We start from the raw sequence: 72,089 nt of genomic DNA, 5'->3' as shown, positions 1-72,089 counted from the left end.
TATTCGAGCCCTGTCCAGCATGGGGCATTGTGCTGACCATACTAGAGCCCTGTCCAGCAAGGGGCATTGTGCTGACCACACTAGAGCTCTGTCCAGCATGGGGCACAGTGCTGACCATACCAGAGCCCTGTCCAGCATGGGGCATTGTGCTGACCATATTGGAGCCCTGTCCAGCATGGGGCATTGTGCTGACCACACTAGAGCTCTGTCCAGCATGGGGCAATGTGCTGACCATATTAGAGCCCTGTCCAGCATGGGACATTGTGCTGACCACACTGGACCACTGTCCAGCATGGGGCGCTGTGCTGACCATACCAGAGCTCTGTCCAGCATGGGGCATTGTGCTGACCATATTAGAGCCCTGTCCAGCATGGGGCATTGTGCTGACCATATTAGATCCCTGTCCAGCATGGGGCATTGTGATGACCACACTAGAGCTCTGTCCAGCATGGGGCATTGTGCTGACCATATTAGAGCCCTGTCCAGCATGGGGCATTGTGCTGACCATATTAGAGCCCTGTCCAGCATGGGGCATTGTGCTGACCATATTCGAGCCCTGTCCAGCATGGGGCATTGTGCTGACCACACTAGAGCCCTGTCCAGCATGGGGCATTGTGCTGACCATATTAGAGCCCTGTCCAGCATGAGGCACCGTGCTGACCATATTCGAGCCCTGTCCAGCATGGGGCATTGTGCTGACCATATTAGAGCCCTGTCCAGCATGGGGCATTGTGCTGACCATATTAGAGCCCGGTGCAGCATGGGGCATTGTGCTGACCATACTAGAGCCCTGTTCAGCATGGGGCATTGTGCTGACCATATTAGAGCCCTGTCCAGCATTGGGCATTGCGCTGACCATACTAGAGACCTGTGCAGCATGGGGCATTGTGCTGACCATACTAGAGCCCTGTCCAGCATGGGGCATTGTGCTGACCATACTAGAGCCCTGTCCAGCAAGGGGCATTGTGCTGACCACACTAGAGCTCTGTCCAGCATGGGGCACAGTGCTGACCATACCAGAGCCCTGTCCAGCATGGGGCATTGTGCTGACCATATTAGAGCCCTGTCCAGCATTGGGCATTGCGCTGACCATACTAGAGACCTGTGCAGCATGGGGCATTGTGCTGACCATACTAGAGCTCAGTCCAGCATGGGGCATTGTGCTGACCATATCAGAGCACTGTGCAGCATGGGGCACTGTGCTGACCATACTAGAGCTCTGTCCAGCATGGGGCATTGTGCTGACCATATTAGAGCCCTGACCAGCATGGGGCACTGTACTGACCATACTGGAGCCCTGACCAGCATGGAGCATTGTGCTGACCACACTGGAGCTCTGACCAGCATGGAGCATTGTGCTGACCATATTAGAGCCCTGTCCAGCATGGGGCATTGTGCTGACCATATTAGAGCCCTGTCCAGCATGGGGCATTGTGCTGACCATATTCGAGCCCTGTCCAGCATGGGGCATTGTGCTGACCACACTAGAGCCCTGTCCAGCATGGGGCATTGTGCTGACCATATTAGAGCCCTGTCCAGCATGAGGCACTGTGCTGACCATATTCGAGCCTTGTCCAGCATGGGGCATTGTGCTGACCATATTAGAGCCCTGTCCAGCATGGGGCATTGTGCTGACCATATTAGAGCCCGGTGCAGCATGGGGCATTGTGCTGACCATACTAGAGCCCTGTCCAGCATGGGGCATTGTGCTGACATATTAGTGCCCTGTCCAGCATTGGGCATTGCGCTGACCATACTAGAGACCTGTGCAGCATGGGGCACTTTGCTGACCATACTAGAGCTCTGTCCAGCATGGGGCATTGTGCTGACCATCCTCGAGCCCTGTGCTGCATGGGGCATTGTGCTGACCAATCTAGAGCTCTGTCCAGCCTGGGGCATTGTGCTGACCATATTAGAGCACTGCCCAGCATGGGGCACTGTGCTGGCCATACTAGAGCCCTATCCAGCATGGGGCATTGTGCTGACCATACTGGAGCCCTGACCAGCATGGGGAATTGCGCTGACCATACTAGAGCCCTGTGCAGCATGGGGCATTGTGCTGACCACACTGGAGCCCTGTCCAGCATGGGGCATTGTGCTGACCATACAAGAGCCATGCACAGCATGGGGCACTGTGCTGACCATACTCGAGCCCTGTCCAGCATGGGGCATTGCGCTGACCATACTAGAGCCCTGTCCAGCATGGGGCATTGTGCTGACCACACTGGAGCTCTGTCCAGCATGGGGCACTGTGCTGACCATACCAGAGCCCTGTCCAGCATGGGGCATTGTGCTGACCATATTAGAGCCCTGTCCAGCATGGGGCATTGTGCTGACCACACTAGAGCTCTGTCCAGCATGGGGCAATGTGCTGACCATATTAGAGCCCTGTCCAGCATGGGACATTGTGCTGACCACACTGGAGCCCTGTCCAGCATGGGGCGCTGTGCTGACCATACTGGAGCTCTGTCCAGCATGGGGCATTGTGCTGACCATATTAGAGCCCTGTCCAGCATGGGGCATTGTGCTGACCATATTAGAGCCCTGTCCAGCATGGGGCATTGTGCTGACCATACCAGAGCTCTGTCCAGCATGGGGCATTGTGCTGACCATACTAGAGCTCTGTCCAGCATGGGGCATTGTGCTGACCATACTAGAGCCCTGTCCAGCATGGGGCATTGTACTGACCATATTAGAGCCCAGTCCAGCATTTGGCATTGTGCTGACCATACTAGAGCCCTGTCCAGCATGGGGCGTTGTGCTGACCATATTAGAGGCCTGTCCATCATGGGGCATTGTGCTGACCATATTAGAGCCCTGTCCAGCATGGGGCATTGTGCTGACCATACTAGAGCTCTGTCCAGCATGGGGCATTGTGCTGACCACACTAGAGCCCTGTCCAACATGGGGTACTGTGCTGACCATACCAGAGCTCTGTCCAGCATGGGGCATTGTGCTGATCATACTAGAGCTCTGTCCAGCATGGGGCATTGTGCTGACCATATTAGAGCCCTGCCAGCATGGGGCATTGTGCTGACCATATTAGAGCCATGTCCAGCATCGGGCATTGTGCTGACCATACTAGAGCCCTGTCGAGCATGGGGCATTGCGCTGACCATACTCGAGACCTGTCCAGCATGGGGCACAGTGCTGACCATACTAGAGCTCTGTCCAGCCTGGGGAATTGTGCTGACCATATTAGAGCACTGCCCACCATGGGGCACTGTGCTGGCCATACTAGAGCCCTATCCAGCATGGGGCATTGTGCTGACCATCCTGGAGCCCTGTGCAGCATGGGGCATTGTGCTGACCACACTAGAGCCCTGTCCAGCATGGGGCATTGCGCTGACCATACTAGAGCTCTGTCCAGCATGGGGCATTGTTCTGACCATACTAGAGCCCTGTCCAGCATGGGGCATTGTGCTGACCATATTAGAGCCCTGTCCAGCATGGGGCATTGTGCTGACCATACTAGAGCCCTGTGCAGCATGGGGCATTGTGCTGACCACACTAGAGCCCTGTCCAGCATGGGGCATTGCGCTGACCATACTAGAGCTCTTTCCAGCATGGGGCATTGTTCTGACCATACTAGAGCCCTGTCCAGCATGGGGCATTGTGCTGACCATACTGGAGCCCTGTCCAGCATGTTCCATTGTGCTGACCACACTAGAGCTCTGTCCAGCATGGGGCACTGTGCTGACAATACTAGAGCCCTGTCCAGCATGGGACACTGTGCTGACCATATTAGAGCCCTGTCCAGCATGGGGCATTGTGCTGACCATATTAGAGCCCTGTCCAGCATGGGGCATTGTGCTGACCATATTAGAGCCCTGTCCAGCATGGGGCATTGTGCTGACCACACTAGAGCTCTGTCCAGCATGGGGCATTGTGCTGACCATATTAGAGCCCTGTCCAGCATGGGGCATGGTGCTGACCATATTAGAGCCCTGTCCAGCATGGGGCATTGTGCTGAACACACTAGAGCTCTGTCCAGCATGGGGCGTTGTGCTGACCATATTAGAGCCCTGTCCAGCATGGGGCATTGTGCTGACCATATTAGAGCCCTGTCCAGCATGGGGCATTGTGCTGACCATATTAGAGCCCTGTCCAGCATGGGGCATTGTGCTGACCATACTAGAGCCCTGTCCAGCATGGGGCATTGTGCTGACCATACTAGAGCCCTGTCCAGCATGGGGCATTGTGCTGACCACACTAGAGCTCTGTCCAGCATGGGGCATTGTGCTGACCATATTAGAGCCCTGTCCAGCATGGGGCATTGTGCTGACCATATTAGAGCACTGTCCAGCATGGGGCATTGTGCTGACAATGCTAGAGCCCTGTCCAGCATGGGGCATTGTGCTGACCACACTGGAGCTCTGTCCAGCATGGGGCATTGTGCTGACCATGCTAGAGCCCTGTCCAGCATGGGGCATTCTGCTGACCATACTGGAGCCCTGTCCAGCATGGGGCATTGTGCTGACCATACTAGAGCTCTGTCCAGCATGGGGTACTGTGCTGACCACACTAGAGCCCTGTCCAGCCTGGGGAACTGTGCTGACAACACTAGAGCCCTGTCCAGCATGGGGCACTGTGCTGACCATATTAGAGCCCTGTCCAGCATGGGGCATTGTGCTGACCATATTAGAGCCCTGTCCAGCATGGGGCATTGTGCTGACCATATTAGAGCCCTGTCCAGCATGGGGCATTGTGCTGACCACACTAGAGCCCTGTCCAGCATGGGGCATTGTGCTGACCACACTAGAGCCCTGTCCAGCATGGGGCATTGTGCTGACCATATTAGAGCCCTGTCCAGCATGGGGCATTGTGCTGACCACACCAGAGCCCTGTCCAGCATGGGGAACTGTGCTGACCATACTAGAGCACTGTCCAGCATGGGGCATTGTGCTGACCATACTAGAGCCCTGTCCAGCATGGGGCATTGTGCTGACCATATTAGAGCCCTGTCCAGCATGGGGCATTGTGCTGACCATACTAGAGCCCTGTCCAGCATGGGGCATTGTGCTGACCATATTAGAGCCCTGTCCAGCATGGGGCATTGTGCTGACAACACTAGAGCCCTGTCCAGCAAGAGGCATTGTGCTGACCATACTAGAGCCCTGTCCAGCATGGGGCATTGTGCTGACCACACTAGAGCTCTGTCCAGCATGGGGCACTGTGCTGACCATACTAGAGCCCTGTCCAGCATGGGGCATTGTGCTGACCATATTAGAGCCCTGTCCAGCATGGGGCATTGTGCTGACCATATTAGAGCCCTGTCCAGCATGGGGCATTGTGCTGACCACACTAGAGCCCAGTCCAGCATGGGGAACTGTGCTGACCATACTAGAGCCATGTCCAGCATGGGGCATTGTGCTGACCATATTCGAGCCCTGTCCAGCATGGGGCATTGTGCTGACCATATTAGAGCCCTGTCCAGCATGGGGCATTGTGCTGACCATATTAGAGCCCTATCCAGCATGGGGCATTGTGCTGACCATACTAGTGCCCTGTCCAGCATGGCGCATTGTGCTGACCATATTAGAGCCCTGTCAAGCATGGGGCATTGTGCTGACCATATTAGAGCCCTGTCCAGCATGGGCATTGTGCTGACCATATTAGAGCCCTGTCCAGCATGGGGCATTGTGCTTACCATATTAGAGCCCTGTCCAGCATGGGGCATTGTGCTGACCATACTAGAGCCCTGTCCATCATGGTGCATTGTGCTGACCATATTAGAGCCCTGTCCAGCATGGGGCATTGTTCTGACCATATTAGAGCCCTGTCCAGCATGGGGCATTGTGCTGACCATATTAGAGCCCTGTCCAGCATGGGGCATTGTGCTGACCATACTAGAGCCCTGTCCAGCATGGGGCACTGTGCTGACCATACTAGAGCATTGTCCACCATGGGGCACTGTGCTGACCATACTAGAGCTCTGTCCTGCATGTGGCATTGTGCTGCCCATACTATAGCCCTGACCAGCATGGGGCATTGTGCTGACCACACTAGAGCCCTGTCCAGCATGGGGCATTGTGCTGACCATATTGGAGCCCTGTCCAGCATGGGGCATTGTGCTGACCACACTAGAGCTCTGTCCAGCATGGGGCACTGTGCTGACCATACTAGAGCCCTGTCCAGCATGGGGCATTGTGCTGACCATATTGGAGCACTGTCCAGCATGGGGCATTGTGCTGACCACACTAGAGCTCTGTCCAGCATGGGGCACTGTGCTGACAATACTAGAGCTCTGTCCAGCATGGGGCATTGTGCTGACCATACTAGAGCCCTGTCCAGCATGGGGCATTGTGCTGACCATACTAGAGCTCTGTCCTGCATGCGGCATTGTGCTGACCATACTAGAGCCCTGACCAGCATGGGGCACTGTGCTGACCATACTAGAGCCCTGACCAGCATGGGGCACTGTGCTGACCACACTAGAGCTCTGTCCAGCATGGGGCATTGTGCTGACCATACTAGAGCCCTGTCCAGCATGGGGCATTGTGCTGACCATATTAGTGCCCTGCCCTGCATGGGGCATTGTGCTGACCATATTAGAGCCCTGTCCAGCATGGGCACTGTGCTGACCATACTAGAGCTCTGTCCAGCATGCGGCATTGTGCTGACCATACTGGAGCCCTGACCAGCATGGGGCACTGTGCTGACCACACTAGAGCTCTGTCCAGCATGGGGCATTGTGATGACCACACTAGAGCTCTGTCCAGCATGGGGCACTGTGCTGACCATACTAGAGCCCTGTCCAGCATGGGGCATTGTGCTGACCATATTAGAGCCCTGTCCAGCGTGGGGCATTGTGCTGACCATACTAGAGCATTGTCTAGCATGGGGCACTGTGCTGACCACACTAGAGCTCTGTCCAGCATGGGGCACTGTGCTTACCATACTGGAGCATTGTCCAGCATGGGGCATTGTGCTGACCATACTGGAGCTCTGTCCACCATTGGGCACTGTGCTGACCACACAAGTGTACTGCCCACCATGGGACACTGTGCTGACCACACTAGAAGTGGCCGGCTGTGTGGTTCGCATCATTGTATGGGTCCCATCTTCTGTGCCCTCAGCACCAGTGGGTCTGCCGAGCTGAAAATCGTGGCTAGGAACAGATACAGAGAGAAAGAAATTCACTTTAAAAAGAGAATTGAGAAAAGATTGAAGGCACATTATTTGCAGAAATATGGGAAATGCACAGGGGAATGGGACTAATGGAGTGGTGATGCCATGGAGGGATTAAGACTCAAGAATGAGAATATTAAAATTAAGGTGCTGCCAGACCGGGAGCCATTTTAGATCAGTGAGCACAGGGGTGATGGGTGATCGGGATTTGGTGTGAGTTTGGATACAGGCAGCAGAGTTCTGGATGGGCTGTGGTTTATGGAGGTTTAGAACTGGGAGGGTGACCAGGAGAGATTCGGAATAGTCAAGTGTGGATTTATCAAAGGCACATATGAGGGTTTATGCAGCAGATGGGCTGAGGCAGAGGTGGAGACGGGTGGTATTACTCAGGTGGTAGTAGGCAGGGTTGGTGATGGAGAGAATTTGGAGATGAACTCAAGTAAGGTAAAAATAGAACACAGAGGTTGTAAACTGTCTGGTTCAGCCTCACGATCGGGTATGTGGTTCACAGGTAGGGGATGGAGTTTGTGACGGAGACCAATGGACCAATGACACTGTCTTCTCTCTTCCCACAATTTACGTTCCAGAACAGTATTTCAGTAAACAGGATTTACAGATCTCCTAGCTGGAAATAGAGACAGTATCAGCAGCAAAGAGGAGAGAGTAAATTACAAGAACTGAAATACCGTTCGCAGTGGTTTATGCAGCTGATTTCTGGAGATAGAGATTCAGCAGAAATAACAACAGCAGCAAGGAGGGCAGAGGAAATTACAGGAGCAGTAATGCAGTTAAACATGGTTAATCAAGGTAATTACTGGAGATATTCACCGGGATTAACAACAGCAGCAAGGAGGGTAGAGAAAATTACAGGAATATAATACAGTTAAACATGGTTTAAGGAATAAATACCTGGAAACAGATACTAACCAGGGACACCAACGAGACCGAGGATGGGATAATAAATGTATTGAGCAATCCGAAGTGCGAGGTAGATGCGAAAGTCTAATGAGAACCGATCATAATGTGTAGAAAGATCGTGAAGTTCTGAGGATAAACTCTTGCTCATTGTTGTAACATTCCAATCCATTGTTCTCAGATTCTGACCCATTGTTCTCAGATTCTGACCCATTGTTCTCAGATTCTGATCTATCCTCTCCCTCTCTCTGGAGCCGCTGATCCCTGTGAGTGCCGGGCGTGATGCTCCCGCTGACAGTATGGGACAACACATCGAAAGGAGTCCCATATTAATAGGAGCGGGAAACCCTCCTGTGACACAATCAGGGTCCATGGAGACTGACATTAATTACAGTCACTGAACAAACAGTTTCAGTTAACACCTTTCTATCCAACACCTTTTTGAACCACAATAAACTGGAACTCTTACCCAGTCTGAATGGATGTATAGGGGTTTCTGAGGGAAGGAATAGTGGAAATAGCAGAGGCACTGGCCAGAATCTTCCAATCCTCCTTGGATATGGGTGTGATGACAGAGGATTGGAGGATTGTAAATCTTACATCCTGTTTAAAAAAGGAGATATGCGATAAATGCTGTAATTACTGACCAGTCAGACTAGTGTCACGACTGGGGAGATTTGTAGACGTGACAACCCAAGAGAAAAATACATGTTGCTTGTAAAAACATTGGATAGTAAATGGTTAGCAACCTGGATATGCTAAAGACTATTGATGTCTGGCAAACAACAACAAAAACAACAATTTATATTTAGATATTGCCTTTAATGTTATAAAAAATCCCAAGGTGCTTCACAGGAGCATTATGAAGCAAAGTGTGAACTGAGATACAACAGGAGATATTAGGTCAAAGGACCAACAGGTTAGCCAAAGAGGAAGGTTTCAAGGAATGTCTTAAAGGAGGAAAGTGAGATGGAGAGGTGCAGAGGCGGAGATGTGTAGGGAGGATACTGCAGCTTGGGCCCCGGCAGCTGAAGGCACGGTCGCCAGTGGTGCAGTGATTTAAATAACGGATGTAAAAGAGGCCAGAATTAGAGGAGCACAGATGTCTCGATGGGTTCTGGAGCTGGAGGAGATTACAGAGATAGGGAGGGGCGAGGCCATTGAGAGATATGAAAACAAGGATGAGAATTTTAAAATCAAGATATTGCTTGATTGGGTGCCAATGTCGGTCAGTGAGATATAAACGGGACTTGGTGTGAGCTAAGACATGGGCAGCAGCGTTTTGGATGACCTCAAGTTTACAGAGAGTAGATATGGGAGATCAGCCAGGAGTGATTTGGAATAGTCACATCGAGGGGTGACGAAGGCATGAATGAGGTTTCAGCAGCAGATGGGCTGAGACAGGGGTGAAGTCAGGCGATGTTACTGAGGTGGCAATAGGCGGTTGTAATGATACCCTGAAAATGAGGTTAAAGCTCATTTTGTGGTCAAATGTGACACCAAGGTTGTAAACATATTGTCTGAATCTCAGACTGTCACCAGGAAGAGGGATGGAATCAATAGCAAGGGAACAGAGTTGGAGTGGGGAGTCAAAATAATGGCTTCAGTCTTCCCAATATTTAATTGGAGGAAATTTCTGCTCATCCAGTACTGGGTGTCGGATAATCAGTCTGATAATTTAACAACAGTGGAGGAGTGGAGAGAGGTGGTGGTGAGGTAAACTTGATGGAGTTCTTTGAGAAAACAATGGAGAGGGCTGATGAGGGTGGTGTGATTGAAGTTATATATATGGACTTTCAAAAGGTGTTTGATCAAGTGACATTCAGTAGACAGGTTAGGAAAACTGAACACTATGGATTAAAGGTACAGTGACAGTGTGGATATAACATTGACTAAGGAACAGTAAACAGAGAGAAGTGGTGAAAGGTTGTTGTTTAGACTCAATGGGAGTAGACAGTGGTGTCCCCTGGGCTCAATATTAGGACCACTGCTCTTTTTGCTCTTGGAAACCCAGGGTGGGTAGGGCAGAGACCTTTCCTCCTCTTTTTTCCAGAGCTTTCCCTCTCTCTGCAGCCTCTGCTCCATTTGTTGATCATGTTACAGACCCAGAGACACTGTAACTACAGTCCCCATTCATCGTACAGAGTTGGGTCACCAAGTCCTTTCTCCTCCCTGAATGTCTGCAGCAGCTCACAACACAACCTCCAGAAAACCATCCACAACACCTCCACTAACTTTATAATAACAGAAGTAAGTCAAAAGCCCCTCACCTGTCAGGTGGACGCCTGGTCCTTTTAAATAACACTAGAGGGGGTTCCTCGTGCTGCTGAATGTATGTTCAGCTGAGAGTGACTAACACAGGTGGTCAGTCGACATGCAAGGACCAAGTTTCAAAGACGTACATCAAAGTTGCTGAAATGGCTGATCGACATCATATTCAGACCCCTCCTCACACTACAGATACACACACGTTACACCGACACCAGCACCCCGGCCAGCCTGGGTGTCCTGTACAATGTGCTGGATGTGACCAGCAGTGCAGCTCACACCATTTTATGGATCCAAGCTTCCACAGCATGAGTGGAGCAGGAGAGATGAAATGTGTGGTCAGGAAGACCACACTGTGCTGTCTGGATACAAAATTGTCTGGCCCATTGAATACAGAGGGTGTTAGTAGATGGAAAGTATTCAGCATGGAGCTTAGTGACCAGTGGTGTTCTGCAGGGATCTGTTCTGGGACCTCTGCTCTTTGTGATTTTTATAAATGACTTGGATGAGGAAGTGGAAGGCTGGGTTAGCAAGTTTGCCGATGACACGAAGGTTGCTCGAGTTGTGGATAGTGTGGAAGGCTGTTGTAGGTTGTAACTGGACACTGACAGGATGCAGAGCTGGGCTGAGAAGTGGCAGATGGAGTTCAACCTGGAAAAGTGTGAAGTGATTCATTTTGGGAGGTCGAATTTGAATGCAGAATACAGGCTTAAAAACAGGGTTTTTGGTAGTGTGGAGGAACAGAGGTATCTTGGGGTCCACGTCCATAGATCGCTCAAAGTTGCCACCCAAGTTGATAGGGTTGTGAAGAAGGCGTATGGTGTGTTGGCTTTCATTAACAGGGGGATTGAGTTTAAGGGCTGCGAGGTTATGCTGCATCTCTATATGGCTCTGGTTCGACCACACTTGGAATATTGCATTCAGTTCTGGTCGCCTCATTATAGGAAGGGCATGGAAGCTTTAGAGAGCGTGCAGAGGGGATTTACCAGGATGTTGCCTAGACTGGAGGGCATGTCTTACGAAGAAAGATTGAGGGAGCTAGGGCTTTTCTCATTGCAGCGAAGAAGGATGAGAGGTGATTTGACAGAGGGGTACAAGATAATGAGAGGCATAGATAGAGTGGACAGCCAGAGACTTTTTCCCAGTGTGGAAAGGGCTATCACCAGTGGGCATAATTTTAAGGTGACTGGAGGAAGGTTTCGGGGAGATGTCAGAGGTAGGTTCTTTACACAGTGAGTGGTGGGTGCGTGGAATGTGCTGCCAGTGGTGGTAGTAGAAGCAGATACATTAGGGAAATTTAAGCGACTCTTGGATCGGTACATGGATGAGAGTAAAATGAAGGGTAGGTAGTTAGTTTGATCTTAGAGTAGGTTAAAGGTTCGGCACGACATCGTGGGCCGAAGGGCCTGCACTGTGCTGTACTGTTCTATGCTCTATGTTCTATGTTATATGAAGAGTGACAGAGGGAAAGAAACTCACTTTTAAGCGGGAATTGGAAAAAAGATTTTTAAGATGAACAAGTTTCAGGAACATTGGAAATGAACAGGGGATTGGGATAATCAGAGGGGTGAGGACATGGAGGGATTTGATCACATGAGTGAGAATATTAAAATTGAGGTGTTACTGGACCAAGAGCCAATGTAGGTCAGTGAGCACAGGGATGTTGGGTGAACAGAATTTGGTGCAAATTAGAAGATGGCAGCAGAGTTTTGGATGACCACAGGTTACAGAGAGTAGGATGTGGGAGACCAGCCAGGAGTTTGTTAGAATAGTCAAGTCTCGAGATAAAAAAAGGCATGGATGAGGTTTTTAGCAGCAGATGAATTGAGCTCTCTCTCTCTCGTTCTTTCTCTCTCTGTCGGCCTCATTTGCTCTGTCCCACACTCAGAATCTTATAAGTTTCAATCAAGTCGCCTCTTACTCTTCTAAACTCCAGCTGACATAAGCCTAGCCTGTCCAACCTTTCCTCATTAGACAACACCCCCATTCCAGGCATTAGTCTAGTAAACCATCTCTGAACTGCTTCGAATGCATTTCCACCTGTCCTTAAATGAGTAGACCAATACTGTACACAGTATTCCAGAAGTGGTCTCCCTATATAACTGAAACATAACTTCCCTACATTTGTATTCAATTCCTCCTGCAATAGCCGATAAGTTTTCCTAATTACTTGCAATGCCTACATATTAACCTTTTACAATTCATGCACAAGGACTCTCAGTTCCCCCTGGATGGTAGAGCTCTGAAATCTCTCACCATTGTGATTATATGCTTAATTTTTATTCTTCCTGCCAAAATGGACAATTTCATATTTTCCCACATTATACTCCATTTACCAGATCTTTGCCCAATCACTCAATCTATCTACCCCTTTGTGGTTCACTTGTGTCCACGTCACAACATACTGTCTGACCGACGTTTCTGTCATCAGCAAATTTAGCAAACATACCTTTGGCCCCTTCATCCAAGTGATTTATATAAATTGTAAAGAGCTAAGGCACCCGCACTGATCCCTGTGACACACCACTCGTTAAATCTTGCCAAACAGAAAATGATCCATTTAAGCCTACTCTCTGTTTCCTGTTAGCTAGCCAATCTTCTATCCATGCCAATAGGTTGCCCCCTACACCATGAGCTTTTATATTCCGCAATGAACTTTGATGTGGCACATTATGAAATCCCTTCTGGAAATCTAAGTACAGTACATCCACCAGTTCCCCTTTATCCACAGCACCTGTTACTTCTTCAAAGAACTTCAATAAATTGGTTGAACATGGTTTCCGTTTCACAAAAGCATGTTGACTCTGCCTGATCACCTTGAATTATTCTGTGTGTCCTGCTATAACGTCTTTACTAATAGCTTCTTACATTTGATCCATAGCCAGAAAGCCTTTCTCACCTGCCACAGGCCGTATGTCCTCTATGTCTATTCTGATTTTGTGCTGTATTTGAACTGTAACTTTTCAATAAACTGCTTGTGACCCTTCGATCTCCTTTTGGTTAATCTGTGACCCTTGATCAGATCTTACATTGGTGTAGGAGAGGGAACACAGCTCATGTCAAAGTCCTGCCTCCCTTTTATATGATCCTGCATAATGGACAGGGACTACTGGGCAGTAATGTGCTCAAAGGTTATCAGCAGTAATTGATTATCCCTATATTTGTATATTGTAGAACATTAAAACATGCCCCTACTCTGGTGTCCAGTGCACCCTCAATATTCCTGATTAAAATATCAGAGGAGTGGGAACCAGACACCTCTGATGACCCTGAGGTACAGGTGATTCTCGAGTCGGTGCTGAGTGTATTCACAACCCATAAAGATGACTGTGCAAGCATGAGCAGACCCGAAGAAATTAACTGACCATTGCATGCTCCATGAAGCAGTATTCATACCGAACTGAGATTATGTCATGCATTCCAGACACTATCAGGTCATTGTTATACCAGGGTGTAGTTCACGAAGCCATGTTCCCTTCTAACTGCCCGATTTGACTGGTTGGAAAGCCGGATGGCAGCTGGTGACTGACTATTGACCACCACAAACTCAATTCAGTCAACCCTGCGTGAACCCGGTTGTCAGATAGACACCCACCCTACTCTCCCGGATTCTCAGTGGCAGGGCTGTCTTCTCTCCCCTGGATATCTCTAATGTTTATTGGAGTATCCCAGTAAAACTAGAGAAACAAATAAAATGCACATTCACTTCTGAGGACCAGAGGTACCCCTGGACATGTCTGTCACAAGGGGTTCCACAATAACCCCACTATTTTCAACAAACGTGTAGCCGGGTCCCTTCTGAGCTTTTCACAGTCTTCCTGCTTGCTGCAATATGTCGATGATCTTCTCATCACCACAGACCGTGTCCACACATTTAACCCTTTTACAGGAACTACTGCAGTTACTTTGGGAGCTGGGCAAAAAGACCATCCACGTAAGGCCCTGCTGGTGCAAAATCGTGTCACCTTTCTACGTGCCCAGATCAGATCATCCTGCATCAGCCCACACCAGCATCAGGTCGAGACCATCCAGTGTCTACCCCTGTTCACCTCAAAGTCCTGCCCTGTGTCCTATCCTCAGGCTGGTGGGGTATCAATGGACCCTCATCCAGTGTCTAGCCCTGTCCACCTCAAGGTCCTTCCCTGTGTCCTATCCTCAGGCTGGTGGGGTATCAGTGGACCCTCATCCCTCGATTTGCAGAAACTGTGACTCCTCTTTATGAACTACCTAATGGTGATGATGACCAGATGTAACCCGGTTGGACTGAAGAAAGCATAGAAGCAGTAACACAATTGAAGAAAGCTGTCGCCCAGGCAACGTGTCTTATCTCACCTAACCCTGACAAGACTTTCAACATGGAGGTGGTGGACACAGTGAAAAGCCTGACTGCTGTCCTATGTAGAGAAAACCAGGAGAAATTACTCCCCATTGTGAATGATCCTGAATTGTCAGTGGAACTGAACTGATTTACTCTGTTTGTGAAGGACATTTGTTAACCACGTTCTGGGACATCAAACATTTCACTTACATCACGGGGTTCTCCAGGGTGATACTGCCCAGTCCATTATAAACTTTCGCAGTATAGGGTAGCACAGTGGCGCAGTGGTTAGCACCGCAGCCTCATAGCTCTAGGGACCCGGGTTCGATTCCAGGTACTGCCTGTGTGGAGTTTGCCAGTTCTCCCTGTGTTTGCGTGGGTTTCCTCCGGGTGCTCCGGTTTCCTCCCACATGCCAAAGACTTGCAGGTTGATCGGTAAATTGGCCATTAGCAATTGCCTCTAGTATAGGTAGGTGGTAGGGAAACATAGGGACAGGTGGGGATGTGGTAGGAATATGGAATTAGTGTAGGATTAGTATAAATGGGTGGTTGATGGTCCGCACATACTCGGTGGGTCGAAGGGCCTGTTTCAGTGCTGTATTTCTAAACTAAACTAAAAGTAGTAATAGTATTCCCCTGTCAGAGAGTCGTATAGTCATTTCAGCACAGAATTAGGCCATTCTGCTCATCAAGTCCATGCCGGCTCTTTGTAGATAAATCCAGCCAGTCTCATTCCCCAGCTCTGACTCCATATTCCTGCAAGTTTATTTACATCAAGTGTTCATCCAATAGCCTTTTGAAATAATTCACCTTCTCTGCTTCCACCACCCTCGGAGGCAATGATTTCCAGGCCATTACCACTCGTTGTGTAAAAATGCTGTTCATCACATCCCCCTTAACTCTTGCCCTCAATCTTAACTCTAGTCCTTGTCCCATCAGCTAATGGGAACATCTTTACCTGTCTACCTTATCCAAACAGGTCATCATCTTGTATACATGTATCAAATCTCCCCTCAATCTCCTTTACTCCAAGGAAGACAATCCCAGCTTTTACAGACTATATTGTACTGAAAATCCTCCATCTCTGGAACCATTAAAGTAACCCTCCTCTACACCCTGTCAATGACCCTCACATCCTTCCTAAAGTGTGGTGAACAGAACTGGATGCAGTACTCCACTTGGGGCCTAACCAGAGCTTCATAAAGTTACAGCATAACTTTCCTTCTTCTGAACTCACCACCTCTATCTATGAAGCCCAAGATCCCATATGCTTTACTGACGACTCTCTCAATATATCCTGCCACCTTCAGGGATCTATGTGCATGAACCCCATGTCCCTTTGTCTCTGCACACTCTTTCGAACTTTAGCATTAAGTGTATATTGCCTCTCCCTGTTACTTCTGATAAAATGCATCACTTGACACTTGTCTGTATTAAATTCCATTTGCCTCTCGTCTGCCCATTCTGCTAGCCTATCTCTGTCCTCTGACATCGATTGGTATCAACCTCAATGCCTGCCCCGCCTCCAAGTTTGGTATCACCTGCAAATTTTGAAATGTTTCTCTGTATGCCATTATCCAAATCATTTATACATATCAGAATAAAACAGTGTTCCTAGCACTACCCCTTGGGGAACACAACTGTCTATTTTTCTCCAGTTTGAATAACAACTATTTACCGCAACTCACTGTTTTCTGTCATTAAGCCAGTTTTATATCCAAGCTGACACTGACCCTCCTTTTCCATCAGCATCAATTAACTGTCCAATTCTCACAAACAGATTGTGAAATAAAGTACAAATTCAGCTGAAAATTAAGTGAAATGCTAAATGTAAAATTAACAAATTGTTGGAAAGAGATCGACTCTTAGATCACTTAAAATTCAATCTCATGATAACTTTACTGCATTTAGTACTCTGTCCAAGCAGGACTCCCTAAAACTGGACTCAGTGCAGCTTATTGCATTTAGGGTTTGGGGAGAGAATTCAAAAGCTTAGGGATGAGACCAGAAAGTGCCGGAAATACTCAGCAGGTCTGGCAGCATCTGTGTAGACAGAAACAGAGTTAATGTTTCCGGTCTCTGACCCTTCAACAGAACTGGTAAACGTTAGGAATGTAACAAAGAAACAAAGAACAAAGATAATTACAGCACAGGAACAGGCCCTTCGGCCCTCCAAGCCTGCGCCGATCCAGATCCTCTCTCTAAACATGTCGCCTATTTTCTAAGGTTCTGTATCTCTTTTCTTCCTGCCCATTCATGTATCTGTCTAGATACATCTTAAAAGACTCCATCGTGCCCGCATCTACCACCTCCGCTCGCAATGCGTTCCAGGTGCCCACCACCCTCTGCGTAAAGAACTTTCCACGCATATCCCCCCTAAACATTTCCCCTTTCACTTTGAACTCGTGTCCTCCAGTAATTGAAACCCCCACTCTGGGAAAAAGCCTCTTGCTATCCACCCTGTCTATACCTCTCATGATTTTGTACACCTCAATCAGGTCCCCCCTCATCCTCCGTCTTTCTAATGAAAATAATCCTAATCTACTCAACCTCTCTTTATAGCTAGCGCCCTCCATACCAGGCAACATCCTGGTGAACCTCCTCTGCACCCTCTCCAAAGCATCCACATCCTTTTGATAATGTGGCGACCAGAACTGTACGCAGTATTCCAAATGTGGCCGAACCAAAGTCCTATACAACTGTAACATGACCTGCCAACTCTTGTACTCAATGCCCCGTCCGATGAAAGAAAGCATGCCGTATGCCTTCTTCACCACTCTATTTACCTGCGTTGCCACCTTCAGGGAACAGTGGACCTGAACACCCAAATCTCGCTGGACATCAATTTTCCCCAGGACTTTTCCATTTACTGTATAGTTCACTCTTGAATTGGATCTTCCAAAATGCATCACCTCGCATTTGCCCTGATTGAACTCCATCTGCCATTTCTCTGCCCAACTCTCTAATCTATCTATATTCTGCTGTATTCTCTGACAGTCCCCTTCACTATCTGCTACTCCACCAATCTTAGTGTCGTCTGCAAACTTGCTAATCAGTCCACCTATACTTTCCTCCAAATCATTAATGTATATCACAAACAACAGTGGTCCCAGCACGGATCCCTGTGGAACACCACTGGTCACACGTCTCCATTTTGAGAAACTCCCTTCTACTGCTACTCTCTGTCTCCTGTTGCCCAGCCAGTTCTTTATCCATCTAGCTAGTACACCTTGGACCCCAAGCGCCTTCACTTTCTCCATCAGCCTGCCATGGGGAACCTTATCAAACGCCTTACTGAAGTCCATGTATATGACATCGACAGCCCTTCCCTCATCAATCAACTTAGTCACTTCCTCAAAGAATTCTATTAAGTTGGTAAGACATGACCTTCCCTGCACAAAACCATGTTGCCTATCACTGATGAGCCCATTTTCTTCCAAATGGGAATAGATCCTATCCCTCAGTATCTTCTCCAGCAGCTTCCCTACCACTGACGTCAGGCTCACCGGTCTATAATTACCTGGATTATCCCTGCTACCCTTCTTAAACAAGGGGACAACATTAGCAATTCTCCAGTCCTCCGGGACCTCCCCCGTGTTTAAGGATGCTGCAAAGATATCTGTTAAGGCCCCAGCTATTTCCTCTCTCGCTTCCCTCAGTAACCTGGGATAGATCCCATCCGGACCTGGGGACTTGTCCACCTTAATGCCCTTTAGAATACCCAACACTTCCTCCCTCCTTATGCCGACTTGACCTACAGTAATCAAACATCTGTTCCTAACCTCAACATCCGTCATGTCCCTCTCCTCGGTGAATACCGATGCAAAGTACTCGTTTAGAATCTCACCCATATTCTCTGAGTCCAAGCATAACATTCCTCCTTTGCCCTTGAGTGGGCCGATCCTTTCTCTAGTTACCCTCTTTCTCCTTATATATGAATAAAAGGCTTTGGGATTTTCCTTAACCCTGTTTGCTAAAGATATTTCATGACCCCTTTTAGCCCTCTTAATTCCTCGTTTCAGATTGGTCCTACATTCCCAATATTCTTTCAAAGCTTCGTCTTTCTTCAGCCGCCTAGACCTTATGTATGCTTCCTTTTTCCTCTTAGCTAGTCTCACTATTTCACCTGTCATCCATGGTTCCCTAATCTTGCCATTTCTATCCCTCATTTTCACAGGAACATGTCTCTCCTGCACGCTAATCAACCTCTCTTTAAAAGCCTCCCACATATCACATGTGGATTTACCTTCAAACAGCTGCTCCCAATCTATATTTCCCAGCTCCTGCCGAATTTTGGTATAGTTGGCCTTCCCCCAATTTAGCACTCTTCCTTTAGTCCATGAGTATTTTAAAGCTTACGGAATTGTGATCACTATTCCCAAAGTAGTCCCCTACTGAAACTTCAACCACCTGGCCGGGCTCATTCCCCAACACCAGGTCCAGTATGGCCCCTTCCCGAGTTGGACTATTTACATACTGCTCTAGAAAACCCTCCTGGATGCTCCTTACAAATTCTTCTCCATCTGGACCTCTAACACTAAGCGAATCCCAGTCAATGTTGGGAAAATTAAAATCTCCTATCACCACCACCCTGTTGCTCCTACATCTTTCCATAATCTGTTTACATATTTGTACCTCTATCTCACGCTCGCTGTTGGGAGGCCTGTAGTACAGCCCCAACATTGTTACCGCACCCTTCCTATTTCTGAGTTCTGTCCATATTCCCTCACTGCTCGAGACCTCCACAGTGCCCTCCTTCAGCACAGCTGTGATATCCTCTTTGACCAGTAATGCAACTCCTCCACCCCTTTTACCTCCCTCTCTATCCCGCCTGAAGCATCGATATCCTGGGATATTTAGTTGCCAATCATGCCCTTCCCTCAACCAAGTTTCAGTAATAGCAATAACATCATACTCCCAGGTACTAATCCAAGCCCTAAGTTCATCTGCCTTACCTACTACACTTCTTGCATTAAAACAAATGCACCTCAGACCACCAGTCCCTTTATATTCATCATCTGCTCCCTGCCTGCTCTTCCCCTTAGTCACACTGACTTCATTATCTAGTTCCTTACAGGCTTTTGTTACTACCTCCTTACTGTCAACTGACCTCAATTGGTTCCCATCCCCCTGCCACATTAGTTTAAACCCTCCCCAACAGCGTTAGCAAAAGCACCTCCAAGGACATTGGTTCCAGTCCGGCCCAGGTGTAGACCATCCAATTTGTAATAGTCCCACCTCCCCCAGAACCGGTCCCAATGTCCCAAAAATCTGAACCCCTCCTTCCTGCACCATCTCTCAAGCCACGCATTCATCCTGACTATTCTTTCATTTTTACTCTGACTATCACGTGGCACTGGTAGTAATCCTGAGATTACTACCTCTGAGGTCCTACTTTTTAACTTGGCTCCTAACTCCCTAAACTCTGCTTGTAGGACCTCATCCCGTTTTTTACCTATATCATTAGTGCCTATGTGCACAATGACAACTGGCTGTTCACCCTCCCCCTTTAGAATGTTCTGCAGCCGATCTGAGACATCCCTGACCCGTGCACCTGGGAGGCAACATACCATTCGGGAGCCTCGTTTTCGACCACAGAACCGCCTATCTACTCCCCTTACAATCGAATCCCCTACGACTATAGCCCTTCCACTCTTTTTCCCGCCCTTCTGAACAGCAGAGCCAGCCACGGTGCCATGGACCTGGCTACTGCTGCCTTCCCCTGGTGAGCCATCTCCCTCAACAGTATCCAAAACGGTATACTTGTTTTGGAGGGAGATGACCGCAGGGGACTCCTGCGCTGCCTTCCTGCTCTTTCTCTGCCTTTTGGTCACCCATTCCCTTTCTCCCTCAGCAATCCTAATCTGCGGTGTGACCAATTCACTAAACGTGCTGTCCACGACCTCCTCAGCATCGCGCATGCTCCAAAGTGAGTCCATCCGCAGCTCGAGAGCCGTCATGCGGTCCAACAAGAGCTGCAGTTGGACACACTTCCTGCACGTGAAGGAGTCAGGGTCATCAGCCATGTCCCTGAGCTCCCACATTGATCAAGAGGAGCATGACACGGGTCTGAGATCTCCTGCCATTTTTAATCTTAAGCTTAACTTAGTTAAATGAAAAAGGAACGAAAAGTTTTTACCAATCACAATAAAACCAGAGAAATCGAAAAAGCCTTACCTTATAAACACCCCACCGAGTCCTTTTTTTTTGGTTAGAGGAGGAGGGCGGGTGGGAGACACGACAAGTGTGCTGTCTCGGGTTCAGAAACCGCCCAAATATATAGTGTTTTACTTACCCAGCAGCCCCCTGGCCTTCGCCGAAAAACAAAAGGAAATTAAATTTACTTTCAAACTGACCTTTCCAGCTGCTCACTCGCTCACACTCTGCTCCCGAAAAAGCTGCTGCAATGAAATTACAGTCTGTAATTTAATCTATCCCCTCTCTGTCTCATCACAGTCCTTCCTTCTTGTTCTTCTTCCCCCTTCCCCTCTTTCACTTGCTCAAAGACTGTTACATTTCTAACGTTTGCCAGTTCTGATGAAGGGGCATAGATCTGAAATATTAACTCTGTTTCTCTCTGCACAGATGCCGCCAGACCTGCTGAGTATTTCCAGTGTTCAGCATCCGCAATATTTTGCTTTTATTTTAGTGTTTAATTCACTGACATTTTTCTTCCAGGAATTCCTCCCTGGAAGTTCTGCTCTACTCTTCCAGAGCGTAGGGCCGCGGCAGCTGAAGGCAGGACTACCAATGGTAGAGCAAATAAACTCGTAGATGCTCAAGAGGCCAGAAATAGATGAGTGCAGATATCTCGGAGGGTTGTCGGGCTGGAGGAGATTACACAGATAAGGAGGAGTGAGATAATGAAGGATTTGAAAAGAAGGCTGAGAGTTTTAAAATTGAGGTGTTGCTGACCAGGAGCCAATGTAGGTCAGTGAGTACAGGGGGTAATGGGTGAACAGGACTTGGTGTGAGTTAGGACATGGGCAGCAGTGCATTGGATCACCTCAGGGTTATGGAGGGTAGAATGTGGGAGACCAGCCAGGAGTGTGTTGGACTAGTCGAGTCTACAGGTAACACAGGCAAGGGGGAGTGTTTCATCAGCAGAAGAGCTGAGAGAGGGACAAAGTTGGGTGATGATACGGAAGTGTAAGTAGGCTGTTTTTGTAATATTTAGCAGGAAGCTCGTCGCAGCGTCAACTATGAAACCAGGTTGTGAACAGTTTGCTTTAGTTTCAGACAGTTGCCAAGGAGAGAGATCCAGTCTGTAGCTAGGAAACTTTTGACGTGGGGTTTGAAAACAACGGCGGCAGTATTCCTAATATTTAATTGGCATGGCAGATGTGTGAGGTGATACATTGTCGGAAGATTTGATATATATTATCCGTTCATGGTATGTGGGTGTCGTTGACTAGGCCAGCATTTATTGCCCATCCATAATTGCCCTTGAGAAGGTGATGGTGAGCTGCATGCAGATGAATGACCAGGGATAATACAAGCTGAATGGCACAACTTTAAAGCTATTGAGAGTAACAGAGAGACCTGAGGTGTTTGTATGCAATCTTCGAAAGTAACTGGACAGGTTAACAAACAGTTCACAAAGCAAATAGATTCCGAGGCTTGATTAATAGAGACACAGAGTAGGCAGGCCAGGATATTGTGTTAACCCTATAGAAAAGACTAGTCCGGCTCCATCTGGAGTATTGTGTCCAATACTGGAAACCACACTTTCGGAAGGACATGAAACCTTGGAGAGGGGACAGATGAGTTTTACTGGAACTTTTCCAGGGATGAGGGGTTACAGTTATGTAGCTGGGATTGTTTTCCTTGGAGCAGGGACATTTACAAGGTGATCAGATAGGGATATATAACATCATGAAGGGTTTATGTAAATTATATAATGTTTCTAATGTATGAGGGGCCATTAACCAGAGGACATAGATTTATGGTGATTGGAAAAAAGAAGCAGAGTTGACATGGGGATTATTGTAATGCAATTTTTGTTTCGGATTTGCAAATTATTGTATGATAGGCTGAAGGATACAGATTCAAAAGTAGGTTCAAAAAGTGATTTGGTTAGATATTAAGGGGAAAAGTTCAAGGATCTGGCAAAGATCCAGGGTGTGGAACTCCCTGGAAACTCATCAAAAGAGCCAGCACAGACTTCATAGACCAAATGACCCCCTTCCATGCAATGCTATTATATGTTTCTATGACTTTTCCTGCCTGTACTTTTACAATTTTCCTATCGTTTCAAAAGGTGTTTGATAAAGTACTATATAACAGCCGTGTGACCCAATTAGAAACACATGGGATTAAAGGGCCAAAGTCAGCCGGGGCTCAGTTTGGAGCTCTCTCCCCTTTCAGTCACAAGCTTCCAGGATCAAGTGTCATGAAATGACTTTTTCACAAGAATCAAGGCTGACACTGCAGCGACAGTACTGAGGGAGTATTGCGCTATCAGATGAGCAGTCTTTCGAATGAAACGTTAAACCAAGGCCCCATCTGCCCTCTCAGGTGGATGCTAATGATCCTATGGGATTATTTAGAAGCAGATCAGGGGAATTATTCCCTGTGGCCTGGACAATATTTATCCATCAAGCAACATCATAAAAACAGATCTGGTCATGATCACATTGCTGCTTGTGGGATCTTGCTGTGCGAAAATTGGCTGCTCTGTTTCCGACAGTACAAGAGTGAGTAGGCATTATAAGTATACGTTGATTGTAAATTGCTTTGGAACATGCAGTTGTCATGAAAGGCGCTACATAAATGGAAGTCCTTTTTTTTCTTTTTCAATCCCAGCATGCAAGAAATTAGCTAGGTGACAGGTAACAGGGAGTAGGGAATAATGGCTGTTTTTCAGCTGGAGCGAAGTACACAGTGGGGTTCCCCAGGGTGACTGTTGGGATCCCTGGTGTTGCATGCCAATGCAGTGGGCTTGTGTACAGAGGGGGTAATGTCAAAGTTTTCAGATGGAAGGAAACTCAGAAATGTTAATAAACAGTGAGAAGGACAGTAACAGACTTCAGGAGGACAGAGACTGACTGATGAAATGGGCAGGAACATGGCAGATGGAATTTAACACATTGAAATGTGAAGTGAGACATTTGGGTAGGAAGTATGAGAAGAAAAAAATATAAAATAAATGGTACCATTATAGAGTGAGTGCATGATGAGAGAGACCTAGGGTGTAAACACACAGATCTTAGTTAGTAGCATGCAGTGTCCTTGGTGTTAGAGAGAGAGACACAGAGTAATAAAACTCAGGAGGAAATGCTGATATTTATACATCATTGGTTAGGTCCCAGATGGAGAATTGTGTCCAATTCTGATCACCACACATTGGTAAGGATGTCAAGGACGTAGTGAAGATACAGAGGTGAATTACGAGAATGGTACCAGGGATCTGGGAATACATTTACGTGGATAGATTCGAAAAGCTGGGATTCTTCTCATTAGAGCAGTGATAGGTAAGGGGAGATTTGATATAAAATTCAAAATTATGAAGGGTTTTGATAAGGTAATCAATGTGAAACTGTTTCCAGTGTCAGAAACAGGGGCGGCACAGTGGCGCAGTGGTAAGCACTGCAGCCTCATATTATGGGTACTGCCTGTGTGGAGTTTGTGGGTTTCCTCCCTCAGCCAAAAGTCTTGCAGGTTGATAGGTAAATTGGCCATTATAAATTGCCCCTAGTATAGGTAGGTGGTAGGGGAATATAGGGACAGGTGAGGATGTGGTAGGAATATGGGATTAGTGTAGGATTAGTATAAGTGGGTGGTTAATGGTCGGCACAGACTCGGTGGGCCGAAGGGCCTGATCGAGTGATGTATATCTAAATCCAAAAATCTAAAGTTCAGTATTAAGAAGACCAGGCTGAAGGTAATTGACAAAAAACCAGAGGTGAAATGAGGAGAATTTTCTTCCACAGCGAGTTGTTGGGATTTGGAATTCACTGGCTGAAAACATGGTGGAAGCAGATTCAATAATATCATTCAAAAGGCAATTTAGCAAATACTTGAAAAGGAAAATAAAAACAGGAGTCGGGGGAAAGAGGAGGAAAGAAGAACTAATTATATGGCTCTTTCGAAGAGACAGCACTGACACAAAGGGCCGAATAGCCTTCATCAGTCTCTGCATCAATCTCTTATTTTATGAGCAAGAGAAAGTGAGTGAAGAGAGAGAGAAAGACAGAGTGTGAAAAAGTGTGAAAGAGAGAACAGCAAATAGAAATAGAGAGTACGTTGTGTTTTTGGGCAGAGGGATCATGATCTGCCCGTGCCCGTTCCTGTTGAGGCAGGTGACAAACACACTTCCTGCTGCCTCCTCATTTCCATGAATTCTATGTGCCACCCCGGGTAACCCGCGCTGCTGTCTGTCTGGATGCTTAACAGGGCCCTAATGCTGTGTGAGGCTGACACATGTTTCAGCCAGGTTCAGCTTTTAAACGCAGTCTGTCCCTCTTCAAGAGGAGATGCATTGATTCACTGGAGGCTGCTGGTGCTCACTGTAAATTCTGCAATTGGAGACAAGGTAAATAGCACACTGCAACAGAGGGTTCTGCGGTTCACGGATGTGGGGATGGATGTCTTCGTTACGAAGGGTGACAGGAGGAGAGAGGCTCTGTTTCCGTGTGGTGGGGTGGAGACTCTCAAGGAACTTCCTCGGAAGCGAATCCGTGAAGGTGGCCAGGGAGGTCAATGCAAGAATTCTCGCCACGAGAATCTGGCAGCATAGCCAGAAGAAGTTTAATGAGCTCATACGGGTGGTCAATGTCATTGAATTAATCTCCAAATGACATCTCCTACCCCCAACATCACCAACCTCTCACACTGCTCAATGCACCACACCCCCATCACTCACCCATCAGCAGTCCCTAACACTCAGGACTCACACCTAACATTCACATACTCCACCTCACCCTCACACACCTTGTACTGATAGCAGCCTCACACCCACCTCTCACTGCCTCCAATTACCTCCAGCTATTCAGCTATGGCAGGCATATCATCAAAACACAGTGTAACACAATCATTAATATTCTGCCTTCTTTCTTACAGGACAAGGTGACCCATAATCACAGGGAGCAGCAAGTGAACCGGCGAGTGACCAGGCATACCTTCATCCCCTGAGCTTGAGGGAGGAGATGGTTCTTCACATCATGGGACCGGCTGTGACAGAGCCCGTGGCATCCGGCATCACCGAGAGCATTCAGGATGATGCTATGTTCCTGCCTTATGCCCCTTCTTAACTCCCACCTCCCCCCGCATCCTGCTGTCTGGGATGATGTACAAGCTGCAGATGGTGGGATCATGGACCTCCTGCTTTCCAAGGATGCATGAGGGTTACTGAGGGAAGGAATGGTGAAAATAGTAAAGGCACTGGCCAGAATCTTTCAATCCTCCTTGGATATGGGAGCGATGACAGAGGACTGGAGCACTGTAATTGTTACACACTGTTTAGAAAAGGAGAGAAAGAGTAAACCCTGTAATTACTGAGCAGTCAGACACGCATCACTACTGGAGAAATTTCATGGGGTCACAACCCAGGAGAAATATATTCCTTTCTTTGAAAAACATACGATAACAAACAAGAAGCAGCAGGGGTCTGGTAATAACAAATCATGTTTGGCAAACTTCAACAACAATTTATATTTATACAGCGCCTTTAACATAATGAAATGTCCCAAGGTGCTTCCCGAAAATGAGATACTAGTTTAAAGCTTGGTCAAAGAAGTAGGTTTTAACGGGCGTGTTAAAGGATGAAAGCGAGTTGGAGAAGCGGAGAGGTGAAGGGGGGGTATTCTAGAACTTGGAGCCTCATTAGCTAAAGGTGCAGATATTAGTGGTGGAGTGATGAAAATCAGGGATGCACAAGAGGTCAGAATTAGAGATGCACAGATATCTTGGCGGATTGTGGAGCTGCAGGATATTACAGAGATAGGGAGCATATATAAGGAGCAAGAGGGTAACTAGAGAAAGGATTGGCCAACTCAAGGACAAAGGAGGAATGTTATGCGTGGATTCAGAGAAAATGGGTGAGATTCTAAACGAGTACTTTGCATCGGTATTCGCCGAGGAGAGGAACATGACGGAGGTTCAGGTTAGGGACAGATGTTTGATTACCCTAGGTCAAGTCGGCATAAGGAGGGAGGAAGTGTTGGGTATTCTAAAAGGCATTAAGGTGGACAAGTCCCCAGATCCGGATGGGATCTATCCCAGGTTACTGAGGGAAGCGAGAGAGGAAATAGCTGGGGCCTTAACAGATATCTTTGCAGCATCCTTAAAAACGGGTGAGGTCCCGGAGGACTGGAGAATTGCTAATGTTGTCCACTTGTTTAAGAAGGGTAGCAGGGAAAATCCAGGTAATTATAGACCGATGAGCCTGACGTAAGTGGTAGGGAAGCTGCTGGAGAAGATACTGAGGGATAGGATCTATTCCCATTTGGAAGAAAATGGGCTTATCAGTGATAGGCAACATGGTTTTGTGCAGGGAAGGTCATGTCTTACCAACTTCATAGAATTTTTTGAGGAAGTGTCAAAGTTGATTGATGAGGGAAGGGCTATCGATGTCATATACATGGACTTCAGTAAGGCGTTTGATAAGGTTCCCCATGGTAGGCTGATGGAGAAAGTGAAGTCGCATGGGGTCCAAGGTGTACTAGCTAGATGGATAAAGAACTGGCTGGGCAACAGGAGACAGAGAGTAGCAGTTGAAGGGAGTTTCTCAAAATGGAGACGTGTGACCAGTGGTGTTCCACAGGGATCAGTGCTGCGACCACTGTTGTTTGTGATATGCACAAATGATTTGGAGGAAAGTATAGGTGGTCTGATTAGCAAGTTTGCAGACAACACTAAGATTGGAGGAGTAGCAGATAGTGAAGGGGACTGTCAGAGAATACAGCAGAATATAGATAGATTGGAGAGTTGGGCAGAGAAATGGCAGATGGAGTTCAATCAGGGCAAATGCGAGGTGATGCATTTTGGAAGATCCAATTTAAGAGTGAACTATACAGTAAATGGAAAAGTCCTGGGGAAAATTGATGGACAGAGAGATTTGGCTGTTCAGGTCCATTGTTCCCTGAAGGTGGCAACGCAGGTCAATAGAGTGGTCAAGAAGGCATAGGGCATGCTTTCCTTCATCGGACGGGGTATTGAGTACAAGGGTTGGCAGGTCATGTTACAGTTGTATAAGACTTTGGTTCGGCCACATTTGGAATACTGCGTGCAGTTCTGGTCGCCAAATTACCAAAAGGATGTGGAAGCTTTGGAGAGGGTGCAGAGGAGGTTCACCAGGATTTTGCCTGGTATGGAGGGCGCTAGCTATGAAGAGAGGTTGAGTAGATTAGGATTATTTTCATTAGAAAGACGGAGGTTGAGGGGGGGACCTGATTGAGGTGTACAAAATCATGAGAGGTATAGACAGGGTGGATAGCAAGAGGCTTTTTCCCAGAGTGGGGGATTCAATTACTACGGGTCACGACTTCAAAGTGAGAGGGGAAAGGTTTAGGGGGGATATGCGTGGAAAGTTCTTTACGCAGAGGGTGGTGGGTGCCTGGAACATGTTGCCAGCGGAGCTGGTAGACGCGGGCACGATAGCGTCTTTTAAGATGTATCTAGACAGATACATGAATGGGCAGGAAGAAAAGAGATACAGAAGCTTAGAAAATAGGCGACATGTTTAGATAGAGGATCTGGATCGGCGCAGGCTTGGAGGGCCGAAGGGCCTGTTCCTGTGCTGTAATTTTCTTTGTTCTTTGTTCTTTGTTCGATGGAGGTATTGAAAACGAGGATGAGAATTTTAAAATCAAGACATTGCTTTACTGGGAGCCAATGTCGGTCAGTGATGGAGGAAGAAAACTTGGTGTGAGCTGGGACATGGGCAGCAGAGTTTTGGATGACCTCAAGTTTACAGAGTGTAGAATGTGGGAGATCAGCCAGGAGTGAGTTGGAATAGTTATGCACAGAGGTAACAAAGGCATGAATCAGGGAATCACATAATTATTACAGCACAGAAGGAGGCTATTCAGTGTATCATGTACACATCGGCTCTCCGAAACAGCAATTAACCTCGTGCCATTCCCCGCCTTCTCCCCATAACCCTGCACATTCTTCCTTTTCAGATAACAGTCTGATTGAATTTTGAATGCTTCAATTGAACCTGTCTCCATCACATTCTCAGGCAGTACATTCCAGTCCTTAGCCATTCCTTGCGTGAGAAAATATTGCCTCATGTCACTTCTGCCTCTCTTACCCATTAATTTCAATCTGTGCCCTCTCGTTCTCGATTCTTTTCACGAATGGAAACAGTTTCTCTCTGTCTCCTCTGTCCAGACCCCTCATGGTTTTGAACAACTCTATCAAATCAACTCACCTCTCAGCCTTCTCTTCTCCAAGGAAAATGATCCTAACTTCTCCTGTCTATCTTCATTACTGAAATTCCTCATGCCTGGAAGCATTCTCATGGATCTTTTCTGTACTCTCTCCAATGCCCTCACAATCTTCCTAAAGTGTGGTGCCCAGAATTGGACAGAATACTTCAGCTGAGGCTGAATCAGTGTTTTATATAGGTTCAACATAACTTCCTTGCTCTTGTACTGAATGTCCCTGTTAATAAAGCCCAGGATACTGTCTGCTATATTAAATGCTCTCTCAACCTCTCCTGCCAACATCAATGACTTATGCACATATACACCTCGGTCTCTCTGCTCCTACACCTCCTTTAGAATGGTGCCCTTTATTTTACATTATCTCAATATTCTTCCTACCAAAATGAATCACTTCATATTTCTCTGCATTGAAATTCATCTACCACCTGCCTGCCCATTCCACCAAGTTGTCCTCCTCACAGTTCACAATGCTTCCACGTTTCGTATCATCTGCAAACTCTAAAATTGTGCCCTGAACACCATGGTCTTGGTCAGTTACCTTCTTTGGCCTCGTTGTCTCGGGAGAAAATGTGTAAGCACCTGGAGGTGGTCAGTGGTTTGTGGAGCCGCGCCTGGAGTGGCTATAAAGGCCAATTCTAGAGTGAATTGGCTCTTCCACAGGCGCTGCAGATAAAATTGGTTGTCGAGGATATTTCATGGTTGGCTCTCTCCTTGTGCTTCTGTCTTTTTTCCTGCCAACTGTTAACTCTCTTCGACTCGCCATTCTTCAGACCCGCCTTTATGGCAATCTGCTAGCACGAGAGATCACTGGCAATTGACTCCCACAACTTGTGGTCAATGTCACAGGACTTCATTTCGCGTTTGCAGATGTCTTTAAAGCAGCGACACGGACGGCCGGTGGGTCTGATACCAGTGACAAGCTCGCTGTACAATGCGTCATTGGGGATCCTACCATCTTCCATGTGGCTCACATGGCCAAGCCATTTCAAGCGCTGCTGACTCAGTAGGGTGCATATGCTGGGGATATTGGGCGCCTCGAGGACTTCCACGTTGGAGATATGGTCCTGCCACCTGATGCCAAGGATTCTCCGGAGGCAGCGAAGATGGAATGAATTGAGACGTCGCTCTTGTAATATATATCAGGAAAATCAAGGGTGCCAACACTGACCCCTGGGGACCTCCAGCCTTTCCTCCAGCCCCCCAAAAACATTCACAAACTACAATTCTTTCTTTCCTGCCACTCAGCCAAAGCCGTATCCATGTTGTTACCGTCCCTTTTCATTCATGAACTATAAGTTTTCTCACAAGTCTGTTATGTGGCACAGTATCAAATGTCTTTTGTAAATACAATACACCACATCAATAGCATTGCCCTCATCAACCCTCTCTGTTACCTTCTCAAAATCTCCAGGCTGTTAGATAAATAGTATTTACCCTTCAGGAATCCATGCTGTTTTCCTTACTTAACCCGAATTTTTCCATGTGACTATTAATTTGTCCCGAATTATTATTACTAGAAGTTTCCCCACCACTGCAGTTAAATTGACTGGCCTGGAGTTCTTGGGATTATCTTTACACCCATTTTTGAACAAGGATGTAATATTTGCAATTCTCCAGTCCTCTGGCATCACCCCTAGTCGAAAGAAGATTGAGAATTTATGGCCAGTGCCTCTGCGATTTCCACCCTCACTTCCCTCATAATCCTTGGATACACCTCATTGGCCCTGGTGCTTTATTCACTTTACCTCTTGACAGCCTATCTAATATGTCCACTTTATCAATTTTAAACCCTTTTTGTTTTTTAATTACCTGCTCTTTCGCCATTGCCTGTGTTGTACCTTCTTCCTTGTGTTATGACCCGAGGCGAGAGGTGTGCACTGTTAATTCAGTCCAGCTTCTCCACAGGTCACAACATTTGTTTCTCATTTTCCCACTTGCTGAAACAGTCCATCAGATACACTATTCTCATCACAATAGAACACACTTTACTGAACTAAACAATTAACAGTTTATCATAAATGAAGCAGGTGTAAGACCAGGAATCCTGCAGCGAGTAACTCACCTCCTGACTCCCCAAAGCCTGTCCACCATCTATAAGGCACAAGTCAAGAGAGTGATGGAATACTCTGCACTCACCTGGATGGCTGCAGCTCCAACAACACTCAAGAAGCTCGACATCATCCAGGACAAAGCAGCTTATTTGATTGGCACACCATCCACAAACATTGACTCCCTCCACCACCGATGCACAGTGGCAGCAGTGTGTACCGTCTACAAGATGCACTGCAGCAATGCAGCAAGGCACCTTAGACAGCACCTTCCAAACCCACGACCTCTACCATCTTGGACAAGGGGATCAAATGCATGGGAACATCACCACCTGCAAGTTCCCCTCCAAGTCATACACCATTCTGACTTGGAAGTATATCGCCATTTCTTCACTGTCGCTGGGTCAAAATCCTGGAAGTCCATTCCTAACACAATTGTGAGTGAACCTACCTCCCATGGAAAGCAGCGATTCAAGAAGGCAGTTCACCACCACCTTCTCAAGGGTTATGGAGAGATGGGTAATAAATGCTGGCCTAGCCAGTGATGCCTATATCCCAGGATCGAATAAAAAAGTCGCAACTAGAAATGAAGTAAAACAATATCACACAGATCAAATTTTTAAAAATCCAACAATTAATTTTTAACTTCCCCTTCCCACCTTAACCAAAGTTCAAAGTCCCTTTTAACCTGAACCAAATTTTAAAGTTACTTTTTTTTTATCTTAGTCCCTTAAAACTCAAACACAGACATATACACTGGTTAACCGAAAACAAGATCTAAAAAAAAAGATTTTTCGATCAGAGCTCTGTTACAAACAAAAAGCATTTGGGTTAACTAGTTGCCCATTTTGAAGGAAACAGCAGATGAGATATGTTGTTCCAAACCAGCATGCAGTCGAACTTCTGAGCACACACATCCAGGTTACCAGACAACAGTTCTCTTCAGGCCGCATTGAGAATTATTTTTAGCAGGCTTTCTTCAAACAGGAAACAAGATGACTCAACTCCGTTGACTTCACAAGGTCTGTTCTGGAATTTCTGGAAAATGAGCTGGGTTGTGGTCTTCTCTGCTTTCTTGACTTTTTCTTCAGACTTGACGTTATCTCCTTCCAGAAGGTAAAACCACACACACTGACCGACAGCCAGAAAGCTTGTCAGTTTTTCTGCCCATCCCAGGTGTTCTCTGCGATGACGGGGATTGTCTAATCAAAGGAGAACGTATCACTTTTCTGCCCGCTACCAGGGTTTGGGCTTCATCTCGAACCCGAGCCTTCTGATAACCAGTAACTCTGTTGCCAGTCCAGCTCCCTCTCAGTGACCTCTTGGTGGTTCAATTTTTAATAAAAAAAACGGTCTAACATTTATTCAGCTGAACCATAAATGCCTTTAGAAATATTCCTTTTTTTTACCAAAAAAGAATCACTTTTGTTACACTTGGTAAAGACAGATGCAACGTATTTATTTAATACTTCAACTATGCCCTCTGCATGCATGAGCAAATCCTCTGTGTCGCCCCTAATTGGTGCAACTCCTCCTTTTGCTACCTGTTTATACGTCTATAGAAAACTTCAGAACTCCATTTAATGCTGGCCGCCAGACTCTTCTCATATTCTATTTTACTTCTCTTACTTGCTTTTATGCTTCCGCTCTGCCCGGTTCTCAGTAGGATTGTCTACCTGGCGTCTGTCATAAGCACACTTTTTCTTCTTCATCTTAATCTCTACGTCACTCACCTCTTTTGTAATTCAGGGAGCTCTGGATTTGTTTACACTACCTTTCCCCTTCGAAGGAATATACCTTGACTGAGCCCAAACTATCTCCTCTTTGACGGTAGCCCATTGTTCAGCTATTGTTTTCCTGCCAATCGTTGACTCCAATTTATTTTCCCCAGCTGCATTCTTACCCCGCTGAAGTTGGCCTTCCCTCAGTTAATTATTCTTACCCTTTGTCTTTTTATGTAGTCAGCCTGAACCTTATGATGTAATGACCACTGTCCTTTAAGTGCTTCCCTACTGGTATTTGATCCACTTGGCCCACCTCATTCCCAAGTACCAGATCCAGCAGCGCATCTTTTCTTGAATGAGGGTTTCAGCAGATGAGCTGAGGCAGGGATTTAGTCAGGTGATGTTACAGAGATGGAAATAGGCGATTGTGGTGATGGCACCAGTGTGAGGTTAGAAGCCTATTTTGTCGTCCAATGTGACACCAAGGTTGTGAACAGACTATAGTAATCTCAGACAGTTACCAGGAAGAAGGAAGGAATTGCTAGCTAGGGAAGGGAGATTGGAGCGGGAAGCAAAAACAAGGGGCTGAATTTTATTCTCCCCAGCGGAGTGTGAAACATTGGTGGCCCATATGTGCAGTCTGTGTCTGCTGTGCCACTGTGATGTAGCTGGCGACGGCTCATTTTAATACAGTGAACGGGCCGCCCACTCCACCCCCAATCACGTAACAGGGACGGCCTGAGCGACAACAGTAGTGCTGTCAGCTGTCTCTGTACAGACACTGGTGTCATTTTTAAAGGGCAACCAGACCTGCCACAAAAAGTGCAAAGTTTAACCCCATACACACACCCCCGCCAGTGCACTGCAAATAAAATGTTGCCCATTTCCCCCCAAAAACTTACATTGTATAGTTGCCTTCCCACCATCCCCTCCAAAGACTTAAACTGCCGAGTACCCTCTCAACCCAACAACTGTCCAAAGTGTAGAGTTTGCCCCTTCTTCCCCTACACTATTAATGCAGAGTTGACCACGCCCGCCACAAGCACCAGCCACCACCCCCCACCCCATCAGTACTCTAAAAATCCTACTTTCCCCCCTTCCCCACCTCTGTGGCGTTGGCTTTCCCTGGACGGGAAAGCGACGGTGTGTGAGAAGAAGGGTCACTGACCCGAAACGTTAACTCTGCCTCTCTTTCCACAGATGCTGCCAGACCTGCTGAGTGGTTCCAGCATTTCTGGATTTTATTTCAGATTTCCAGCATCTGCAGTATTTTGCTTTTATTATGAAGGTGTGTGAGTGTCAGCCGCTGCATGGAAGATCCCGGGCTGTCAGTAAGATCAAAGGGAATTGGACTGAAATGTATACATTAAGTTTATTGAAATATTTAAGTAGGGTACCGCTGCCGAGCGGTTGGGGGGAGGGGGCGGGGAGCCTTGAGCCTCTGCACAGCTGGAAAGATCAGGCCCAGCAATCCCGATGTGTGGCTCCATGGAGACCGACATCAGGAGCCCAACAGAGTCCAGCCCATTGGTTTCAGTCTTCCCAATATTTTATTGGAGGAAATTTCTGCTCATCCAGTACTGGATGTCGGATAAGCAGTCTGATAATTTAACAACAGTGGAGGAGTGGAGAGAGGTGGTGCTGAGGTAAACTTGATGGAGTTCTTTGATAAAACAATGGAGAGGGCTGATGAGGGTGGTGTGATTGAAGTTATATATATGGACGTTCAAAAGGTGGTTGATCAAATGACATTCAATAGACAGGTTAGGAAAACTGAACCCTATGGATTAAAGGGACAGTTATATTGTGGATATAACATTGGCTAATGAAAAGTAAACAGAGAGAAATGGTGAAAGGTTGTTGGTCAGACTCCAGGTGAGTATACAGTGGTGTTCCCCAGGGCTCGATATTAGGACCATTGCTCTGTTTGCTCTTGGAGAACCCGGGGTGGGTAGGGCAGAGCCCCCTCCTCCTCCCACTTTACAGAGTTTCCCCTCTCTAGCCTCTGCTCCATTTGTAGGTCATGTAACTACAGTCCCCATAACTCGTCCAGAGTTCGGTCAGCAAATCCTCTGTCCTCCATGAATGTCTGCAGAACCTCACAACGCAACCTCCAGAAAACCATCCACCGCACCTCCACTAACTTTACAATAACAGAAGTAAGTCAAAAGCACCTCACATGTAAGCTGAGTAAAAAATACACGCATATGAACTAGGAGCAGACGTAGGCCATTCGGCCCCTCGTGTCTGCACCGCCATTCAATCAGATCATAGCTGATCGGTTTGTGTTTCGAATTCCACACTCCCATCTAACCTTGATAACCTTTTATTCCCTGGCCTGATAAGAATCTATCTATCTCCACCTTAAAAATATTCAATGACCCCGTCTCCACCACCTTCTGTGGCAGAGAATTCCAAAGTCACACAACCCTCCAGAGAAAAATGTTCTCCTCCTCTCTGTCCTAAAGCGGCGACCCCTAATTTCGAAACAGTGCCCCCTAGTACTGGACTCACCCACAAGAGGAAACATCCTTTCCTCATTCACCATGTCAAGGCCTTTCAGGTTCTTATAAACTTCAGTCAAATCTCCCCTCACTATTCTAAATTCCAGTGAAAACAAGACCGTCCGTCCAACATTTACTCAGAACACAACCTGCTCATTCCTGGTATCAATCTAGTAAACCACATCTGAACCGCCTCCAAAGCATTCACATCCTCCATTAAATAAGGAGACCAAAACTACAGACAGTATTCGAGATGTGGTCTCACCAATGCCCTGTATAACTGAAGCATCACATGCTGACTTTTATTTTCAATTCCTCTTGTAATAAAGGAGAGCATTCCATTAGCCTTCTTTGTTACTTGCTGTACCTACCTACGAACTGTTTGTGACTCATGCACTACAGAACCTAGATCCCTCAGCACCTCGGAATTTTGCAGTCCTCCTGCCAAAGTGAAAAACTTCACATTTTCCCACATTGGACTCCATCTGTCAGATGTTTTTCCCCACTCACTCAACCTATCTATATTGGACTACAACCTCCTTATGTACTCTTCACAACATACGTTCCTACCTATCTTTGAGTCATCTACAAATTTAGCTAACATGCCATCGCTTCCCTCATCTAAGTCTTTCATATAAATTGTAAAATGTTGAGGCCCCAGCACAGACCCATGATGGACTCAACTTGTCACATCCTGCCAATCTGAAAAGGACCCATTCATGCATACTCCCTCTTTTCGGCAACCGGCCAATAAAACTTCGATCCAACCTAATATGTTACCCACTACACCATGAGCTCCTACTTTGCACAATAACCTTTTATGTGGCACCTTGTCTAATGCATTCTGGAAATCCAAGCGCAGTATGTCAAAGGGGTCCCCTTTACCCATATCGCATGTTACTCCTTCAAAGAACTCCAATAAATTGGTTAAAGATGACTTCCCTTTCATAAAACAATGCTGTCTATTCGCGATTACCTTGAGTTTTTCTAAGTTCCCAGCGAAAGCCTCCTTAATGATCGATTCAAACATCTTCCCCACGACAGATGTCAAGCTAACTGGCCTATAGTTACCTGCTTTCTGCATCCCCCTCTTCTTGAATAGAGGGGTTATATTTATTACTTTCCAGTCTGATGGAACCGTTCCAAAATTAGTGAACTTTGAAAAATTAACAACAACACGACTACTACCTCATTAGCCACCTCTTTTAAGACACTAGGATGAAGCCCATCAGGACCCGGGGACTTTTCAGCCTGCAACTCCATAAGTTTGCTCAGTAAAGCTTCCCTGGCAATCGTATTTTCACCAAGTTTCTCTCTTCCTTCCACCTCCTGATTTACAGCTACTACTGGAATGTTTCTTGTATCCTCTATAGTGAAGACAGAAACAAAATATTTGTTCATTGCATCCGCTGTTCCCTTTTTATCCACTATTAACTCCACATTCTCACTGTCCAGAGGACCAACGCTCTTTTTACTTAATCTTCTCCTTTTTAAATATGCCGAGAAACTCTTGCAATCCATTTTTACATTTCTAGCTAGCTTCCTATTATACTCGAATATCTTTCTCCTGATTAACCCGTTAGCCATTGTCTGCTGTTCTTTATATTCTGACCAATCATCTGAACTGCCACTCATCTTTGCACAATTATCTGCCTTTTCCTTAAGTGTGATGTTTTCCGTAATTTCTTACTAAACTGCTGGTGGGTCCTCCACCTTATAGTAGGAATATACTAATTATGGAGTATTCCTGAAATATCCCCTTAAATGTCTGCCACTGCTTCTCTATTGATCTATCTCCAAGACGAGTAACCCAGTTCACTTCAACGAGCTCAACTTTCATGCCCAAATAGTTTCCCTTATTCACGTTTAAAATACTGATCTTAGATCCACTCTTCTCTCTTTCAAACTGGATGTGAAATTCAGTCATAATGTGGTCGCTGCTACCTAGAGGTGCCTTTACTCTGAGGTCATTAATTAATCCTGTCACATTACATTATACGAAGTCTAATATAACCTTATCTCTGGTTGTTTCCAGAACGTGCTGCTCCAAGAAACTACCTCGAAAGCATTCTATGAACTCTTCATCCGGGCTACTGTTCCCAATCTGATTTTTCCAGTTTATATGTAGATTAAAATCACCCATGATTATTGCCGTACGTCTATCACAAGTAAACAATATTTCTTCTTGTATACGATGTCCTACATTGTGATTACTGTTGGGTGGTCTGTAGACCACTCCTGATAGGGACTTCTTTCTCCTGGTATTCCTCACCTCCACCCAAATCGATTCTACATTTTGATCCACTGAACCAAGGTCATCTCGAACTAATGCCCCAACACCATCCTTGATTAACAGTGTCACCCCTCCACATTTACCTAGCTTCCTATTCTTCTTGAATGTCAAATATCCCTCAATATTCAGGACCAGGAAGCCTGGTTCTTTTAAAAATACTAGAGGGGATTCCTGGTGCTGCTCAATGTATGCTCAGTTGTGAGTGACTAACACACACGATCAGTGGACACGCACGGACCAAGTTTCAAAGATGTACATATTAGCTGCTGGAAAGGGACATTGACGTTACTCCAAACCCCTCCTCAGACTAACAGCAAATGCACAGTGCACCCAGGCTAGATCCATACACAAAATGGGGGACTGTGCTGGCCACACTAGAAGTGGTTGGCTGTTCCATTCACATCGTTTTTATAGATCCAGGTTTTTGTTACATTGGCACCAGTGGCACCTTAGTGTAAAAATCACAGCCGGAGGTGCGAGGGAGGGGAAAGAAATTCACTTTCAAAAGGGAATTTAAAAAAGTTTCAAAGGCATAAGATTTACAAGAATATGTGAAATCGAGAGGGGAATAGGGCTAATTGAGTGGTGAGGCCATGGAGAGATCCAAAGACAAGAATGAGAATATTAAAATTAAGGTGTTGCCAGACCGGAAGACAATGTAGATCAGTGAGCACAGGGGTGATGGGTGATCGGGATTTGGTGTGAGTTAGAACACAGGCAGCAGATTTCTGGATGGGCTGTGGTTTATGGAGGTTAATAACTGGGAGGGTGACCAGGATAGAATTGGAAGGTGACCAGGATAGAATTGTAATAGTCAAGTGTGGATTTAACAAAGGCACAGATGAGGGGTTATGCAGTAGATGGGCTGAGGCAGAGGTGGAGACGGGACAATTTACAGAGGTGGTGATAGGCAGGGTTGGTGATGGAGAGAATATGGAGATGAACTCAGCTCAGTGTCAACTGGATGCAGAGGTCGCAAACAGTCTGTTTCAGCCCCAGACATTGGGCAGCGAGAGGAATGCAGACAGTGGATAGGGAATGGAGTTTGTGGCAGTGACTGAAGACAATGGCTTCAGACTTCCCAAGATTGACATGACAAGAACATTAAATCTGTAAAATATGTTTATAATTCTAAGCGTTGGATACAGAGACTCACCAGGGACACCAATAATAGCGAGGATGGGATAATAAATCGTTTGAATCATCTTCAGTGCATAATAGATCCAATCATCTAATGTTAGCCAAAAATAATCTGCAGTAACTAGGCCAAGCCAATAGGAGAAACTCCTGCTTCCCATGGTTGTAACATCCCAAGCTATTTTTCTCATGTTCTGACCCAGTGTTGTAACATTCCAATCTATTGTTCTCAGATTCTGACCCAGTGTTGTAACATTCCAATCTATTGTTCTCAGATTCTGACCCAGTGTTGTAACATTCCAATCTATTGTTCTCAGATTCTGACCCAGTGTTGTAACATTCCAATCTATTGTTCTCAGATTCTGACCCATTGTTGTAACATTCCAATCTATTGTTCTCAGATTCTGACCCATTGTTGCAACATTCCAATCTATTGTTCTCAGATTCTGACCCATTGTTGTAACATTCCAATCTATTGTTCTCAGATTCTGGGCTATCCTCTCTCTCGCTGGGGCTGCTGATCCTTGATCGCGCCGGAATGATGCTGTTGTTGACACTATGGGATAACACACTGAAAGGAGTCCTGTATTAATAGAAGAGGGAAACCCTCCAGCGACACAATTAGGGTCCGTGATGACTGACATTAATTACAATCACTGAACAAACAGCTTCAGTTAACCCCTTTCAATCCAACTCTTCTTGTGCCACAATAAAGTAGACCATTTACCCTGTCTGAATGGGATGTGTGGGGGATGCTGAGGGAAGGAATGTTGAAAATAGCAGAGGTAGTGACAGAATGTTCCAATCCTCCTTGGATATGGGCTTGATGCCAGAGATGGGAGGGTTGTAAATGTTACACTTGGTTTAAAAAAGGAGAGATGGAACAAACGGTGTAATTACTGACCAGTCAGTCTAACGTCGCTGGTGGGAAATTTCTAGACTTCACAGCCCAGGACAAAAACATTCGTTGCTTGGAAAAAAACACGGGACAATAAATGGACGACAGCAGGGATATGGTAATGACAAATCATATCTGGCAAAGCCCAACAACAACAACTTACATTTCTTGGTCAAAGCAGGAGGTATTAAGTAGTCTCTTAAGGGAGGAAAGTGAGGCAGAGAGGCAGTGACAGTGGTATAGCGGTAATGTCACTGAACTAGAAAACCAGAGGTTCAGGCTAATACCATGGGTTCAATTCCCACATGGCACTTGGTGGGAATTAAAATTAAATCAATTAATAATTTCAATTCATTAATAAAAATCTGGAAATGAAATTTAGTCTCAGTCATGGTGCCATGAATCTATCATCGATTGTTGTAAAAACCGATCTGATTTACTAATGTCCTGTCGGGAAGGAAATCTGCTGTCCTTACCTGATCTGGCCTTCATGTGACTCCAGACCCTCAACAATGTGGTTAACTCTTAACTGCCTTGTGAAATGTCCTAGCAAGTCACTCATTTGTCAAGGGCAATTAGGGATGGGAACAAATGCTGGCCTTGCCAGCGATGCACATATCCCACACACGAATAAAATAAAAGAGGTGTAGTTAGGGAATTCCAGAGCTTTGGGTCTAGGCAGCTGAAGACCTGGCTGGCAGTGGAGCAATGATGAAAATCAAGCATACACAAGAGACCAGGATTGGAGGAGTGCAGATGCCTTGGAGGGTTGTGGGGCTGACGAATATTACATAGATAAGGAGGGGTGAGGACATCGAGGGAGTTGCAAACACGGTTGAGTATTTTAAAATCAAGACATTGCTTAACTGGCAGCAGATGTATGTCAGTGATCGGGGAACGGGACTTGGTGTGAGTTTACACAAGAGCAGCAGAGTTTGGATGACCTCAAGTTTACAGAGAGTAGAATGTGTGAGACAAGCCAGGAGTGTGTTAAAATCTGGAATAGAAAGCTAGTCTCAGTCATGGAGCCATGAAACTATCATCGTTTTTTGTTAAACACCATCTGATTCACTAATGTCCTTTAGGGAAAAAAATCTGCCGTCCTTTCCTGGTCTAGCCCACATATGACTCTAGACTCACAGCAATGTTATTGACTCTTAACTGCACTCTGTAAAGGCCTAGCAAGCAACTCTGTTGAAGCATTTGAAAAGAAGGCTGTGAGTTTTTAAATTGATGTGTTGCTGACCAGGATCCAATGTCGGTCAGTGAGTTCAGGGAGTGATGGGTGAACATGACTTGGTGTGAGTTAGGACATGGGCAGCAGTGTTTTTCATCACCTCAAGTTTATGGCGGGTAGAATGTGGGAGACCAGCCAGGAGTGTGATGGAATAGTCAAGTCTACAGGTAACACAGGCAAGGGGGAATGTTTCATCAGCAGAGGAGCTGAGACAGGGATGAAGTCGTCCTATGTTAAGGGGGTGGAAATAGGCAGTTTTATTGATACGTGAATATTTGGTAGGAAGCTCATCGCAGGAGCAACTATGACACCAGGTTGTAAACACTTTGCTTTAGTCTCAGACAGTTGCCAAGGAGAGGGATGGAGTCTGTAGCTAAGAAATGTTTGATGTGGGGTTTGAAAACACTGGCTTTAGTTTTCCTAATATTTAATTGGCCTGGCAGATGTGTGAAGTGATACATTGTGGAAAGATTTTATAATATTGTTTATTCATGGGTTGTGGGTGTCGCTGGCTGGGCCAGCAGTTATCACCCACCCCTAATAGCCTTTGAGAAGGTGATAGCGAACTGCAGGTGGATGAATGAGGAGAGATAACACAACTTTAAAGGTGGTGAGAATAACAGAGAGACCTGGGGTGTTTGTGTGCAATCTTTGAAGTGAGCTGGACAGGTTAACAAACAGTTAACAAAGAAAATAGATTCCTAGGTTTTATTAATCGAGATACAGAGTCGAATAGTCAGGATGTTATGTTACACCGATAGAAAAGACTAGATCGGCTCCACCTGGAGCATTGTGTCCAATACAGGGAACCACATTTTAGGAAGGACATGAGCCCATTGGAGAGGGGATAAAAGAGTTTTACTGGACTTTTTCCAGGGATGAGGGATTACAGTTATGTAGCTGGGATGGTTCAACTTAGAGCAGGGAAATGTAAAATCAGATCTGATCGAGATGCGAAGCAGAAAGCAGAGAGTAGTGGAGAATATTTATTGTTCAGTCTGGAGGGAAGTACACAGTGGCGTTCCCCTGTTCTGAAGAAGGGTCACTGACCTGAAATATTAACTCTACTTCTCTCTCCACAGATGCTCCCAGACCTGCTGTGTATTTCCAGCATTCCTTGTACTTATTTCAGATTTCCATCATCCTCAGTATTTTGCTTTTATTATCCCGAGGGTCACTGTTGGGATCACTGTTGCAGTATGTTAATACAATGGGTTTGTGTACAGAGGGGATAATGTCAAGGTTTTGTGATGAGTGGAAACTCAGAAATGTTAATAAACAGTGAGAAGGATAGTAACAAACATCAGGAGGACAGAGACTGACTGGTGAAATGGACAGGAACATGGCAGATGTAATTTAACACAGTGAAGTGTGAAGTGAGACATGGGTAGGAAGTATGAGGAGAAACAATATAAAATAAATGGTACCATTATAAAGCGGGTGCAGGATTAAAGAGACCTGCGGCGTACACACACAGATCTTTGATGGAAACATGTGGTGTCCTTGGTGTCAGAGAGAGAGGCACAGAGTAATAAAACTCATGAGGAAATGCTGATGTTTGCACATCATTGGTTAGGTCCCAGCTGGAGAATTATGTCCAATTCTGGTCACCACACTTTGATAAGGACGTCAAGGACTTAGTGAAGAGACTGAGGTGATTTATTAGAATGGTACCAGGGATCTGGGAATTCAGTTATGTGGAGAGATTGGAAAAGCTGGGATTGTTCTCTTTGGAGCAATGAAGGGTAAGGGGTGATTTAATATATAATTCAAAATCATTAAGGGTTTTGATAGGGTAATTAATGTGAAACTGTTTCCAGTGTCAGGAAGTTCAGTATTAAGAAGACACAGATTGAAGCTAATTGACAAAGAACCAGAGGTGAAATGAGGAGAATTTTCTTACTCAGCGAGTTGTGGGGATGTGGGATTCACTGCCTGAAAACATGGTGGAAGCAGATTCAATAATATCTTTCAAAAGGGAATTTAGCAAATACTTGAATAGGAAAAAAGGAGACTGCGGAAAGTTGAGGGGGGTGGGTGTTGGTGGTGGAATTCATTAAGTAGCTCATTCCAAGAGACAGCACTGAAACAATGGGCCGAATAGCCTCCTTTTGTACTGCATCAGTCTCTGATTCTATGAGAAACAGACAGAGAGTGTAAAGAGCGAGTGAGGACATGCGTAAGTGGGAAAGGAAGATAGATAGAGCGAGAAAAACGGGTTTGCTTCGTTTTTCGGGTGTAGGGATTGTAATTCGTGATCTGCCCTTGCCTATTCATGTTGAGGCAGGTGACACACAAACTTCCTGCTGCCTTCTCATTTCCACGAATTCTATGTACCGCCTAGGGTGACACGCGGTGCTGTCTGTCTGCTGGGGCCTAAGGTTGTGTGAGGCTGGCTCGTGTTTCATCTAGGATTCAGCTCTTAAAGACAGTCTGTTCCTCTTAAAGGGAGGTTGCACTGAATCACAGGAGGCTGCTGCTGACTGTGAAATGCCGCAATTAGAGACAAGGTAAATGGAGTACTAGGACAGAGAGAGGGTTCTGCAGTTCACGGATGTGGTGCTGGAGGCCTTAGTCATGGAGGGTGACATGAGCAGACAGGCCATGTTCCCATGGGGTGGGGTGTAGACCCTCAAGAAATGCACTTCGAAGTTAATAGGAGCAGGTGGCCAGGGAGGTCAGTGCAAGAATTCTGGCCCCGAGGACCTGGCAGAAGAGCCAGAAGAAGTTAAATGAAGTCACACGGGTGGTCTATGTCAGTGAATTCATCTCCACATGACATCTCCTGCCCTCAACACCAGTAACCTCTCACACTGCTCAATGAACCACACCCCCATCACTCACCCATCAGCTGTCCCTAACACTCAGGACCCACACCTAACATTCACATACTCCATCTCACCCTCACACACCTTCCACTGATACCAGCCTCACATCCACCTCTCCCTGCCTCCACATGCCTCCAGCTCTTCAGCGATGGCAGGCACATCACCCAAACACAGTGCAACACAATCAATGACATTCTGCCCTCTCTCTTACAGGACAAGGTGGCTCATAAACACAGGGAGCAGCAGTGATCCGGTGGGGACCAGGCATACCTTCATCCCCTGAGCCTGAGGGAGGAGATGATTCTCCACTTCATGGGACCGGCTGTGACAGAGCCCGTGGCATCCGGCATCACCGAGAGCATTCAGGATGATGTTATGTTGCTGCCTTATGTTCCTTCTTAACTCCCACCTCCCCCAAATCCTACTGTCTGGGAAGATGTACAAGCTGCAGATGGTGGGACCATGGACCTCCTGCTTTCCATCCCATTCCCAATCCCTCACCACAACCCTCCCCTTCTGATTTTATACTTTCTAATGATAACCCAGAACTGTCAGCTTCCCAGTCACAGCAGCTCCAGGTGACAGAGAGAGAGCAGCAGCACAGCACTGATGGTGAAGTCCCACCACTTGGTCTGAAACTCACAGTCACCAGATCAAATACTTTCGCTGTGTGTACCTTAGAGGGTGGTATAGAGTCGGAATCTGCATGTGGTGAGTCACCGAGCATGAGTGAGCTGCAGCCAGGCCAGGGGGAAAGGATAGTTCATGTGTCAGATCACCGGAGGGCGAGGTCACAAACGAGTTATAATACACAGGACTCAGATGTGAACATTGCTGGAACAGCAGACAGGAGAATGCTGATCGACATGTACACTGAGATACTTTGTCCATTGACAGTCTGTTGTCACTGTCAAAGAACATGGAGGAGTCCGACTCCAACATGGCACAGGACATTGCACAGAGTTTGAAGCACATTCTTTCCCATGTGGAAGTGGTCACTAACTCCATGACAGCACTAGCGGACCCAGCTGTGATACCGTGTCTGGTGACCATTGTCACAGCTTCCACTGCAGCACAGATGGCAGACACCCAACGTCTCAGTGCTGCATTGCAAACTCAGACTCAGATTGCTTGCTGCCATGTAGGATCAGACTGCTGTCATCATGGCTGTGGATCTCAGTGTTCAAAGGATTTTGCAGGATCTCACAGCAGTCCAGCAATCTGTGATCCAGTAGATTACTAGGATTCCTGAGGTGTCACCCTGTGGGAGTGACAGTGTCTCCGTGGAGCATGAACCTGCTGTCCTCTCTCAGGATGACAGTATTTGTTCTCCCTTCACTGTCACTCCACCAGTGTCCTTGCTCTTACCCATCAGCCAGCCCAGGCTGCTGCTGCCTATGTCGAGGTGGTGAAGTCCGAATCAAAGCCCTCAAAACCCAGAGCTGCTCGAGGACGTCCTGCAAGGCCATATGCAGTCTCCCCAGTGAAAGTCAGCAGCCTTCCATCAACCATGCTGCAGACACTGGGGAAACACTGTGTAGGATCCCTAGCAAAGTCGAGGGAACCCACAAGACAGTCACTAAGGGAATCCACAAGGGTGAATAGTTGCGTTGTGTTTGCATAATTGGATGTGTTGTTGGATAAAGATGTTAATGAACAGGTTTTTATTGCAGGAGGGTGACCAAGCGGAATCTGTGATGGGGCATCTCAGATGGGGGCAATGGTGGAGAATGGGGAATCCGTGGTGGGAAAGTGAAGTTGTCCAATGGCAACCGGAATCTTAGCAGGCAATCGCCGGCAGCCTGTCCGGGTGGAAGGCATCCAGGAAATATTCTGGAAATATCCTGGTTGGTTGGCGATGAATGGTGGGGTTTGAATTCCTTGGGGGTGAATCATGAGCCATGTAAAGACAGGGTAGTTATTCTCTCCGAGGAGCTATATTCTGGTTCTTCACATAGTTCTGAAGTTCGTGGGAACAGAGGAGGAGGTGTCGGGCGTCTTGCAAAGCATTAAGGTAAATAAGTCCCCAGGGCCTGATGGGAACTAACGCAGAATACTGAGGGAAGAAATTGCTGGGGCCTTGACAGAAATCTTTGCATCCTCATTGGCTCTAGGTGATGTCCCAGAGGACTGGAGAATAGCAAATGTTGTTCCTTTGTTTAAGAAGGATAGCAAGGATAATCCAGGAAATTAGAGGCCGGTGAGCCTCTGGTCAGTGGTAGGGAAATTATTATAGAGGATTTTTCGGGGCAGGATTTACTTCCATTTGGAAACAAATAAACTTATTAGTAGCGAGAGGCAGCATGGTTTTGTGAAGGGGAAGTCGTGTCTCACTAACTTGATTGAGTTTTTTGAGGAAGTGACGAAGATGACTGATAAAGGAAGGGAAGTGGATGTTGTCCATATGACTTCTGTAAAGCCTTTGACAAGGTCCCTCATGGCAGACTGGTGCAAAAGGTGAAGTCACACGGGATCAGAGGTGAGCTGGCAAGATGGATACAGAACTGGCTCGGTCATAGAAGACAGAGGGTATCAGTGGAAGGGCGCTTTTCTGAATGGAGGGCTGTGAATAGTGGTGTTCCGCAGGGATCAGTGCTGGGACCTTTGCTGTTTGTAGTATTTCTAAACGATTTGGAGGAAAATGTAGCTGGTCTGATTAGTAAGTTTCTGGAAAACACAAAGCTTGGTGGAGTTGCGGATAATGATGAGGATTGTCAGAGGATACAGCAGGATATGCTGTATCACCTGCTCTTTGTTTTCTCAATGAAATTGATCCAGATGAAACTGACGAGAACAGCTGCCGATACTTTAATCTCCGATCCTGCTGTCTTCACAGTCCAGAGTGTCTGCAGCCACGGCATGCGGTAAGTCCATTGAGGTGAAGAACGAGCTGCGGGACCCGAGAGAAGTCCTGTGAAAAGGTGCCCCGAACACCCAAAACATCCACGAACGGCCCCCCCGGCCGCAACTTCAAAGCGCCCGAGGGAGATGGCTCGGAGAGCATCTGCAGCGCACTGTCGGCAATGCTGCATGCCTTTATTTAAACCACAGCAAAAAAAAAAACCCTTAGCAAATGTAATCACCTCTAAGTCTGCCAAATGATGCTTCACCTCCCGAAGGACGTGGATGAGCTTTCCGGACGTCGATGGTGGGCACTGAGGAAATGGCTTATTACCTGCACCAGATTCCACCCCCTCCCCCCCTTTACCCCCCTTCCACCCCCCTCCCCTTCCCTGCTCCACCCTCTCAGCTCACCCCCTCACAACCCCGTCCCAGCCCGCCCCCCCCTCGCACCATCTTCACCCCGCACCCCCTTCCCCTACACCCCCCCTCCTCCCTCTACCCCTCCCCCTTGCATCCCCTCCTCCCACCGGCACCATCCTACACCTGTGTAGGGGCCCCAACAACCCCACTGCCTTGTGGGCGTCTCGGGAGAGACCAAGGCTAAGGGAGTAAACCCTAACAGAAAATCCGGAGCGGAACCCCGTAGGCGGTCATGTGTCACCTTTGGCATGTTTCCGGCAGTTCCTGCAGCCATACTGGTGCCAAACGTCGTGTCCTGCACTCCTTTGGACCCCACCAGAAAGGCCGAGAGGGGGGTTTTGACGACTGGGCAACTCTCAACCTCCATAAATTTGCCCAGGCATGCGCCATGGAGAGGTCACTCCATAGTTGCCTCACAGCGACTGAAACAACACGCAAGGCAGCAGTTACGGGTTATAAGTCCAGATAAATTGGCGTAGAAACTGGGCGCCACGGGTTGCCTTTGTCGGTGGGAGAGGTCATTGCACCTCACTGGACAGCTACCGCCCGCCTCAAACCGGGCAGCCCCCGGTCAATAAGGTTCTGTCCCGCCACAGTCTTCCTGCTTCAATGGGTGCTTGGAGCTCAGGGTCATTGCCCGAAAGGTGGACTGATACACCGCACCAATCAACATGAAAAAAGGAAAGAAGGTACCAGCCCTTCGCTTTGCAAGCTGGAACGTCAGAACTATGTGTCCTGGCCTGTCGGAAGCCCTTACACAAATCAACGATTCTCGGAAGACCGCCATCATTAACAACGAGCTCAGTAGACTCAATGTGGACATTGCAGCACTTCAGGAGACTCGCCTCCCCGCGAGTGGCTCTCTAGCAGAGCAAGACTACACCTTCTTCTGGCAGGGCAGGGATCCTGAAGAACCAAGACAGCATGGAGTGGGCTTCGCCATCAGAAACTCCTTGCTCAGCATGATAGAGCCTCCCTCAAATGGCTCGGAACGCATACTGTCCATCCGACTGCTCACCACCTCTGGTCCAGTACACCTACTCAGCATCTATGCTCCAACACTCTGTTCCGCACCTGAAGCTAAAGACCAGTTCTATGAACAACTCCATAACATCATTAGCAGCATCCCCAACACCGAACACCTATTCCTGCTGGGGGACTTTAATGCCAGGGTTGGGGCCGACCATGACTCATGGCCCTCCTGCCTTGGGCGCTATGGCGTTGGAAGGATGAATGAGAACGGGCAGAGACTGCTTGAGTTGTGTACCTATCATAACCTCTGCATCACCAACTCGTTCTTTCACACTAAACCCTGTCACCAGGTTTCATGGAGGCACCCAAGATCACGTCGTTGGCACCAGCTAGACCTCATTGTCACAAGGCGAGCCGCCTTAAACAGTGTTCAAATCACACGCAGCTTCCACAGTGCGGACTGCGACACCGACCACTCCCTGGTGTGCAGCAAGGTTAGACTCAGACCAAAGAAGTTGCATCATTCCAAGCAGAAGGGCCACCCGCGCATCAACACGAGCAGAATTTCTCACCCACAGCTGTTACAAAAATTTCTAAATTCACTTGTAACAGCCCTTCAAAACACTCCCACAGGGGATGCTGAGACCAAGTGGGCCCACATCAGAGACGCCATCTATGAGTCAGCTTTGACCACCTACGGCAAAAGTGCGACGAGAAATGCAGACTGGTTTCAATCTCATAATGAAGAGCTGGAACCTGTCATAGCCGCTAAGCGCATTGCACTTTTGAACTACAAGAAAGCCCCCAGCGATTTAACATCCGCAGCACTTAAAGCAGCCAGAAGTACTGCACAAAGAACAGCTAGGCGATGCGCAAACGACTACTGGCAACACCTATGCAGTCATATTCAGCTGGCCTCAGACACCGGAAACATCAGAGGAATGTATGATGGCATGAAGAGAGCTCTTGGGCCAACCATCAAGAAGATCACCCCCCTCAAATCTAAATCGGGGGACATAATCACTGACCAACGCAAACAGATGGACCGCTGGGTTGAGCACGACCTAGAACTGTACTCCAGGGAGAATGCTGTCACTGAGACTGCCCTCAATGCAGCCCAGCCTCTACCAGTCATGGATGAGCTGGACATACAGCCAACCAAATCGGAACTCAGTGATGCCATTGATTCCCTAGCCAGCGGAAAAGCCCCTGGGAAGGACAGCATTACCCCTGAAATAATCAAGAGTGCCAAGCCTGCTATACTCTCAGCACTACATGAACTGCTATGCCTGTGCTGGGACGAGGGAGCAGGACCCCAGGACATGCGCGATGCCAACATCATCACCCTCTATAAAAACAAAGGTGACCGCGGTGACTGCAACAACTACCGTGGAATCTCCCTGCTCAGCATAGTGGGGAAAGTCTTTGCTCGAGTCGCTCTGAACAGGCTCCAGAAGCTGGCCGAGCGCGTCTACCCTGAGGCACAGTGTGGCTTTCGTGCAGAGAGATCGACTATTGACATGCTGTTCTCCCTTCGTCAGATACAGGAGAAATGCCGTGAACAGCAGATGCCCCTCTACATTGCTTTCATTGATCTCACCAAAGCCTTTGACCTCGTCAGCAGACGTGGTCTCTTCAGACTACTAGAAAAGATCGGATGTCCACCAAAGCTACTAAGTATCATCACCTCATTCCATGACAATATGAAAGGCACAATTCAACATGGTGGCTCCTCATCAGAGCCCTTTCCTATCCTGAGTGGTGTGAAACAGGGCTGTGTTCTCGCACCCACACTTTTTGGGATTTTCTTCTCCCTGCTGCTTTCACATGCGTTCAAATCCTCTGAAGAAGGAATTTTCCTCCACACAAGATCAGGGGGCAGGTTGTTCAACCTTGCCCGTCTAAGAGCGAAGTCCAAAGTACGGAAAGTCCTCATCAGAGAACTCCTCTTTGCTGACGATGCTGCTTTAACATCTCACACTGAAGAATGCCTGCAGAGTCTCATCGACAGGTTTGCGTCTGCCTGCAATGAATTTGGCCTAACCATCAGCCTCAAGAAAACGAACATCATGGGGCAGGATGTCAGAAATGCTCCATCCATCAATATTGGCGACCACGCTCTGGAAGTGGTTCAAGAGTTCACCTACCTAGGCTCAACTATCACCAGTAACCTGTCTCTAGATGCAGAAATCAACAAGCGCATGGGTAAGGCTTCCACTGCTATGTTCAGACTGGCCAAGAGAGTGTGGGAAAATGGCGCACTGACACGGAACACAAAAGTCCGAGTGTATCAGGCCTGTGTCCTCAGTACCTTGCTCTACGGCAGCGAGGCCTGGACAACGTATGCCAGCCAAGAGCGACGTCTCAATTCATTCCATCTTCGCTGCCTTCGGAGAATACTTGGCATCAGGTGGCAGGACTATATCTCCAACACAGAAGTCCTTGAAGCGGCCAACATCCCCAGCTTATACACACTACTGAGTCAGCGGCGCTTGAGATGGCTTGGCCATGTGAGCCGCATGGAAGATGGCAGGATCCCCAAAGACACATTGTACAGCGAGCTCGCCACTGGTATCAGACCCACCGGCCGTCCATGTCTCCGTTATAAAGACGTCTGCAAACGCGACATGAAATCGTGTGACATTGATCACAAGTCGTGGGAGTCAGTTGCCAGCATTCGCCAGAGCTGGCGGGCAGCCATAAAGACAGGGCTATTTTGTGGCGAGTCGAAGAGACTTAGTAGTTGGCAGGAAAAAAGACAGAGGCGCAAGGGGAGAGCCAACTGTCCAACAGCCCCAACAAACAAATTTCTCTGCAGCACATGTGGAAGAGCCTGTTACTCCAGAATTGGCCTTTATAGCCACTCCAGGCGCTGCTTCACAAACCACTGACCACCTCCAGGCGCGTATCCATTGTCTCTCGAGATAAGGAGGCCCAAAAGAAAAAAAGAACAGCAGGATATGGATCGGTTGGAGACTAGGGCGGAGAAATGGCAGATGGAGTTTTATCCAGACTCTCGCTGGCACGAGGGTGTCAATATAAATTTGTGTTTACATTCCCGGACAACTGTACACCTGGATGTGTCTCCCCCAGGGATTACATGATAGTCCGTCAACATTCCACCAGTGGTTGGCCATAGATCCGGTGTTACAGGTGCCGGACCCACCCCTACCCTTTGCCCTCGATGTCGCTACCACAGATACCACCTTATCAGCGGTATTCCTTCAGAAGAAACATGGCCGATTCTAACGAGTGGAATGCGCATCTCACTTGTTAACGTCAGTAGAAAGGGCCTTTACAATGTGTGAAAAAGATTTGCTGTCCGTCTTCTGGGTGATTCAAAATTTTACGTTTATTGTCAGCCTCAGCCCCGTTACTATCCTAACTGAACACACATCCTTCCAGTTGTTACTGGATGGACGGTTAAAGGACGGTAATGTTATATTGTCAGCCTCAGCCCCGTTACTATCCTAACTGAACACACACCCTTCCAGTTGTTACTGGATGGACGGTTGAAGGACGGTAATGTTAGATTGTCAGCCTCAGCCCCGTTACTATCTTAACTGAACACACACCCTTCCAGTTGTTTGTGGAAGGACGTCTGAAGGATGGTAATGTTATATTGTCAGCCTCAGCCCTGTTACTATCCTAACTGAACACACACTCTTCCAGTTGTTACTGGATGGACGGTTGAAGGACGGTAATGTTATATTGTCAGCCTCAGCCCTGTTACTATCCGAACTGAACACACACCCTTCCAGTTGTTACTGGATGGACGGTTGAAGGACGGTAATGTTATATTGTCAGCCTCAGCCCCGTTACTATCCTAACTGAACACACACCCTTCCAGTTGTTACTGGATGGATGGTTGAAGGACGGTAATGTTATATTGTCAGCCTCAGCCCTGTTACTATCCTAACTGAACACATACCCTTCCAGTTGTTACTGGATGGATGACTGAAGGATGGTAATGTTATATTGTCAGCCTCAGCCCCGTTACTATCCTAACTGAACACACACCCTTCCAGTTGTTAGTGGATGGACGGTTGAAGGACGGTAATGTTATATTGTCAGCCTCAGCCCCGTTACTATCCTAACTGAACACACACCCTTCCAGTTGTTAGTGGATGGACGGTTGAAGGACGGGAATGTTATATTGTCAGCCTCAGCCCTGTTACTATCCTAACTGAACACACACCCTTCCAGTTGTTAGTGGATGGACGGTTGAAGGACGGTAATGTTATATTGTCAGCCTCAGCCCTGTTACTATCCTAACTGAACACACACCCTTCCAGTTGTTTGTGGAAGGACGTCTGAAGGACGGTAATGTTATATTGTCAGCCTCAGCCCTGTTACTATCCTAACTGAACACACACCCTTCCAGTTGTTACTGGATGGATGGTTGAAGGACGGTAATGTTATATTGTCATCCTCAGCCCTGTTACTATCCTAACTGAACACACACCCTTCCAGTTGTTACTGGATGGACGGTTGAAGGACGGTAATGTTATATTGTCAGCCTCAGCCTTGTTACTATCCTAACTGAACACACACCCTTCCAGTTGTTACTGGATGGATGGTTGAAGGACGGTAATGTTATATTGTCAGCCTCAGCCCTGTTACTATCCTAACTGAACACACACCCTTCCAGTTGTTACTGGATGGACGGTTGAAGGACGGTAATGTTATATTGTCAGCCTCAGCCCTGTTACTATCCTAACTGAACACATACCCTTCCAGTTGTTACTGGATGGATGACTGAAGGATGGTAATGTTATATTGTCAGCCTCAGCCCCGTTACTATCCTAACTGAACACACACCCTTCCAGTTGTTAGTGGATGGACGGTTGAAGGACGGTAATGTTATATTGTCAGCCTCAGCCCCGTTACTATCCTAACTGAACACACACCCTTCCAGTTGTTAGTGGATGGACGGTTGAAGGACGGGAATGTTATATTGTCAGCCTCAGCCCTGTTACTATCCTAACTGAACACACACCCTTCCAGTTGTTAGTGGATGGACGGTTGAAGGACGGTAATGTTATATTGTCAGCCTCAGCCCTGTTACTATCCTAACTGAACACACACCCTTCCAGTTGTTTGTGGAAGGACGTCTGAAGGACGGTAATGTTATATTGTCAGCCTCAGCCCTGTTACTATCCTAACTGAACACACACCCTTCCAGTTGTTACTGGATGGATGGTTGAAGGACGGTAATGTTATATTGTCATCCTCAGCCCTGTTACTATCCTAACTGAACACACACCCTTCCAGTTGTTACTGGATGGACGGTTGAAGGACGGTAATGTTATATTGTCAGCCTCAGCCTTGTTACTATCCTAACTGAACACACACCCTTCCAGTTGTTACTGGATGGATGGTTGAAGGACGGTAATGTTATATTGTCAGCCTCAGCCCTGTTACTATCCTAACTGAACACACACCCTTCCAGTTGTTACTGGATGGACGGTTGAAGGACGGTAATGTTATATTGTCAGCCTCAGCCCCGTTACTATCCTAACTGAACACACACCCTTCCAGTTGTTACTGGATGGACGGTTGAAGGATGGTAATGTTATATTGTCAGCCTCAGCCCTGTTACTAACCTAACTGAACACACACCCTTCCAGTTGTTACTGGATGGACGGTTGAAGGACGGTAATGTTATATTGTCAGCCTCAGCCCTGTTACTATCCTAACTGAACACACACCCTTCCAGTTGTTACTGGATGGACGGTTGAAGGACGGTAATGTTATATTGTCAGCCTCAGCCTTGTTACTATCCTAACTGAACACACACCCTTCCAGTTGTTACTGGATGGATGGTTGAAGGACGGTAATGTTATATTGTCAGCCTCAGCCCTGTTGCTATCCTAACTGAACACACACCCTTCCAGTTGTTACTGGATGGATGACTGAAGGACGGGAATGTTATATTGTCAGCCTCAGCCCCGTTACTATCCTAACTGAACACACACCCTTCCAGTTGTTAGTGGATGGATGGTTGAAGGACGGTAATTTTATATTGTCAGCCTCAGCCCCGTTACTATCCTAACTGAACACACACCCTTCCAGTTGTTAGTGGATGGACGGTTGAAGGACGGTAATGTTATATTGTCAGCCTCAGCCCTGTTACTTTCCTAACTGAACACACACCCTTCCAGTTGTTAGTGGATGGACGGTTGAAGGACGGTAATGTTATATTGTCAGCCTCAGCCCTGTTACTATCCTAACTGAACACACACCCTTCCAGTTGTTTGTGGAAGGACGTCTGAAGGACGGTAATGTTATATTGTCAGCCTCAGCCCTGTTACTATCCGAACTGAACACACACCCTTCCAGTTGTTACTGGATGGACGGTTGAAGGACGGTAATGTTATATTGTCATCCTCAGCCCTGTTACTATCCTAACTGAACACACACCCTTCCAGTTGTTACTGGATGGACGGTTGAAGGACGGTAATGTTATATTGTCAGCCTCAGCCTTGTTACTATCCTAACTGAACACACACCCTTCCAGTTGTTACTGGATGGATGGTTGAAGGACGGTAATGTTATATTGTCAGCCTCAGCCCTGTTACTATCCTAACTGAACACACACCCTTCCAGTTGTTACTGGATGGATGACTGAAGGACGGTAATGTTATATTGTCAGCCTCAGCCCCGTTACTATCCTAACTGAACACACACCCTTCCAGTTGCTAGTGGATGGATGACTGAAGGACAGTAATGTTAGTCAGAATCACATTGCTCGGTGGACCTTGCTCTTGCAAAGTTGATATATTTCAGTAAAAAAGGAAAATACTTTGACATGCTTGGCAGACAATTTAATCTACCAGGCTGAACCCCATGAGTGTCAGGTTTTGACAGAAAAGGCCCTCAAGGAACATTTTGTGTCAAAATCATTGCGGGGCGGGAGTGTCCAATGGAAGAAATCCGAAATCAAACCAGCACTCAACATTTTTGTTGACGGTTCATCTGCAGTGGAGGATGGGAGTAGGCATGCAAAGTGCGGATTACAAATACAGGATCATAATGGAAAACCTATTAAAGACATTGCCTTACAGTTACTGGCGAGTTTAAGTGTGCAGCATGCCGAACTAGCTGCAGTCACTTTGTGGTGACACAACCACATGTTTCCCCCACTGATTGATATAAATTCTGACAGTATGTACGTGTGTAACTGTTTGACCGAGTACCTACCTCTGTGGGAAGCCAGAGGTTTTGTGTCAGCAGATGGCAAACCTCTTCCATCTGCCCCATTACTGCAGAGAATAGTAGATGGAGCGAGGAGAGGATTACAGAAAATACTATGATATATTGACCTATGTTGTGAAAATTGGAGAGGAAATAATTGGGACAACTTTGTCTAAGTGTCGTCTGGAAAACCAGGTGGTCATCTGTCCTCACCCTATATATATATATATATATATACATACATACATATAAAACAGCTGAATCAAAATGTGAATTTAATACCACTATAAATTGCACTATGGAAACTAGGAAGGCATTATCAGGTTAACCCATGTGGCCTATAAGGCAAAGGGGAGATATTGCTTAACCACCACAATGAAGGAGTACCAGTATGGACATAACCGGACTTGTCTGGTGAGCAAAAGTACGTTGCTTTTCAACCCACAAATACCAACTGGAGTAGAGAAGATGGAGTTGGTCGGCATACATAAAAGAAAGACAGAAACGATAATTGTTACAGAAAGTATTAAGGACGACTTAATAAATTACCTGCGGGAATATTAATAAGCTATTCAGCCATTGCCCATACGTTTGGGTCAAGAGAGGCAGCAACGGGAAACCATTGCTGTAGTGTACTACAATCTGGAACAACAGTGGAAGATGATACAAGTTGAGATTGATGATATAATGATTCTACCTGGTGGGAAGACTTATGGAACTGGGGGTCAAACGTAAAGATACACCCGGATTTAGAATTATCTCTCATGTCCTGATAGTCGTTTCGGGTGTCATGGTGATAGATGTGACATACTTAATTTGGAAACTTAAGACATTGATTAAGGAATGTGAGAGGATGTATGAACACAGGTTGGACAGCTACCTGAAAGGCAATCAGTATTCGAAGTTGCTCCATTAAAATATTGACAATTAATTATGTAACACGAGGGTAGTTGTATAACTATTGGTCGATACTTAAAATGAATTAATGAATGACAAATGTATTCTAAAAGTTAATTTGCGACTGCGTTATGCTCGCACAAGTGATTAATTATGTAACAATGATGTTTACATTGTGCTTTCTTTAACTATGCTTTCTACTTATGATCTTGCGTTAACAATGAAATTATAATTGCACAAGTGTACTACCTGAGAGACATGAGAGTGTGATCCATTGGGCATAGCCCTGCATGATCAGAGGGGGACGGGGGGTGGGGGGGGGGGGGTGTGTGGTGGTGGGTGTAGACTCAGGAAAAACACATAAAAACGTAATTGAAACAATGAGGCTCGTCACACAACAATACACAACGTTTTGAAACATAGAGGGGCTGGTTAGAAGGAGCACAGCAAACAGATGGTCAAGGAATTGTGGACCATACAGAAAAGCAGGCTGAAACAAGAGAGAGATTCTACCAGACAGTGTCCCTGCACAAACCAGATAAAGGAGTTTCTATTGGCATGAGGTCGGATTAGACTCACAGTAGACAATGGCTGAAAATGGTGACAGCACGAGAACCCCGAGGAAGAACACTCAAGAAAATTCCCTGAGTCATGGACTCAGAGAATAGAAGGGCAGCTGCCATTCCGAGACTGATCACCTCGTGCCTTGGGGTAGTATAACATGCAAGTAGTGAGTGCTTGTACCTGATGATTTAATGTGTGAATAAACATTGATATACCTTCCACCAGTCCGATTCTGTGAATTCTTCAAGAGTAAGTGCAGATTAGGCACAACAACAATCTGATAGCTCTATACAGGGTCTTACCAGGAACATAAACACAAGCAACGCCACGAGAGAAAATTACACGACCAGTAACAAAATTAGCAATGCTTCGTAGAGTTTACAGCCTTTATCAAAGACTCAGCAGGAGTAACAACAACAGCAAAGAGGGATGAGAAAATGACAGGGGCAGTAATTCAGTTAAACACGGTTTATAGAATTAATAGCTGGATAAAGAGTCTTACCAGGAACACCAATAATAGCGAGGATGGGATAGTAAATATATTGAATAACCTGAAGAGCTAAAACGATCCGATAGTCTAATGAGTAACAGTCATAATATGTGGAAAGAACGTCAAATTGCCAGATGAAACTCCTGTCCATTGTTGAAACATTACAATCTATTGTTTTCAGATTCTGACCCATTGTTGTAACATTCCCATCGATTGTTTTCAGATTCTGACCCATTGTTGTAACATTACAATCTACTGTTCTCAGATTCTGATCTATCCTCTCCCTCTCTCTGGAGTTGTTGGTCCCTCTTACTGCCGGGTTTGATGCTCCTGTTGACACTATGTGATAATACATTGAAATGACTCCCATATTATTAGAAGATGGAAACCCTCCAGTGAAACAATTAGGGTCCATGGAGACTGACATTAATTCCAGTCACTGAACAAACAGGTTCAGTTAACCCCTTTCAGTCCAGCACTGTTTGTACCACAATAAAGTAGAACATTTATCTGGTCTGGATGGAATGTCTGAGAGATGCTGAGGGAAGGAAAGGTGGGAATAGCGGAGGCACTGGACAGAATCTTTCAATCCTCCTTGGATATAGGAGTTGTGACAGAGGGCTGGAGGGTTGTAAATGTTACACCCTATTTGAAAAATAGGAGAGATGGGGTAGACACTGTATTTACTGACCAGACAGTTTAATGTCACTGATGGGGAAATTTCATAACCCACGACAAATATATTCATTGCTTTGAAAAACATGGAATAATAAATAGACAGCAGTAGGAATATGGTGATGACAAAGCATGTGTGGCAAACCTCAAGAACAACTTATATTTATCTAGTGCTTTTAATGTTATAAAACATCCCAAAGTACTTCACAGGATCATTATGAAGCAAAGTATGACACTGAGACACAACAGGAGATATTAGATCAGATGGCCAACAGCTTGAAGAAAGAGATAGGTTTTAAGGAGTACTTGAAAGGAGGAAAGCGAGACAGAAAGGTGGTGACCGTAGCGTCGTGGTAATATTACCAAAATTGTAATACCGAGGATCAGGCTGATTCTCTGAGGACATGGGTTCAAACCCCACCGTGGCAACTGGTGCAATTTAAAATTCAATATGTGCTAAAATTCAATTAATTAATACAAATCTGCATTTGAAAGCTATTCTCATCAATGGTGCCATGAAACTATCATTGATCATCGTTAAAAAAAAAACAGCCTGGATTATTGATGTTCTTTTGCAATGGAAATCTGCCATCCTTATATGGTCTGGCCTCCATGTGACTGCAGACCCACAACGATGTGGTTGACTCTAAACTGACTTCTGAAATGTCCAGCAAACCACTCAGTTATCAAGGGCAATTGGGGATGGGCAACAAATGCTGGTCTTGTCAGTGACACCCACATCGCATGAAAGAATGAAAAAAGAAAACTGTGCCGTGAGGATATTCCAGAACTTTGGGCCTAGGCAGCTGAAATCCCGGACGCCAGTGGTGTAGGGATTAAAATCAGGGCGACACAAGAGGCTGAAATTAGAGGAGCACATGTCTCGCAGTGGGTTGTGGAGGTGGAGGAGATTACAGATATATGGGGGTGGGGTGGGGGAGAGACCATGGCGGCATCTGAAAACGAGGATGAGAATTTTAAAATCAAGACATTGCTTGACTGGGAGCCAATGTCGGTCAGTGATAGATGAACGGGACTTGGTGTGAGCTAAGGCACGGGCAGCAGAGTTTTGGATGACCTCAAGTTTCCAGAGAGTAGAATGTTGGAGATCAGCCAGGAGTGAGTTGGAATCATCACATCTAGAGGTGACAAAGGCATCAATGACGTTTCAGCAGCAGATGGGCTGAGACAGAGGTGAAGTCGGGCGATGTTACTGAGGTGGAAATAGGCGGTTGTAATGATATCCTGAAATGAGGTTCAAGCTCATTTTGTGGTCAAATGTGCCACCAAGGTTGTAAACATACTGTCCGAATCTCAGACTGTTACCAAGGAGAGGGATGGGATCAATACCAAGGGAACAGAGTTGACGTGGGGTGTGAAAACAATGTCTTCAGTCTTCCCAATATTTAATTGGAGGAAATTTCTGCTCATCCAGTACTGGATGTCGGATAAGCAGTCTGATAATTTAACAACAGTGGAGGAGTGGAGAGAGGTGGTGGTGAGGTAAACATGATGGAGTTATTTGATAAAACAATGGAGAGGGTTGATGAGGGTGGTGTGATTGAAGTTATATATATGGACGTTCAAAAGGTGTTTCATTAAGTGACATTCAATAGACAGGTTAGGAAAACTGAACCTTATGGATTAAAGGGACAGTGACAGTGTGGATATAACATTGACGAAGGAACAGTAAACAGAGAGAAGTGGTGAAAGGTTGCTGTTCAGACTCAATGACAGTAGACAGTGGTGTTCCCTGGGGCTCGGTTTTAGGACCACTGCTCTTTTTTCTCTTGGAAAACACGAGGTATGTAAGGCAGAGCCCTCTCCTCCTCGCTCTTTGCAGAGCTTCCCCTCTCTGCAGCCTCTGCTCCATTTGTTGATCATGTTATAGACACAGCGACACTGTAACTACAGTCCCCATACCTCGTCCAGAGTAGGGCCTCGGCAGCTGAAGGCACGGCCGCCAATGGTAGAGTAATTAAACTCGGGATGTTCAAGAGACCAGAATTATATGACGTTTCAATGCTGCAGTGGAAGCTCAGACTGAGGTCATGAGATCCATGCTTGCTGCCATGCAGGATCAGACTGCTGCCATCATGGCTGTGGATCACAGTGTTCAAAGGGGTTTGCAGGATCTCACAGCAGTCCAGCAATCTGTGATCCAGTAGATTACTAGGATTGCTGCGGTGTCGCCCCGTGGGAATGACAGTGTCTCCGTGGAGCAGGAACCTGTTGTCTTCTCTCAGGATGACAGTATTTGTTCTCCATTCACTGTCACTCCGCCAGTGTGCTTGCTGTTACCCATCAGCCAGCCCGGGCTGCTGCTGCCCATGTCGAGGTGGTGCAGTCCGATTCCGAGTCCTCAAGTCACAGAGCTGCTCGAGGACATCCTGCAAGGCCATATGCAGTCTCCCCAGTGAAAGTCAGCAGACTTCCACCAGCCATGCTGCAGTCACTGGAGAAACACTGTATCGGAGCACTAGGCAAGTCGAGGGAACCCACAAGACAGGCACTAAGGGAATACACAAGGTTGAATAGTTCAGTTTTGTTTGTACAATTGGATGTGCTGTTGGATAAAGATGTTAATGAAAAGATTGTTGTTGGTGTTTTTTATTGCAGGTTGGTGACCACGGGGACACTGTGATGGGGCGTCTCAGATGGGTGTAATGGTGGAGAATGGGGGATCCATGGTGGGGAAGGGAAGTTGTCCTATGGGAAACAGAATATAAGCAGAAACTCTCTGACGGTCTTTCTGGGTCAAAGGCATCCAGGAAATATTCTCCTTGCCTCCTGCTCCTCCTCCTGAGTTTTCCTCCGGATTCCTGGTGCCAATGCCTGTGTGCTCATGATGGTGATGATATGAAGGGTGCAGCAGAACACCATGAACTTGGACACCTCATCCAGTGTGTACTGGAGGGCTCCCCCTGATTATTGTTCTAAATCTTTTCCCACCACTGATGTTGGACTAACTGGCCTGTAGTTGTGAGGACTGTGTGTTGTCCATTGATGTATCCACAAGGTGAGAGAGGCCATCTATGTCGGGTGAAGGTAATACATCACTTACTCCCTCAGCAGGGAGAAGCAGGATAAGAGGTCCCGTGGCTTTGTCAGGAGAGCCACATTCCTGATGGTCGAGGTGTTTCTACGGTGTCCCCATGTCAACGGGGAAAGGTACAGGAACTGAATAAAATCTCACTCCATTAATGTACACTTGGTGTGTGAGCATGCCCAGTACATCATGTTGGTGAATGTCCACTATCCTGGTAGCAGCCAACCAACCTCACACGGTTCGGACAGTGGAAGCATTGCTTTATCACAGTGGTGGTCTGTTCCACCTTGTTCCTGGTGACTTCATTGTTCACGTTATACACATATTAATTGTGTGAGGTTGGTTGGCAGTGGGAGGAAGTTTGGGGTTGTAGAAACATGAGCTGTGTCTGGAGCGGGGGTGGGTGTGGGGGGTTACATTTGTCTCCAAGGAGCCACATTCTGGTTCTGCATGGGGGCCCGATGTGTTGGGACTGGCTGACTGCTTCAGAATGAAGTCATTGTGGCTGCTGCCAGAATAGTGGGACATTCACCAACATGATGTACTGGGCATGCTCACACATCAACTGTACATTAATGGAGTGAGATTTTAGTCAGTTCCTGTACCTCTCCCCGTTGACATGGGGACACCGTCGAGACAACTCGACCATCAGGAATGTGGCTCTCCTGACAAAGCCAGGGATACCCTTATCGTGCTTCTCCCCGCTGAGGGAGAAAATGATGTATTAACTTCACCCGACATAGATGGCCTCTCTCACGTAGCGGATACATCAATGGACAACACACAGTCCTCACAACTACAGGCCAGTTAGTCCAACATCAGTGGTGGGAAAAGTTTTAGAACAATAATCAGGGATAAAACAGCAGGCATGTTGAGAGGTTTGAGTTAATTCAGGATAGCCGGCATAGATTTACAAAAGGAAAGTCATGCTTGACTAATCTAATTGCACTTTTGATGATGTAACAGAGAAGGTTGATGAAGGGAATGTGATGGATGTTGTCTAGATTGGTTTGAACAATGTGTTTGATAAAGTGCCACAGAAAAGGTTAATTACCAACATTGAGTCAGATGGAATGGGAGGGTCAGTGTCCAGTTGGATAAAAACAAAGGTTTACATAGAGATAAGAGTGTATCATAGTAAATGGCAGTTTTTCAGACTGCAAGATGTTTGACAGTGAGTGTTCCCCCAGGGTCAGTGCTCGGGCCACTGTTTATTTTTGCTGTGTATAAATGACTTGGAGCTTGGAATACAGAGTAGAATTTCAAAATCCGCCTCTGATACCAAACCTGGAGCTGTGACAAACAGTGAGTATGTTCAGAACCACCTGCGACAGGACATAGATACTAAGTAGATTGAGCAGACAAGTGGCAGATGAAGGTGTGAGACAAGTGTGAGGTGAGGCATTTTGACAGAGAGGATAGGAAGGCAATATAGACTTAATAACACAGTTCTAAACAGTGTGCAGGAACAGAGAGACCTGTGGGTGCATGTGTATCCATCTTTAAAGGTGACAGGACATATTGAGAGATTGGTTAGTAAAACACATATAATCTTGGATTTCATAATGAGAGGTATTGAGTTCAAAAGCAGAGAAGTTATGATGAATGTTTAAAAATCTCTGGTTTGGTCTCAGCTGGACTAGTTTGTCCAATTCTGGTCATCACACTTCAGAAAGATTGTGAAGGTCTTTGAAATGGTGCTGAAGAGATTTAACAGGATGGTTCCAGGGATGGTGGATTTTAGTTCCAAGGTTAGGTTACAAGATTATGACAGGTCTGGATAATTTAGACAATGAAAAAGTGTTCCCATTAACTGATGGAAGAAAGACTAGGAGCACGGATTGAATGTTTTGGACAAGAGATGCAGGGGGAATATGAGGAAGAAAATTTTTCTTTATGCAGCGTGTGTTAATGATCTGGAACTCACTGCCCACAAATGTGTTGGAAGCAGAGACAATCAGTGATTTCAAATGAAAGCTGGTGGGCACCTGAATGAAATGAATTTGCTACAGGGATTGAGCGGGCGAGTGGGACTGAATGGATTGCTCCATGGAGAGCCAGCATGTACATGATGGGATGAATGGACTCTTTCTATGTCGTAAATGGCTCTATCAGTCTCTGTGACTCGATGTTGGATACTTCTCCTGCTCCTGCCTGGAAAGATCCGGATACATAGAAGTTCAATGAAACTGTGACCTTAACAGCCACTGACAGCTCCGTCCTCACCCTGGTGTGAGGCTCCAGGTCGTGTTACAGGAGGTGACACAACTCTGTGACCACCTCCTTATTGAATCAGTCACATCACACACTGCTCCTGGGTTAGGTGTAGGTAGCAAAAGTGTTCTCGGAAAACCGGAGGTGCGTAGGGCAGAGCCCCCTCTTCCTCCCACTTTACAGAGCTTCCCCTCTATGCAGCCTCTGCTCCATTTGTTACAGACCCAGAGACACTGTAACTACATTCCCCATACCTTGTCCAAATTTACATCACCAGATCCTCTGTCCTCCCTGAATGTCGGCAGCAGCACACAACACAACCTCCAGAGAACCATCCACAGCACCTCCACTTACATTACAATAGCAGAAGCCAAAAACCCCTCACCTGTAAGTTGAATGCCTGGTCCTTTTTAAATAACACGAGAGGGGCTTCCTCGTGCTGCTGAATGTAGGGTCAGCTGAGAGTGACCAGCACAGGCGTTCCGTGGACAGTCCAAGTTTCAAAGACGTACATCACAGCTGCTGGAATGGCTGACAGAAGATATATAAAGACCCCTCCTCACGCTGCCAGCACATGCTTGGTGAACGGGGGCTCGAGCCCTCTCCAGCATGGAACACTTGAAGTGAATGGCAGAGCAGCTCGTATTATTTTATGGATCCAAACTTACATGGCGTTAGGCCCAGTGGCGCTGTAGAGCTGAAAATCATTGCCAGAGTAGATAAACAGAGAAAACGACTATAGGATCATATGAATTAGGGGCAGAAGTAGGCCATTCAGCCCGTCAAGCCTGCTCCACCATCTAATAAGATCATGGCTGATCTGTTTGCATTTCGAATTCCGCACCCCCATCTACCCCCGATAAACTTGGATTCTCTTGCCGAACAAAAATCTATCTCCCTCTGCGTTAAAAATATACAATGACCCCCCCCCCCCCCTCCACCACCTTCTAAGGCAGAGATTTCCAAAATCACACAATCATCTGAGGAAAAGAAAAGTCTCCGCATCTCTGTCTGAAAAGGGCGACCCCTAATTTTCAAACAGTGCCTTTTCAAACAGTTACTTTTAAAAGGTAATTGAAGAAAATACTTTTAGGCAAAAGAGTTGTAGGAATATGGGAATGGAGAGGGGAATGGGATTAATTGGAGGGGTGAGGCCATGGAGAGATACAAGCACAATAATGAGAATATTAAAATTAAGGTGCTGCCAGACCGGGAGCTAATGTAGATCAGTGAGCACAGGGGTGATGGGTGATCGGGATTTGGTGTGAGTTAGAATACAGGCAGCATAGTTATGGATGGGCTGTGGTTTATTCAGGTTTATAACTGGGAGGGTGACCAGAATAGAATTGGAATAGTCAAGTGTGTATTTAACAAAGGCACTGATGCGTGTTTATGTAGCAGATGGGCTGAGGCAGAGTTGGAGACGTGTGTTAGTACAGAGGTGGTAGGAGGCAGGGTTGGTGAGAATATGGAGATGAACTCAGCTCAGATTTAAATAGAACACAGAGGTTACAAACTGTCTGGTTCAGCCTCAGATATTTGGCAATGAGGAGATCATGGTTCATGGATAGTGGATGGAATTTCTTATAGAGACCAATGAAAACTCCACTGTTCCCAAATTTAAATAGCAAGAACATTATTTCAGTGAAACAAATTTTACAGATGTCATAGCGGGAAATAGAGACTTACCAGGGACAGCAACAGTAGCAAAGATGGGAGAGTAAATTACAGGCACTCTAATGCACTTGGCAATGGTTTATAGAGCTAATACCTGGAGACATATATTTGCCAGGAATAACAACAGCAGCAAGGAGGGCAGAGGAAATGACAAGAATGGGAATGCAGTTAAACATGGTTTATAGAATTAATAGTTAGATACAGAGACTTACTAAGGACACCAATAATAGCCAGGAACGGGTAGTAAATGTATTGAATATTCCTCAGTGCGGAATAGATCCGACTGTTTAATGAGAACTGATCATAATCTGCAGAAAGAAAGTTAAACTCCCAGATGAAACTCCTGCCCATTGTTGTAACATTCCAATCTATTGTTCTCTGATTCTAATCTATTCTCTTCCTCTCTCCAGAGCCGCTGATCCCTATTAGTGCCGGGAGTGATGTGATACTCCCACTGACACTATGCAAAGGCACAGATGAGGGTTAGTGCAGCAGATGGGCGGAGGCAGAGGTGGAGATGGGTGATATTACAGAGGTGGTAGTAGGCAGGGTTTGTGAAGGACAGAATATGGAGATGAACACAGCTCAGGTTTAAATAGAACACAGAGGTTGCAAACAGTCTGGTTCAGTCTCAGACATTGGACTTGGAGTATGTCGTTCACAGATCGGGGACAGGATTTCTTATGGAGACCAATAACACTAGTTTCGGGCTTCAGATAACTAAAAATTACTTGAACAGTATTTCAGTGAACCAGGGTTTACAGATCGTATTTGTGGAAATGAAGACTTACCAGGGCAGTAACAGCAGGAAAGATGAGAATAAATTACAAGAACTATAATACTATTAGCAATGGTTGTAGAGCTAATAGCTGGAGACAGAGATTCACCAGGACTAACAACAGCAGTAAGGAGGGCAGAGTAAATTCCAGGAACATTATTGCAGTTAAATATGGTTTATAATATTAATAGCTGTATTGACAAACTTACCAGGGACACCAACAATAGCAAGGATGGGATAGTAAATATGTTGTATAATCAACAGTGCGTAATAGATCCGGGATGTTAAAGACAGCGAATCGTCTGTAGAAAGCATGTAAAGAGGCCATGATAATCCTCTGCCCACTTTTGTAACATTCCATTCCACTGTTCTCAGATTCTGACCCATTGTTGTAACATTCCAATCTATTGTTCTCAGGTTCCGATCTATCCTCTCCCTTTCTCTGGTGCAGCTGATGCCTGTAAGTGGTGAAGCTGACGATCGACTGGCACAATGGTATTAAACCTTGAAACTAATCCCTTATTAATAGAAGATGGAAAACCTCCAGTGACACAATTAGGGTCCATGGAGACTGACATTAACTACAGTCACTGAACAAACAGGTTCTGTTAACCACTTTCCATCCAAACACTTTTTGTGCCTCAAAGAAGTAGAACATTTACCTGGTCTGTATGGGATGCATGAGGCTACTGAGGAAAGGAAATGTGGAAATAACAGAGGCCCTGGACAGAATCTTTCAATCGTCCTTGGATATGGGAGTGATAACAGAGAACTGGAGGGTTGTAAATGTTGCTCCCTGTTTAAAAAAGGAGAGATGGGGTAAAACCTGTATTAATGACCAGTCAGTCTAATGTCGGTGGTTGGAAATTTCTAAAGGTCACAAGCAGGATATAAGTATTCCTTACTCATAAAAGGGATAAAATTTGAGAAGCAGCATGCAAATGCGAATTCAAAATCATGTATGGCAAACGACAACAACAACTTATTTTATATAGTGTCTTTGATGTAATAAAACATCCCATGATGCTTCCTCATAAAACAAAACATGACACCGAGAGATATAAGAAATTATTAGGTCAGAGGACCAAAAGCGTGGTCAAAGATGTAAGTTTTAATGGGTGTCTTAAAAGAGGAAAGGGTGGTGGAGAGGTGGCGGGATGGAGAGGCGGAGAGGTGTAAGGAGGGTATTCTAGAGCTTGGAGCTGAGGCAACTGAAGGTGTGGTCACCAATGGTGGAACAGTTAAAATCAGGGATGCACAAGAGGCCAGAATTAGAGGAGCACAGATATATACAGGACGGGAGCGAGGTCATGGAGGAAAATAATTTGAGAATTTAAATAAAGAGATTACTTGATCAGGAGTCAAAGTCGGTCAGTGATATGTGCACGGGACGAGGCACGATTTAGGACATGGCAGCAGAGTTCTGGAGGACATCAAATTTACAGAGAGTAGCAGGTGGGAAATCAGAGAAAAGTGTGTTGGAGTAGTCATTTCTCGGGAAAGGAAGGCATGAATGAATTTCAGCAGCAGATGGGCTGAGACAGGGGTGAAGTGGGGCGCTGTTACTGAGGTGGACGTAGGCGGTTGTATTGATATCCTGAAAATGAGGTTAAAGCTCATTTTGTGATCAAATGTGATACTAAGGCTGCAAACAAACTGTATGAATCTCAGACTGATACAGGGAGAGGGATGGAATCAATAGCAAGGGAGCAGAGTTGGAGTGGGGAGTGAAAACAAGTCTTCCCAATATTTAATTGGAGGAAATTTCTGCTCATCCAGTACTGGATGTCGGATAAGCAATCTGATAATTTAACAACAGTGGAGAGAGGTGGTGGTGAGGTAAACTTGATGGAGTTCTTTGATAAAACAATGGAGAGGGTTGATGAGGGTGGTGTGATTGAAGTCAGAAATATGGACTTTCAAAAGGTGTTTGATCAAATCACATTCAATAGACAGGTTAGGAAAACCGAACCCTATGGATTAAAGGGACAGTGACAGTGTGGATATAACATTAGCTAAGGAACAGTAAACAGAGAGAAGTGCTGAAAGGTTGTTGTTCAGACTCGATGGGAGTATACAGGGGTGTTTTCCCGGGCTCGTTATTCGGATCACTGTTCTTTTTGCTCTTGGAAAACCCGGGGTGGGTAGAGCAGAGCACCCTCTTCCGCCCTCTTTGCACAGTTTCCCCTCTCTGCAGCCTCTGCTCCATTTGTTGGTCATGTTACAGATCCAGAGACACTGTAACTACAGTCCCTATAACTTGTCCAGAGTTGGGTCAACAAATCCTCTGTCCTCCCTGAATGTCTGCAGCAGCTCACAACACAATCTCCAGAAAACCATCCACAGCACCTCCACTAACTTTACAATGGCAGAAGTCAGTAAAAAGCCCTACACCTGTAAGATGGATACCCGGTCAATTTAAATAACACTAGAGGGGGTTCTTCGTGCTGCTGAATGTATGTTCAGCTGAGAGTGACTGACACAGACGGTCAGTGGACATGCAAAGACCAAGTTTCAAAGTCGTACATCAAAGCTGCCGGAATGGCTGACTGACACCATATTCAGACCTTCCTCACTCGACAGGCACACACACATTGCACCCACTCCAGCACCCCGGCCAGCCTGTGTGTCCTGTACAATGTACTGGATGTGACCGGCAGTGCTGCTCACACCATTTTATGGATCCAAACTTCCACAGCACCAGTGGAGCTGGAGAGATGAAATTTGTGGTCAGGGATAGAGACAGAGGGAAATAAATTCACTTCAAAAAGGGAATTAGAAAAATACTTTAAGATGAACAAGCTTCAGGAATATTGGAAATGAACAGGGGATTGGGATAATCAGAGGGGTGAGGACATGAGGGAATTGATCATACGAGTGAGAATATTAAACTTGAGGTGTTACAGGACCAAGAGCCAATGTAGATCAGTGAGCACAGGGATAGAACAAAGAACAAAGAAAATTACAGCACAGGAACAGGCCCTTCGGCCCTCCAAGCCTGCGCCGATCCAGATCCTCTATCTAAACATGTCGCCTATTTTCTAAGGGTCTGTATCTCTTTTATTCCTGCCCATTCATGTATCTGTCTAGATACATCTTAAAATACGCCATCGTGCCCGCATCCACCACCTCCACTGGCAACGCATTCCAGGCACCCACCACCCTCTGCATAAAGAACTTTCCACGCATATCCCCCCTAAACTTTTCCCCTTTCACTTTGAACTCGTGTCCTCTAGTAATTGAATTCCCCACTCTGGGAAAAAGCTTCTTGCTATCCACCCTGTCTATACCTCTTATGATTTTGTACACCTCAATCAGGTCCCCCCTCAACCTCCGTGTTTCTAATGAAAATAATCCTAATCTACTCAATTTCTCTTCATAGCTAGTGCCCTCCATACCAGGCAACATCCTGGTCAACCTCCTCTGCACCCTCTCCAAAGCATCCACATCCTTTTGGTAATGTGGCGACCAGAACTGCACGCAGTATTCCAAATGTGGCCGAACCAAAGTCCTATACAACTGTAACATGACATGCCAACTCTTGTACTCAATACCCTGTCCGATGAAGGAAAGCATGCCGTATGCCTTCTTGACCACTCTATTTACTTGCGTTGCCACCTTCAGGGAACAGTGGATCTGAACACCCAAATCTCTCTGGCCATCAATTTTCCCCAGGACTTTTCCATTTACTGTATAGTTCACTCTTGAATTGGATCTTCCAAAATGCATCGCCTCGCATTTTCCCTGATTGAACTCCATCTGCCATTTCTCTGCCCAACTCTCCAATCTATCTATATTCTGCTGTATTCTCTGACAGTCCCCTTCACTATCTGCTACTCCACCAATCTTAGTGTCGTCTGCAAACTTGCTAATCAGTCCACCTATACTTTCCTCCAAATCATTAATGTATATCACAAACAACAGTGGTCCCAGCACGGATCCCTGTGGAACACCACTGGTCACACGTCTCCATTTTGAGAAACTCCCCTCTACTGCTACTCTCTGTCTCCTGTTGCCCAGCCAGTTCTTTATCCATCTAGCTAGTACACCTTGGACCCCATGCGCCTTCACTTTCTCCATCAGCCTGCCATGGGGAACCTTATCAAACGCCTTACTGAAGTCCATGTATATGACATCGACAGCCCTTCCCTCATCAATCAACTTTGTCACTTCCTCAAATAATTCTATTAAGTTGGTAAGACATGACCTTCCCTGCACAAAACCATGTTGCCTATCACTGATAAGCCCATTTTCTTCCAAATGGGAATAGATCCTATCCCTCAGTACCTTCTCCAGCAGCTTCCCTACCACTGACGTCAGGCTCACCGGTCTATGATTACCTGGATTATCCCTGCTATCCTTCTTAAACAAGGGGACAACATTAGCAATTCTCCAGTCCTCCGGGACCTCACCCGTGTTTAAGGATGCTGCAAAGATATCTGTTAAGGCCCCAGCTATTTCCTCTCTCGCTTCCCTCAGTAACCTGGGATAGATCCCATCCGGACCTGGGGACTTGTCCACCTTAATGCCCTTTAGAATACCCAACACTTCCTCCCTCCTTCTGCCGACTTGACCGAGAGTAATCAAACATCTGTTTCTAACCTCAACATCCGTCATGTCCCTCTCCTCGGTGAATACCGATGCAAAGTACTCGTTTGGAATCTCACCCATTTTCGCTGAGTCCAAGCATAACATTCCTCCTTTGTCCTTTAGTGGGCCAATCCTTTCTCTAGTTACCCTCTTTCTCCTTATTTATGAATAAAAGGCTTTGGGATTTTCCTTAACCCTGTTTGCTAAATATATTTCATGACCCCTTTTAGCCCTCTTAATTCCTCGTTTCAGATTGGTCCTACATTCCCGATATTCTTTCAAAGCTTCGTCTTTCATCAGCCGCCTACACCTTATGTATGCTTCCTTTTTCCTCTTAGCTAGTCTCACAATTTCACCTGTCATCCATGGTTCCCTAATCCCTAATGTTGGGTGAACAGAATTTAGTGTAAATTAGAAGGTGACAGCAGAGTTTTGGATGACCACAAGGTTGCAGAGAATAGAATGTGGGAGAGCAGCCAGGAGTGTGTTGGAATAGTTAAGTCTCGAGGTAACAGTCAGGTCCTCCAGCCAAAATGGACAGTTTGACCTTTTCTCACATTATACTCCATTTGCCAGTTCTTTGACCACTCATTTAACCTATCTATATCCCTTTGTAACCTCCTTATGTCCTCTTGAGAACTTACCTTCTTACCTATCTTGGAGTCATTAGCAAATTTCGCAAGCATACCTTCGGTCCATTCATCAAAATCATTTATATCAATTGTAAAAAGTTGAGGCCCCAGCACTGATCGCGGTGGCACACCACTCGTTGCAGCTTGCCAACCAGAAAATAACCCATTTATGCCTACTCTGTTTCCTGTTAGCTAGCCAATCCTCTATCCATGCCAATTATGTTACCCCCTACACTATGAGCTTTTATTTTCCACAATGACGTTTGATGTGGTCTGTAAATCTAAGTACTGTAAATCCACCAGTTCCCCTTTATCCACAGTACATGTTACTTCTTCAAAGAACTCCAGTATATTGGTTAAACATGATTTCCCTTTCACAAAACCATGTTGACTCTCCCTGATCACCTTGATTTTTTCGACGTGCTTTAACGTCTTTCTAACGTCTTTAATAATAGCTTCCAACATCTGATCCATAGCTGAAAGCCATTCTCACCTGCCACAGCTCCTATGTACAGTAAGTCTCTTCTGATGTTATGCTCTATTTGAACTGTTACTCCTCAAAGAGTCATAGAATTATAGTGATATACAGCACAGAAACAGGACCTTCAGCCCATTGTGTCTGTGCTGGCCATCAAGCACCGAACTATTCTAATCCCAATTCCCAGCACTTGACCTGTCGCCTTGTTTGCCATGGCGATTCAAGTGCTCATCTAAATACTTCTGAAATGTTGTGAGGGTTCCTGCCCGGGCCATCTCTTAAGGCAGTGTGTTCCAGATTCCAACCACCCTCTGGGTGAAAATTATTTTCCTCAAATCCCTTCTAAACCTCCTGCCCCTTACCTTAAATCTATTCCCCCTGGTTATTGACCCGTCCGCTCAGGGAAAAAAAGATTCTTCATATCTACCTATCAATGCCCCTCATTATTTTGTGTAGCTCAATCATGCCACCCCTCATCCTTTTCTGCTCTAAGGAAAACAACCCTAGCCTTTTCTGTCGCTCTTCATAGCTGAAATGCTCCAGCCCAGGGAACATCCTGGTGAATCTATTCTGCACCCTCTCCATTGCAATCACATCCTTTCAATAGTGCGGCAACCACAACTATACACAGTCCTCCAGTTGTGGCCTAACTGGAGTTTTATGCTCCATCATAACCTCCCTGCTCTTATATTCTATGCCTCGGCTAATAAAGGCAAGTGTCCCATATGTCTTCCTGTCCTCATTGTCTACCTGTGCTGCTGCCTTCAGTGATCAATGGACAAGTACACCTAGGTCCCTCTGACCTTCAGTACTTCCTGGGGTCCTACCATCCATTGTATATTTCCTTGCCTTGTTCGCCCTCCCAAAATGCATCACCTCACACTTCTCAGGATTACATTCCATTTGCCACTCCTCTGCCCA

This window comes from Heterodontus francisci, unplaced genomic scaffold, assembly GCF_036365525.1.
Source record: "Heterodontus francisci isolate sHetFra1 unplaced genomic scaffold, sHetFra1.hap1 HAP1_SCAFFOLD_85, whole genome shotgun sequence".
NCBI classification, from domain to species: Eukaryota; Metazoa; Chordata; class Chondrichthyes; order Heterodontiformes; family Heterodontidae; genus Heterodontus; species Heterodontus francisci.
The sequence above is the reverse complement of the archived record's forward strand: the minus strand, read 5'-3'. Positions refer to the sequence as shown.